Here is a 72089-nt window from a genome sequence, read left to right as displayed (position 1 = left end):
GACTATTCTCAGTGCTTGATAGTATAATATAAGCTATGAGTAAAACTTTAACATTACAATAAGCATATTCTTAGTTGAAAAGGGGCCATAATTGAGTCAAAATGCTTGATAGAGTTGCCTCCTCCTTTTTACAGAATGGGGTCATGATGGTAAACAAGTATGCAAAATATGAAAGCAATATCTCAATGGACTTTGAAAATATTTGGGATGGTACGCAAATTTTACATTACAATAAGCATATTCTAAGTCGAAAAGGGGCCATAATTCAGTCAAAATGCTTGATAGAGTTGCCGCCTCCTTTTTACAGACTGGGGCCATGATGATCAACAAGTATGCAAAATATCAAAGCAATATCTCAATGGACTTTGAAAATATTTGGGATGGTACGCAAACTTTAACATTTGCGTGATGCTCACACACGCTCACGCCGACGCCGGGGCGAGTAGGATAGCTCCCCTATTCTTCGAATAGTCGAGCTAAAAATTAACTGAAAACACTTTTTAATGTAATTTTGCCTCAAAACCATGATTATCATATGGGAAATGATCTTACTAAGAAAGAAAAGTACCCATACTCGTATATTTTGTTAATAAATAAGAAAGTTATTCAACTTATTGCTGCTTTACGACAATTCTACTGCCGAATGACTCGGCAATTTTGTCTCTGTACTTCACTATTGCCCCGTATTGAATCTGCTGGCAGAATGTTTTCCATCTTAGGTAAACTGCATACTGTAACTAACAATAACCAGCTTATTATATGTAAAAGCAATGATATGAGACAATTTGACATAAAATCGACGACAATTCTGGTTTAAATGTCGTTTTTATGGCGGCCATATTGGATTTAGGACGCCATTTTGTTTTCTTCTAAATTTCTAATTAGTTTACATTTTGCACAATATAGTAATCTAATGTTGTGCCAAAGTTGGACCTCGTTAGATGCATAAATCTGTTGTTATGAGCCGATTCCAGAAATCCGCAGTTTCATTAATACTTTAAACATTTTAACCCCAAAAATAGACATTTTGCATCATGATATTTTTCTATACTTTTTATATGTTGTTGCATACATCTTGTATAATACTTACACAAAAAATCAATTCTTTGCGAGTTTTTTCCTTTATTTGGCATTTTGGCCATAAATGGCCTTTACTATAAAGCCGTGACTGAATTAACTGAATCCCCAGAATAGTTTTGCCATGATCTCATTAATTTTCGTGAAGGAATCATTTTCTTTATTGAAGAGTTTGTGACAAACCATGAAATTAAATACATACGACAAAGTAGAACTTAAATATATTTTGTATTCAGAAATTTTAATCTGCGAATTCATATCCACAAAGACCTTGATTAGGCTTCACTAATAGATAATTATAAACAGATTCAAAATTCAACAGCCATAGATCTATTATAAAACTATAATATTTTTTGGTTTTGTTTTATCAAATTAGATCAAACAATAGTTATAAAAAAAGCAAAAAATAACATATGTCAAATTGTTGGATTAATAACTCTTACTATCACACTTTGCCAATATTTAAAATGATTTCATTTAAAAAGTTAAAGGAAATATGAAAACTTTTGCAATTTTGATGATTTAATTGAAAGGATGTTTGTTTTTATAGATACACTGATACTTCTGTGTATGTTCAGTGGATTTATAAAACTGGAAGTGTTCTTTTAGTTACTGAATTTTGAAAGCGCTTTTGAAAATATAAAGAAACACTATTGATACATGTTAGATATTTGATAATCAAATTTAAGAGTTGTATATCATGAACTAATTCATACAAAATAAAACCTTTTTTTTTCAGCAATCATATGTTTGCACCTACAATATGTACTAAGTAAGTATAATTCAATAAGGACATAAGTTTTTATAAAAGCTCGTGTGCAAGTGTGAACTTTAATCCCCTTAGTATATTCTTTGTTTGTTACTTTTACATATTTCATTATTGTATTTTTCATTTTTAAGCCATTAGTATTAATGTATAATACGTCAGTCTGTATATACAATTTTTGTTTCAGATTCGATATTTGCTTTGGTATTTAGCAATTTTTTAAGCGAATCCCTCTATCACGATCTCTTCTACTTATAACTGTCAGTGGATATATTCTGTATTCAAAGTGAAGAAAATGACTGATATACATTTTCTATATTTGTTCTGTCGTGACTGTACCACTGAAAGGAACAAAAATGTTCACTCGACCAGTAATATTGCATGGGAGAACTCCAATAATTATGGCAGATTCACGGGAAAGGAACTGTATTGTTTTATTAGAAATGTATGTGTATCATACATTACAGACCTTGACAGCAGCAAGAAGGTTTTATTTCCGGGACCAAGATCATAAACGCCCCTACTTACATTTTAATACTTAATATTCAGATAGCAAAAGCAATATGTTTTAAAATCTGGCATGCCCCGTCATGATGTCATACTCGATCACTATGACCTATGACCTATGACCTTAGACCCAGTAACACCAAAACAAAAGGGATTAACTTATGATCACACGCAATCATCCCATGGCATCTGAGGCCTGTACGCTTAAGCATTATTCAGTTATCAAAAGTAAATGTATGGCAGAAAGACAAACGGACATGCTTTGGTACAGTCAGTTTTCTTTTGTAATAGCAATTATAATAATTTAGATAACCATTACAATGAACAATTATACTTTTGCTGTTACGGCAGTATGACAATGAACACTATTTGCGTGCGATACTTGCAATCTACTTAACATAACTTACATCTGGAAATAACTTACCAGAACTCAAAGCTGTCAATATCATTTAATCAACTAGATTATTAGAAGACAACTATGATACTATAAAAAATGTGAAAACCAGGAGAAGCTAATTTTGGTATTGTGTTGTTTCAGGTAAGGACCAAAAACATATTACGGGTGAATCAGAAACAATCAAACCAAATGTAAGAAGTAAGTGCGCCGACACTTTTCTTTCAATGATAAAGCCTATATATGTGATATAAAAGATATTTGTTTGTTTTTTCGTGTAAGATCGAAATGTATTTCACCGAGTGAACACTATGATGGAGTGGCGTAGCCACGAGTGAAAAGTAAATTAATTAATTAAACAGTCCTATGTGATTTTTAACAATATTGTAAAACAACTTCTATTCTCACTCAGTATTTTCTCTAGGTAGTGTTTAAGCTGTCTGAATGAAATTAAAAGAAACAATTTAAAATGTCAGTTGAGACAGTTTCGCAATGACATTTTGTCAAAACACATTTTTGTAGTGAAAAGAAACTGCATTAAAATGTTATTACATCATTACATCAGCAAATAAATCACTTTTTTTCGTATTACATTTTTAAGAGTGTTAATTTAAATAAAGTTATCAGATATGTTAAATCCTTAATCTCAGACTTATTTTGAAGCTACCATGCATATTATCGTTGATGAAACCGTACTACCGATAAAGGGATGTTCTCGTATGTTTTTGTTTTCTGGAAACAATTTATGCACTCCCATTTAAATTTCAACTCAACTGGCACAGTACCTTTAGTCACTATTTACAACATAAAAATTTATTTTTAGGCACAAATGCAACTTGGTTATAATTTCTGATTAATAGTTAAGTATTTACTTAGTAACTTAAGAAACTTTTAACAAAATTTAAAATACATCAGATTGATAATCTGATTTTGACTGAAACGACTATACCAAATCAATGTCTGAATGAAAAACTTTTATTTTCTGCAAGAACAACTGCTTTAACAACAAGAAATACTTAAGTAACCGCTACAAATCAGTAAACTATGCTCGTGTTTAGATTTTCTGCATTGATATTGTATATAAATTTACCATTGAATTGTAAAATTATTAAGAAACTAGAAAAGAATATAATAAATGAACCCAGCATGCAGAAAAAGTATATTTCAAATTTTCCAAACTTAATGCAATCACCGTGTCCGAATGTCCTAAAAGAGTTTGGATAATTAATTTCAATTATTCAAAAGCAAAACCATAAAAAATCCCATGTATGAGATATCAACACAACCCGATAAAATGCAAATCAGTGGCCTGAATGATTCCAAGGATGTATTACCAGATCCTTGCTAAGAATTAGTAACAAGCGGCTTTTACGCGCGTGCAACGTTTTCTTTGCCTATATGAACCATCAATTGAAGAAAAACCATCCAGCCAAAAATGGTTATGTCTTTGACAAAGTTAATATCGTTGATAAAAGGTGATTACGTACATTTTGTATACATCTGCTTCTAACCATTATTCATTTTGTGTAAGAACTTTTTTTTATAATTTAATTTTTCACATGATATATATAACTAGCTAAATGCTACAAAAACAATACCAATAACTTTTATTAAGTTCAAAAATATATCATTTGCTGTATGTGGTGAAGATAAAAACAAAAACATTTCTATAAAACAAATTGGAAAAAAAGGATTTTTTTTTTCATTTTTGTTTTGTTTTATCGTTCCTTATTTCTATCCACTTACACTGTTTTTATCATATTTTAACTGATATTTTGCGTTTTAATATGATTATTATCCACTGTTATTTAAAGGATGGACAATTTCCTTTCATGATCATTTATTTGACAACACATGAAAGATATTTCTCTTTCTATACTGATTCTTATTTTAAAATTAAACAGAAATGACTTAAGATATGGAACTCTTTTTTTCTGTTTGTCATTTGAAATATAAATGCATAATACTTCACCAAATAAATGATAAAGTTTAATACACTATTTTTCACATTATTTTGCAAAAATCCAAAAGTTATACTCTCTATATCAAACTTTATTTCAACTTTCTTTTGTTTAAGAATTTGAGTTAAGTTGTTCCACAAAACTGTGGCTCTGGGGCTGTGTTTTTGGTGATCTGTGCTTCCGAGAAATCTACCCTTACCTATTATCTTTTGTACCTGGCAACATTAATTTTTTCCAGAATAAATGCTCTTAGTTTTCAGGTTGCATATTACAAAAACCACGAAGGTTTGTAGGGGATATATCTATTTTAAATGACCTTGTATTTATTGGCAAGATTCTCTTGATGTATTTATATTGAAAATTTCTGATTTTGTGCAAGAACCTAGCTAGATGTTTTTAAAAAAAGGCTACCAGTTTAACAGCGCAGTTACACAAAACATTGTAGATGATAAGAGAAATGATTATTATAATTGTTATGATCGCCCAATCTGCCGTCTATACCCAACAATACCCTTATGGCATCAGTGGTCACTTGCGCTTGCTTGAAATTAAACCGGCAGCGGTTCGTCATCTAGAATATATCCTCTGAGTCAACAAGCAATCTATTCATAATTATATCCATGTGATTATCAAAATAACACACTTTTTTACTAGGAAACAGCGGGGCAATGTCTTTGACTCAATCCATGTTACAGTGTAGATTTAACAAAATTAGTGAATACGTACCACTTGTACGTGTAATCAAATAAGCGTGGCACATGATCTCAATATGACGCAATATTATCGAATGCTCAAAATTTTTCATATAAATGAGAAATAATTGCAACATTCTGTAGGAAAGCTCTACTAAAATATTTTATCTCTTTACGCACGGTTACATAAAACCATCTAGGAGACGGGATCATCCTCCAAATTTGAAGTCTATATTTATGCCCATCAAACCCAAATGCAACAATACAACAACATTCCTTTCCAATTCGTGACAATTAAACCTAAAACCAACCATACCATATTCTCCTTCACTCCGTGATAAATTAATAAACATACCTTTAGAACATCCATACAAAATTGAGGAGGGGTCTCCATGGCCGGGTGGTTAAGGTCGCTGACTTCAAATCACTTGCCCCTCATCGATGTGGGTTCGAGCCTCACTCGGGGCGTTGAATTCTTCATGTAAGGAAGCCATCGAGTTGGAAGGTCGGTGGTTCTACCCGGTGCCCGCGTATGGAGGGGCACTTTGGGTCTTCTTCCACCATTAAAGCTGGAAAGTCGCCATATGACCTATCATGTGTCGGTGCGACGTTAAATCCAACAAAAAGCCACATGTTTCAAATGGCAAACTGATGCTAAAATATTTTTTAAAAAAATAGGTTAGTATGTCACATTCATGGTCACTAAAGTCAGTTTTAAGGTTGGTATGCTGTACATGTCATCCAAATTTCAAGGCTACATCTTAGGAAAACTTTTAAAAAATCACAAGAAAGTAGGCCCGGAGGTCAAGGTCATAGTCAGGTGGCCCCTAATAACTTAGGTTCATCAGTAATAATAATAAACAGTCTAGGAAATGTGATCTGATAATTGTTTAAGTATTTTTCCTATAAAATTCATACAACAGGGCTGGGCGGGGCCTCTTTTCACCCCAAGAACATAATTTGAACAATGTTGTAAAAAATACTCTAGGCAATGCTACATTCCAAATATCAAAGACCTAGGCCTTGAAATGTCAGACGAGAAGATTATTATACTTTTTTCTTAAATAGGTCCATGTTAAAATCAAAACCCCCAGGGCATGGCTTCTTTTAACCCCAGGGGCATAATTTGAACAAGGTAGAGGATCACTAGGCAATGCACATACCAAATATCAAAGCTCAAAAGCCTATACCTTGAGGTTTAGGCAAGAACAATTTTTTCTTTAAGTCTTTGTATAACTTGAGACCCCCTGGGCAGGCCCTCTTTTCTTCCCAAGGAAATAATTTTGGTAAAAGACCACAAGGCAATGAGAAGCCTATGCTGTGCAGTTTCAGACAAGAAAGTTTTTTTTTCCAATATAAGTCTGAACAATTCTGGTAGAGGATCACTAGGCAAGGCAACATACCAATATCAAAAGCTTAAAAGCCTATACCTTGAGGTTTAGGGAAGAAGAATTTATTTTTTTTCTTTAAGTCTATGTAAAACTTGAGACCCCCGAGGCATCTCAAGACATTTCGTTTATTCACTTAGGATAGTCATTCAGGTTTGACTGTACAAGCAGTGTAAATTTAGTTTTCATCCTAAATTATTTAAAAGTTTTGCAACGTGTCGAAGCAAGGACATAAGAAATGTAAAATCGCCATCCAATATTTAAAACACAATGTCTCAGCAAAATGGTAACAAAGAATGAATGACAATTGTTGCTACTTTTCAATTGAAACAGGGGGTGTTCCTCGCAAAGAACCCAGTTTTTGATATCGTAAATAACCGATGATTGTTCGACATAAAAAAACTCATGAACTAGTATTTGAAATTACAATATATTCATGAGCTTTAGTGACCAATAATTGTATCTATTTTATTCATCATTAATTTAATGAGGGGGCCTCCGCGGCCGAGTGCTTAAGGTCGCTGACTTCAAATCATTTGCCCCTCATCGATATGGGTTCGCGCCTCACTCGGGGTGTTGAATGTTTCATGTGAGGAAGCCATCCAGCTGGCTTGCGGAAGGTCGGTGGTTCTACCCGGGTGTCCGCTCATGATGAAATAAAGGAACGTAGGGGCACATTGGGTCAAAGCTGGAAAATCGCCATATGACCTATAGTTGTGTCGGTGCGACGTTACACCCAACAAAATAAATGAATTAATTTAATGAAATATGCTATAAACTGAAAGGACAATTTGTTCAAACACTTATCTGCATTTTGTTTGCATCCTCTCTGTGGCAATATTGCTTGAAGACGCTAGCTCTTCAAACATGTGATGAACATATCATAGTGAAGAAATGAACCGGTTTGAAATATAAAATGACCAAAATGACAACACCCGTTAACTGCTCGTGCGCGAAATCGATTAATCAAAGCACGTTATATCATATGGACTGGATTAGAGTAACTGAAGCAGAAATTACAACTCTTGCGTGCCTTGTGAAAAATAGCACACATTTAAATCTCAAAAGAACATACATTTCTATAATTCCGTTCAATCTGTTAATTGTAAATTATTAAGTAAAATAATTATGTGTTCATATCCGTAGACTTTTGTTTCAAAAGTAATTCCGAATATGTTTCTATATATACTACGGTGGCATAGCAGGAAAACATTTTATTTATCACGTTCGCATGTGTTAGCATCACAAGCACAAGCGTAAGGTACCAAGTACGAACGTGCTAATTAAAACGGGCGCACCTGAATATATATATACTGTATCGAGATTTTTTTCTCTCGTGCTTGTTACGTTCGTAAGTATTTACCTGACAGCGATGAGTGTTTCGTATATTTCCGTAAATTAATTATCAGTGTACAAACATAAGTAGCGAAAGAACTTTTATATATGTATAACTCTTAATTGATATAGTGTCGCATGTGCAAGTAGCTGAGCGGACGGTGTTTAGCTGCGAATAACAGGGTAGTGGGTTCGAGTCCTACGTCTGACCATACCTTTTCGGCCAAAATTTTATGCAAACTTACCACTTATTTCATCAAACGTAACGTGATATTTATTGTCCATTTATTAAACGTTTTCATATCAACCCGTTGTAAAAATGTGGATTTAGATAAGAAGACAAATTACTTGTCACGCGTACCAGAAAATAAATACTACAATAGAAAGCAATAAAAAAACATAAAAGATGATACATAAAATAATTTAAAGATAAAACAGGTGTCGATTACATTACATTACAATACATTACATAACATAACATTTAAAAATTATGTCATTTGTTTACTGTATAATATAGATTATAACAGATAATAGGTAGGGTTGAAGTAACCGCACACGATAATCTGTGTATTGCAAATGTCTTGCTAACGAAGTCGTAAATTCCACAGAAGAACAGGATTGCTCGGGTAAGTACTTATTTGATTTAATAAGTTTTAATTTTTGAATAAAAACTGAATTTTACAGATTGTTTTCTCAAAATGATTTTTTTAAATATTAAATCAGACCATGTATTACATTTCAGTTAATCAGAAACAGGAGTTGCTTCCTATTAACTACGTCGATTTAAATGAAAATATTTAATATATATCAAATGATACCCTTCAGAAGAAATACTATTTAAATTGCTTGAACGAATTCAAAAATTTAGAAAAAAGTCAATTTGCAAAATTTTGTAATCTTAATATGAAAACAAAATTAAAATAGTCAGTCAGTAACAATTTATTTAACTTTTATTTCATTCACTCTCTCATCCAATAGTCAACAAGAATGCCAGTCACTAAAAGTTGATGTTGCAAGTCTTTTAAATAAAAAAGAAATACGGTGCGAAAAATGTTTCATGAGTTTCATCGGGGTAAATGAGAATAAAGTGGTGAGAAAAAAAGCAACTGCTAAAGTTTTAATTTCGTAGAAGCAATGTAGCCAAGGCTAGATTCTCTATAAATTAGGTGGGACGTACATTCATTCATTCGATCAAAACTGAAACCTCATGAAAACATTCATGAAGTTTATATTTACGATCATTTATTTTTAGAAAATGGGTAATCTAACTGACAAAATAATTCTTTTTCGAGACTTAAACGTAAGCGGTCATGATGCATATTATTCTGTCATAGTCTCATATTAAAAAAGGGTTGGCTATGATTATGTTTTAAATTCTGCAGTATTTAATATTTATCTGAAAGTGTTAAGAATTTGATAGTAACCTAAAAGTGTTAAAACTGTAAGAACATCTTAAGACACTCTGTCACTTAGGAAAAAAATACAGACCTACTCTAGATCTTTTGTTTGCCTAGGGCATATATATTAAAAAAATGTAAGAACAATAAACATCACGTGGGAAGGTCTATCTTTGCACGTAAGCGTGTTTTCTTTTCTCTAGCAAGACCTGTTCACATGCATGATTAGACCTACGCGCGTGCACAACCAATCATTCTGAAAGAGGTCATTTGCTAGAAAAGAAATCGAGTATGTTGTTATGTATAGATCATTCTCCCCTAAGGCAAATCATTATTCATTAGCCTTGTTTTAAGACATCATCACTATAAAATCATACTTTATTCCAGAATATTTTATTGCGTCCTGTATTAGTATTGATAAACGGTGGATGTCATTACTTTTAGAAATGATTGTCCTAGATTTTTTCCAGAATGTTCTATTTATTCTTAGTGAAAATTCTGGAATCTTCCATGATACAACAAAAAGTCAAATGTTTTAATATAAAACAGAACCTAAGAAGCTAGACTGTAGATATCAATGAAACTTTCCTGTAATTTTTAAAATCAAAATATTACCGGTTCGGATATTTGATATTTTATAAGATTATTTGAAGGATTTCTATTTAAAAATTCTGCATTTAAAAAGTTATCTTTGAAGAGAGGAATTATAAATTTTGGATATTACTTCTGAACTGTGGGAAACATTGTGGTATTTATTCTGACTAGATTTAAATTTGACATGGACAGGATTTGGACTATTTATACATATAAGATTTGATTTTACGGCTCTTTGTTATTTTTAAAGGTATTTGTATTGTTTCTTAAATTCATGAATAAAATGTTGCCTTTGTTAACAGCTGCTGGTTTGCCTTTCTATTACTTATATTTACTGTAACAAGAAATTGTTACCCTCTGACGTAACAATATCTGTAAATTCGATTTTAAAATATTCAATGACACTAGTACCATTTCTTTTATTTTAATTACCAGTGACATGTATACATTGTTACATAATTATCATCGCATATTCGGCAACTCTAAGACGAAATAATGTACATTATATTGATACACTTTTACACTAAGGGACATTAAGAAACTAATCAGAAGGAGAAATAGAGCTTTTAAAAAGGTTAAGAAATCTAGCTCATTATCTGGTCGAAAGAAATTTCTAGACTGAAAGCATCAAGAGGCTTATAGCCAGTGTCTTGAGCACATCCTAAACTTGAACAACACTGAAGCCTCACTCCCAAATAAATTAAATACTAAGAAACTGTACTCGCTCATTAAACACTCGAGACAGGAATCTTTCTCTGTCCATCTCCTTAAGTATGAAAATAAACTCCATCTGGATAATCCAGCTAAGGTAACAGTACTGAATAAACTGTTTCAATCTATTTTTAGCCCCAAATCACCACTTAACCTTGCCTCGCTCAGCAAAATGAAACTAATTGCAGATGGTAAATCAGTTCCTACTATGCCAGATATTAGGATAGACACAAATGGTACTGAGATACTTCTCAGCAGCCTAAATCCGCATATGGTCAGTAGTCCTGACAAAATCAAGCCTATAATACTTAAAACACTCTATGTAGAACTATCCCCCATCCTTGAAGTCATATACAAGAAATCCCTGGAGAAAGGATCATTTCCATCCAATTGGAAATCCGCATATGTTTCCCTCATTTTTAAACAAGAGGGTCATGATGACCCTTGTTTGCTCACCTGCGTAATATGAGCTACATGTTTCAAATGGAAGATTTTCGATATACAATCAGGTAACCCTTAGGGCGGGGCCAATTTTACCCAAGGGAACATGATTTGAACAAATTTGTAGAAATCTTCTAGGCAATGTTACATATCAAATATCGAAGATCTAGGCCTTCTGGTTTATTTTCAGCATATTTATGAAGATTTCCCTATGTACAATAAAGTAACCCCTTGAGCTGGTTCAATTTGACCCTCCGGGGGTCAAGATTTGAACAAATTTTGTAGAGGTCCACTAGGCAATGCTACATGTCAAATATCTAAGCTATAGGCCTTCTGTTTTTTGGGGGTTTTTTTGTTGAATTTAACGTCGCACCGACACATGATAGGTCATTTGGCGACTTTCAAACTTTGATGGTAGAGGAAGACCCCAGGTGCCCCTCCGTGCATTATTCATCACGAGCGGGCACCTGGGTAGAACCAGAGACCTTCCGTAAGCCAGCTGGATGGCTTCCTCACATGAAGAATTCAACGCCCCGGGTGAGGCTCGAACCCACATCAATGAGGGGCAAGTGATTTGAAATCAGCGACCTTAACCTTTCGGCCACGGAGGCCCTCCATCTGGTTTATTTTTAGAAAATTTTCAAGATTTTTCTATGTACAATCAAGTAACCCCATGGGGCGGGGTCAATTTTGACCCCGGCGTCATGATTTGAACAAATTTTATAGAAGTCTTCTAGACAATGCTACATGTCAAATATCTTTGGAAGATCAAAGCCTTCTGGTTTGTTTTTAGAAAAGTTTTGAAGATTTTCCTATGTAAAGTCAAGTGACCCCTGGAACGGGGTCAATTTTGACTCCGGGTGTCATGATTTGAACAAATTTTGTAGAGGTCAACTAGGCAATGCTACATGTGAACTATCTAAGCTCTAGGCCTTCTTGTTTATTTTTAATAAAAATTTTGAAGATTTTGTCTATGTACAATCAAGTAACCCCATGGGGCGGGGTCAATTTGACCCCGGGGTCATGATTTGAACAAATTTTGTAGAAGTCTAATAGGCAATGCTACATGTGAAATATCTAAGCTCTAGACCTTCTCGTTCATTTTTAGAAAATTTTGAAGTTTTTTCTATGTGCAATCAAGTAACCCCATGGGCGGGGTCAATTTGACCGCGGGGGTCATGATTTGACTAAATTTTGTAGAGGTCCACTAGGCAATATTGCATGTGAAATATCTAAGCTGTAGGTCTTCTCGTTTACTTTTAGAACATTTTGAATATTTCCCAATGTGAAATCAAATGACCCCTGAACGGGGTCAATTTTGACCCCGGGGGTCATTATTTGAACAAATTTTGTAAAAGTCCAGTAGGAAATGCTAAATGCCAAATATCTAAGCCTTCTGGTTTATTTTTTAAAAAAAATTGAAAATTTTCTTATAGAAATATATGTAAAATCAAGTGACCCCTGGGGCGGGGTCAATTTTGACCCCGGGGTCATGATTTGAACAACTTTAGAAGAAGTCCACTACGCAATGCTACATGTCAAGTATCTTAGCTCTAGGGCATCTGTTTTTTGTGAAGAAGATTTTTTTGAAGATTTTCCTATGTAAAATCAAGTGACCCCTGGGGCGGAGTCAATTTTAACCCCGGAGTCATATTTCAACAAACTTGGTAGAGGTCCACTAGGCAATGCTTCACACCAAATATCTAAGATCTAGAGCTTTTGGTTTTTGAGAAGAAGACTTTTAAATGTTTTCATTTCTGTTGGCATGGCAACCAGAGATCTGCATTGAATTCAATTCTTATAACAACTTTTGTAGAGCTTTGCCCAAGGAACATTCCTGTGAAGCTTGGATGAAATTGGCCTAGCGGTTTATGCGGAGATGTCGTTTAAAGTAAAAGTTTACTGACGACGGACGACGGACGACGGACGCCGGACGGTGACCGATCAGAATAGCTCACCCTGAGCCATTGGCTGTGGTGAGCTAAAAGGTGAAAGGTCAAATCCAGTAAATTTCAGGCCAATTTCATTTGACCTATGCAAAGTTCTTGAACACATTGTTTCATCATCTATTGTTAAGCACTTCACCAACCATGGTATTCTGTATGACCTACAGCATGGATTTAGGGAAAAACGATCATGCGTTACTCAGTTATGTTAGTAAATGATCTGGTCACTTCAGTCTACAATAAGAAACAAGTAGACATTATACTACTACATTTAAGTAAGGTTTTCGACAAGGTTAGCCATCAGAAAGTTTTTCTAAAAATGCACGAATATGGAGTCAGAGGCAATACACTAAGATGGGTCAAAGAAGAGCCGCCCGTTAGATCAAGACCGACTACGGCCGTACTTCCAGTCTAACAGATATGCTACACTCTCTAAATCTTCGTCGACTGGATTTAAGGCGAATACATTCTAGGTTATCACTCTTCTTTAAGATTCATCATGATCTTGTTTTTATACCAATCGTAGATTACTTGACCCAATGTCCCGTTGTGTCCACTATGGCCATTTCCCTAACTTATAGGCTTATCACTGCAACTACTGACTATCACAAGTTTTCTTAATTTCCGAGAACAGTGTACCATTGGAACCAACTTTTCCCAGTGTCACCCTACTCCCTACCCTAGAGCAGTTCAGCGCTGCGGTTTGCAGCCTTGAACATGTCTCGCCATAGTTATCCTGCCAACTCAACTTTTAACTTTTAACCTTTTTATATCAACAAAGTTTTGTAGTTTCTTCCACTCTGAAATTTTATCACTATATTCTTTCCCTCTATGTTTCCGCAAGGTGTTTGACGTCAACGGCAGACAGATTTATATATGTCATTGATTTTTTTTTATATATTAGTCACGACAGGTTAATCTATGAGATTTGGATGATTTTAAATCCATCGATTTACAATAGATATTAGTTAGTTTTCTATTTCATATTTGAATACAGGACTGCTGAATTTAAAGCGAAGATGCGTTCAGTTCATTATAACACGAAGAGATGAGACGTTGATGACGAATGTTTTACTTGTCTACAGTAAATTTTAGCGAGAATATTATACTGACAGCGGGTCTGGAAATTCTGAAAAATCTTCAGATCATTTAACCAAACATTAAAACATTTAGTGGCAAATCAGCGTTCAGGACTTGTTTAGTCACAAAGTTAAAAGAGATTTTTCAAATGAAATAAAAAAAAAGCTTAGAAACGCGACTGTTAAATCACTTTCATAATATTTGATCAAAACGGTACATTACAGAATAATTATGCATTTTGAATAAGTCCTAACTCTATAAAGAACCACGGGCGGGCAGGTAAAAAAAAACACTAAAATAGCATAATAACGATGGACAGGTAATGCGACACCATTTGTTTTTCAAAAAAGATAGCTACGGAAGTTTGCATTAAACTGATTAAGCTGGCTTTGGATTAAATTATATTGTGGTCATTTTCTTGTTTTTTTTGGTAGAAATAAAATGAGAAGATTTATTTAGATTAAATCGTGCTACACTTTATATGCTTTTTAAACAAAAAATGGGGACAGGTAAAACTCTTTGGAAAAATCTCTCCCCTACTTATGTCATTAATTTATGTCCGTTTAAGGTATTAGATGCCTAATAGTGATGTTTACAAAATTGTTTTGCTCGGTATATTCTTAAAGGTGGCCGTGTTTCGCACTGTTTTGCAATGTTTTAACAACTTTTACCGTGCCGTTTTTTTATATAAATTTTGAATAACTTATGGTATCTCCCCAAGCTCAAGTAGAGACAAATTTCTAAGTGGAGGCCACTATTCAAAACGTTTGCAGAGAACTCATTTTACAATTAATTTTAATAAAAGAAATACAAACCATTGGTAAACAATTATAAAAAAAAAAAAAAAAAAAAAATGTCAATATCATTTTTCTAGGGTGCCTCAACTAAACGGATTAAATGAGAAATTTTTTTAACTTCAACATTGAAAAAATAAGGTCGAATCCTGTGTTTCTGTTTTAAATTTTGCTTACTTTAATCAAAAGTAACCTTGTGGTAGACGTAAAACCTACCTAAATTTCTTCCACGATATGAAATCTCAGGAGTGAAAACAAAATACAGAATTTTTATCGCATGCAATTCAATATTTTTGAAGATGTGCAACTCTACCCCTTCTTTTTAAGTAGTAAATTACTTTGAACACAAAGAAATCGCTTATCTTTTTTCCCCATTTTTGTTCAATAAATCAATGCTAAGTCTTGAAAGAAGTAAAAACTTAATAGAAAAAATCGAAATAAAGAAAAATAATTTTGTCCGAGTAGGGCTTGAACCTACGCCCTCTATCCCCGAGAATTGCAGTAAAAGTTGTTTATGGTAGGAATTGAATACTCTTCAAAAAGGGGGTATTCTATTACGCTTCTAATACTTTAAGACACAAAGAGCATATTTAGGGATATATAGGTTCTCGACGAAATGAATATGGTGAGTACTGACACTTAAGTTATGTCATCTCTGCCCACACGTCATTTTTTTCGTAAAAATTGTCACATCATTTATAGAGTTTGCAGATATAATTTTCGGTATCTGTGAACTGCAAAAGTCCATTTTTATAACTTTTAATGCGCGCAAATTTTATTTCAGTTCGACGCAATAGATTTTTTCAATTAACCCCACCTAAAATCACAAATCCGTGACGACGATTTATTTTCACAATAGAGAATATGCTTATGTGAGAAGTTTCACTAGTTTGTTCTACACATGCTGACAGACAGCCCAGCCCGTATGAGCCATTCGTTCTCAGTTACGTTCGTCTCAGCAGATAAACCTTACACTCATTGAGATCTGAAAACTGAATATTTCATTTGGTGCATCATTTGTAACATTTTTACTTATCGAATTCCAACACAGAATGTAACATGCGTCTTTTCAAAGCGCTCGATGTGAATTGTAAATGCATCTTTGGACATTAGAAGAGGAGAAATTTTCTTCTGAGCAGACGGCAAATCGAAAAGCCTAAAGCGGTAATCAACCTTCATGGGAATAACGAAAACATGTATAAACAGCAATAAAAGAAGTGATACTGAACAAACATGGTGCGTAAACGACGGAGAATTAAGTGTGGGAATTGTTAGTTTTTCAGTTAAAAAGGATTTTCAAGAAATGCATGATGTTACTGATTACTTACGTTGTCTGCTTATTTCATTTCGACAAGAAATGAAAATAATTCATAATCGTATGAAAAGCTGTTTTAAAAAGTATTAAAGTTGAATACAATGTTAATTTAATCTAATTTGTCTCTATTATGACAATTTATTTTCTCATTATTATAATTACTTAATTATAATACTAGATTTATATAGCGCCCTCTTCATAATAAACACGTTCAAAGACACTTTACATATAGCAAACGCAGCCACACAGAGCGAGAAATTCACCCACTTCTAGTAGGGACACTGAGCGATCTGACCAGAGGGACAGAGTGAAATAAAGCCAGAACAGATAGAGAGAAATCATACCCTGGCTTTTTAATTTGTTTTGCTTTTTTCCAACATGTGTATTCTGCTCTAGGTACGTTTAACATTCACTCTATGTCATCTTTCAATGTGTGCCTCATATAGGAAATCATCTCACATAAAAGAAAAAATCAGGATCCGTACACTACTCATAGTGCATATACGGGAAAAGTCTTGTATTTATGTTTTAAATACTGGTCCGTGTATTCCCCGTATACAAAAAAAAAAAAAAAAAAAAAAAAAAACAAACAAACAAAACAAATTAAATCTGTATGTTACAAAAGTATGGGTACTGGAAAAACACATGGCCCGTATATAAAAAATACAGGTCTGTATTTCCCCGTATATCAAATGCAAATACAGTCAGTATGATGACACAAGTACGGGATTCGTATGTTACGTATACCATGAATATACAGGAGAAGTACGTAGCCCGTATATATAAAAAAAAAAAAAAACAGTTCCGTTTATTCCCCGTATATGACAAAAGTACGGGATCAATATATTAAGTATATCATGCATATACAGGAAAAATCCAGGTCCGTATATAACAAAAATGCGGGATCCGTATACTACATATATCCGGAATATACAGGCTCGTATACTTGTTCCGTATAATCTGAAATACAGTACGTATACGGAAAAATGTCTTAGATCCTTCAAAAACATGAGCATAAAATTTATGTTAAAGCAGGACATTATTAAACACAAGTGCTATGGAAAATTCAAAACTCGTATATTTCAGATATACGGGAAATATACATATTCAGCGTATACGGGATCCCGCATATGCCTGACTGATATACGGTCTTCCCGTATACTAGATGTTCCGAAAACAGGACCGTATACCAGGTCCGTATGTTTGTAATATACATCCCGTATAATGCCGTATTTTCGAAATATACGGGACCGTATGCTTTTTTCGCAGTGCATATGTTCAGATTTAGCTGTGCGGGCGAAAGCGTTAAAGTACCAATCTAGGGGTTGTGGGTTCAATTGCTATGAAGATCCATATCATTATTTACTTCATCTATAAACTTAATAGACTTGAGACTGGTTCGTTCAATTAACGGACTTTTAAAGGAATTGTTGCCAGCTCACGAGGAAAATAAGATGTTTCATAAAAAATACAATAAATGTAATATTGATACATTTACATGTACATTACATATTGGATCAAAAACTGGGCCACTAGGAAAAATAAAAGAAAAAAAAAGTGTTTGCAACTGGAACTGTATTTTATACCGGATCTTCATGAATTTTGATCAGAATGTTTGTCTGGATAAAATCTAGGTAAAATTGAAATATGGATTATTTTAGATAAAAAGGACTACGTCACCTGGTCATTTGAAACAAAAACCGTGTGCGCAATAGGGGCTTCATGTTACACTGAATATTTATAAAATTTAAACTGATGGCCTCGATAAAATCTAGGTCAAGTCCGAATATTGGTGATCTTGGGTCACAAACTAGGTCGTTAGATCAAATCGAAGAAAAGCAGGGATTACATTTTACAATGGACGATATATGAAATCCAATCACAATGTTTGCCTAGATGAAATCTAGGTCGAGTTCGAATATGGGCCATCTAGGGTGAAAAAAAAACAAGCTTGACTGGTAAAATCTTCATAAAATCTTTTCAATGCAATAGGGGTTAAATTTTATACTAGATATTTATGGAATTTGATCAGAATGTTTTTTCTTGATGAAATCTAGGAGGTCATCTGGGGTCATCTGTTCAAAACTAGGTCACCCAGTAAAATCAAAGAAAACCTTCCTGAATGCAATAGGGGCTACATTTTAGGCAGAATGTTTATGAAATTTGATCAAATTGTTTGCTTTGATGAAATCTACGTCAAGTTAAAATATTGATTATATAGATTCAAAAACTAAGTCACCTGGTCAAATTAAATAATAACCTTGTGTATGCAATAGCAGCTACATTTTCAGTTAATCTTCATGGAATTTGATCAGAATGTTTGTTTTGATGAAATCTACACCAAGTTTAAATTGGGTCATCTTGATCAAGAACTAGTAAAATCAAAGAAAACCTCTGTGGATTTAATAGGGGCTGATTATCCAAGATGACCCATATTTCAATTTTACCTAGATTTCATCCAGACAAACATTCTGATCAAAATTCATGAAGATCCGGTATAAAATACAGTTCCAACTGTAAACACAATTTTTTCTTTTATTTTTCCTAGTGGCCCAGTTTTTGATCCAAGATAACCCATATTAAAAGTTGACCTAGATTTCATCAAGGCAATCATTCTGACTAAATTTCATGAAAATCAATTGAAAAACTTCAACGTCTATCAAATATTCAAAGCTTTCCTTTGATTTAAACAGGTGACCTAGTTTTTATTCCAGTTAACCAATATTTAAATTTATCCTGATTTTATCCAGACAAACATTCGCATCAAATTTCATAAAGATAGAGTGTAAAATGCAGTTCCTATTGCATAGATAAGGTATTTCTTTAATTTAACCTAGTGACACTCACCTTTGTTGATGTTCTTTTATCGCGACGTGCACTACCTCGGAAATTGCGACAGAGCAGTTAACCGTATACCTCTTAAAGAGGTAGCTCTGTAGTTTACCAGGCGTGTTATACATGCAGTCCCCATTGTTGGTATATAACATGACAGGATAAAATCAAAATATTGTTTTTCATCTATACTAAATTTTCAATTCTTATAATAAAGTGCATAAAATGTACCGTTTTACCTTTGTGTGCAAGCTTAAATTTACTTTATAACACTGAAATGCGCACTGTGTTTTCTTTCTTATAAAATGCCCTTTACACTATTTAGAAAGCAGTGAAAAAACTTCAGATGAGTGAATGTCACATTTTTAATATTAATATTGAATGTGTACACATCTTTAGATAGAACTTGAAAAACTAAAACATTGCTTTTCTTCCTAAAAGCATGGTGAAACTTGTGCTATATTTCTAAATAAGTTTTTTTTTATTGAACAACAAACATTTTTCTTTTAATACAGAAGTGCCAATATATACTCAGCGTCACTGAAAAGTTACCACCCTAATGACCTTTATATTTTAAAAATCGCACTAGACTGTGTTACAAGCATAACACGACTTCATTGTTAAGGCAACTGAGACGTCACTGGTGTAAAGATTTGTCAAATTCGATTAACTCAATTTGAGTCACGTGCTGAACTTGCAAAATGACTTTTTCCAGCATTGTCGACATGTACGAAAATTCTATCGCAAAACATTCATCGCACTTGAAAGTTAGTCGACAGACTAAAAGGAATACGTTAAAAAGTCCAGAATATTCTTGCTAAGAATGCCACGTTTAAGGCACGATCAACGCCATCAGGCCATTGACATGGTTGACGCCGAATTTTCATGTCGTGAAATCGCACGTCGTATGTACTGTTCTCACCCGACAGTCATGACATGGATAAGGAGACATGATCAAACAGGGCCTATGAGTAAAAGCGGTCGCACAGGCCATGAAAAAGTGACGTAGATATTGTATAAACAAGTAAAGAGGTATATATTAAGTGGTAACTTTTCAATGACGCTAAATATATATATAAATATATATATATTGAAAGTTATCACGTGTTTATTAAATAAAATATAAAATTAAATAAATGATAACATACACTGTTTCCTATACTCACTTATAAGACTGACTTGCTTTCGAATGAAAAATGATCCCTGTTTATTGGAACCAAACAGTGAGAGTTAGTAACCCCAACTGATCTAATGAAGACAGGAATCTCTTGGCCAACTCCCAAGATCTAGGTCTTTTAAGTACCACCACATGTGTAAACACTGAGTTACCCAATTTGTGGCTCGAGGAAGTGAACAGTATCTTGCATTTCTACAACCGTTCATGTACCGATATATACTTGCGGTTGATATAACACGGAATACAGGTAAATGTTATAAGGGCAGTCAACCTGCACATATACAAACAAATTCAAAATAACAGCTCTTTTCTGCCTGTTATTTCATTCATTTCATTATATACGGCTTTAAGTTGTGGGATTCCTGAATACAGTGGCAAAAACACTTGTTATAATGGCTGTCAACCTGCACATAGACAAACCGTATGAAATTCTGTATGTAGAATTTTCGGATTATGGTGATTCTTTGTGCATGAGTGCGGGTTTGCTCAACCTAAATATAATTATCAATTTTTCATTTGAACTTTCGGACATTGTGACTTTGTGGTTACTTTAGATTTGAATATTTTAATAGCATTTTCTGTGTGCTAGCTCAGTCATTTTATTATATACGGCTTGATGTTGTGTGATTCATGAATGCAGTGACAAAATCACTTGTTATAATGGCTGCAAACCTGTACATATACAAGAAAAATCAATTCAATGACCTCATCTGTGATGTGATTATAAACTATTGTAACATCACAGTTTGGACAGTTTTACATATAATCCTGTTATATGCTTTTACTTCGAGTTAAATGCGAAACTGTACCATCTGAAAATAAAACTTGTGTGTATATTGTTTTACAACACAGTATTTACCCTAAGGGGTACCAAATGTTTAAAGACTCTATAGTTCTCACTCAGTTTTATTAACGTTTCGGCCATAAGGCCTTTATCAAAATGACAAATACCGAGAATTACTCTACATCATGGCGTCTCATAATATAACAACATTTGAAATACAAAATCGGAACTGACGTAACGTTATTAAACGTCAACGTCAAATCCTGCTAAAAATCGATACACATTTATGATGCACAAGGACTGTCTTCTGGCCTTATGAAGTTATGATTAAAAAATAAAAGACTTAATGTGCAGAAACACATCAAGCTAGTGAAGTCCCAATGTTATCATGGGAGATAAAATTATATCCTAATCAATGCGTTGGCAGGACAATGAAAGTTTATATACGATAGATATATGACAAACAAAAAGCTAAAACAAACAAAGATACTCATAAAATTTTGCACTTTTTGCACCATTAGATCAAAAATAAGTTTAAAAACGAATAGTTTATCATCAAACAAAATAGAAACTATAAAAAAATAGGCAAATTTTACGTATAAAGGGAAGTATTTAATTAAACGTTGTTAGTCATAGAGAATTATCATAACTACTAGAATCATTATTTTCTTTTTTTCACTTAGGACAACTGGACTTCCATTCATATTAATAAGATTTTACTTGGAAACTGTTTTAAGTGAACTAAGTCACCTGGTAGAGTTTCGCAAAACCTTGTGTATGTTTTCAAAGCTGGAAAATTTGGACATTTATTAAAACAGGAAATGAAAATCATATTTATGCAGAATGTGTGTCTATAAATTTCATGTTTATTTACGCAAAAAAAAATGATTTTCTGAAAAAAAAATCACTTAGAACAGTTTCGCATTAAGCCCTCGATGTATTATAATCTTAGGTATAGCCGCTTTCAGTAGAATTTTCGATTTGTATGCAGGCTCTGGTTTGTAGTGTAATTTTATTATTTCCTCCATCTGTTGTAGTGGCACTCGGCTTGTAGTCCTAGCCTATGCAATGAAATGTTAATTATATCACCTTCTACAAGTTTCTTCTATTTCTATTGGTCAATAGACGTCACGTGCAAACAGGTTATATTCCATATCCTGCTAGTTCACCAGTTTTAGAATCCTTTACTATCTCTGTACAATGGTAGCGTGTTGTCACAGTTCGTACGGGCCCCGTACGATCTTTAGAGAATGCAATCATAGGCTATCGCAGAGAAGTCGTGCGGAGTTCGCAAAGAGCCCGGCCGTACCTCGTACGATATCCTTTGGCTCGTACGGTGCACGTGTACGTGCGGTATACATTCGACATGAATAAACTAGTTTGGCATAGTCTGAAAAATTGTCAATTTTAGCTACTCAGCTGAAGCGATCACATCCAAAATAAACTATTAATTAATCCATACTGTACCACGCTCCGACAGTACCTAGAGGATCTTGAACTATACTCCTGTTTCTATACAATCATGAATTTTTAACGAAGCCCGTACCGCTATCGTAAGGCCCTGCGAGTCCCATGCGAACATCGCACGTTCTCCGCACGATATCCTTAATATCGTACGGACATAGTATGTTGAACGTACGAGATCCTTTCCATAGTCATGCGAGCACCGGCAAGCCTCGCAGTTTTCAAAATCCGCACAGACATCTTGCGATTCCCGTATGAGCTCTTCAAGGACCCGTGCGGTTCTCGTACGGTACATTACATAGAAATAGGGAGCGGACCCAGATGAAAAATAGGAGGTGCGCAAGTTCATATTATGATTAAGACTCATGCAAGGTTTCATGAACTATATCAAATACTTTCTGAGCTAGGCGTGTCAGAAGGTGAAAACGTGCATTTTTGACTATTTCAGGGGCCACAACTTTAAAATTACGGGGCGGAGCCAGATGAAAAGTAGAAGATGCGCAAGTTCATATCATGATAAAGACTCATGCAAGGTTTCATCAATTTATATCAAATACGTTTTGAGCTAGGAGTGTCACAAGGTGAAAATGTGCATTTTTTTATTATTTCAGGGGCCGTAACTCTAGAAATAGGGGCGGACCCAGATGAAAAATAGGAGGTGCGCAAGTTCATATTATGATTAAGACTCATGCAGGTTTCATGAATCTATATCAAATACTTTTTGAGCTAGGGGTGTCAGAAGGTGAAAACGTGCATTTTTGACTATTTCAGGGGCAATAACTCTAAAATTACGGGGCGGAGCTAGACAAAAAGTAAAAGGTGCGCAAGTTTATATCATGATAAAGACTCATGCAAGGTTTCATTAATCTGTATCAAATACTTCTTGAGCTAGGCGTGTCACGAACTTCGGACGGACACACGGACGCACGGACAAGAGCAAATCTATATGCCCCATCTCTCATGGGGGAGGGCACAAAAACACGTTCAAAGGCGCTTTCCATATAGCAAACGCAGCCACACAGGACGCAACATTCATCCACTACTAGTACAGACACAGAGCGATCTGACAAGAAGGACAGAGTGAGATAAAGCCCCCAGAACAGATACAGAAAAATCCTTTTATACAGACTTGTCCGGCTAACTTAGCCTAGCTCTTTGAATAGAATTAACGTGCACGGTGTATAGCACCGATACACGCAAAGACGTCTTTCCTGGGAAGAACCAGTACAGGCGTCTAAGTTAGGTGGGAGAGACTCCGGAGCATCTCAGAAATTTCCAGTGCTTGGACCGGGATTTGAACCCCTGACCTCTGGACTGACAGTCAAGCGTGTTACCACTAGACCACCAGCCCGCCTAATTAGTGCCAGGTGCGTTCTTTTTTTTTTCATTAACTCGAAATTTCGAGTTACTATCTTACCCTTTTATCAGCAAATTTTGAACGTCCATCCGTCAGTCAAAGGCCAAAAATGTAATGAACGACTTTTGACTCTTCAAAATAGAATCATTTATACACACATCCATATATTGTACCGAACATGTAGGAACTTGAACATATACTACAATACATCAATGTATGACCTACTATAGCAGCTAAAGCTACTCCAGATTTCAAACTGTATCTAGGATATATAAACTCATTTACATGTATAATATATTCATACGCTAGGGGCTCAAACTATGTCAAACTATGTCCAGACATCGTCAAATTAGTGAAATATTCTAAGTCTGAATACTTCCCGGTCACCTTCTATGACCTCTCCTCAAAATCAAGGTCTGTCAAGGTGCCCAATCTTGGTTAGACTCATTATTACACTTTCATTTAGGTATGACTATATTTCATTGACATATGGTCTCAAACTAAGTTGCAAATCTTCCCGACTTAAGCATGGTTTAGGCACCTGAGAAAGCTGAGAAGTTGCCTGTGTCGGAGCGACGTTACACCCAACAAAATAAATAAAGAAAGAAATATTGTTTACAAAGAGATACTTTCTATGAGCAAACGCTGCCATATGACCCTGTAGGGCTACTCAATGACTACACCAGGTACCTAATCTTGGCCAGGACCTATACATTAACTTATTATAATAAACAAAATAAGTTAGTTACTCGAATTTTCAAGATAAATAACTCAAAATACCGAGATAGTAACTCGACATTTCGACTTAGTCACTCGAAATCTAAACATTGTATTTCGAAATTTTGACTTTATGACTCGAAATTTCGAGTTTATATATGAAATACACCTGGCACTAATGCTCTTCCGTAGTTATCAGTAAATTTGATAATAATTTAAATATGAATGTTATGTGAAATTTCTGATTTATTCTCAATTTAAAAACATATTAAGGGAAGTAAAAACACCATGATCTATACACTTAGAAACAGATGTTGTTTTCAATAAGAAAACCATCTCAAAATTCCAACACTGAAGTTGAGGGTGCTGGTGCTGACAGAAAATTTTGTCGAGATGGGTTCTTGTGCCGTGTGTTGAGTGTCAAGAGGGATCCTGTGAGGCAACATTGCACCGACTGAGAAGGATCCCGTGACTCAACGAAATCGTTTTTTTTTTTAAGGAAACATGATGAAAAATCACATATCCACATAAAGTGTGTTATCCACATAAAATGTGTTTACAGGTAAGATGGGATCAACGACTTTACATCTAAGGTACCAGATATTTACTATATTTAAGAAAGTCGTATTTAAGCTTCATAAACATCGCACGACGTTCATCCAAGCCAGTACCCTCTGTCTACATTACATCTTCGTTTGGACTTGTGTGAACTGATAAAACAAATGTAACGATAATAAAGCAATAGTGTATAGCTACGTCATTCCGTGGGCAATATGTTTTTATACACAAAAATGTGTTTAAGACGAAAAAATTAATTTTCCGAGCTGACTGACATTGGAGTTCTTTGTTTAGCACAGAGAGTGTCCTGTGCGCGACCAGAGAGGGATCCATTTTCTCATTTTTCATGGAGAGGGATCCAATATGGGTATACACCGATATTATGTTGACACCATTTACTGATATAATTTCAGCTTGAGATAAAATATAGCTTTGCTTTTTGTTTCAATTTAAACCGATGTCGATAGTGGAAATCGTTTTATTTCTTGTTAAAGATAGAATATATGGGTAGAATTCTCGAAAGAGGATAACACCCAAAACACAGCCATAGAGCCATGCATCGCAAAGTAGTCCCATAATAAAGATAGGTAGTTTATAAATGCATTAATATGCACAAAGCACACACGTGAAAAGATGCGTAGTGACAGGTTGGATTAAAAATATGCATTTATCCACTTAATAATATCACTCACATAAAAAGATCTGGAAAATATATTTGGCAGACATCGGATCTTTGTCCGACCAATCTGCTGATATTAACACTAATTTTAGACTTTGATTTGACTATCAGATTTTTGCTGTATGGGCTGTATGGACATGCTCACTGAGTAATGTTTATTCATTTCAGTAAAATACTACGACGTTTTGATCAGCGGCTACATGAGAACTGGTAGTACACTGATGGGATATATTCTAGGTTGGAGAAATGACTCGTTCTATCTATATGAGCCTTTCCGGAAGAGCTTTATGTGGAATTACTGGCATGGAAACGACACTGTTTGTCGCTCTGATCGTCTAGACTGCAGGTAAGTTAGACAGCATCTATAACATCCTACATAAATAATTCTAAAATTGTATCTTATTCGTTATCAATGACGCCATATAGTTATTCATTCACAATATGATTTTTTTTGCTGCTCTTTGCACATGCAATTAATACTCCAGGCGTTAACACGCATTTCATCGAGAGTAATATATAATTTGGAAAAGCTGTCGATATGGAGCATAATGCATCCAACACTTTATATGCAATATACTACTGAAATCATAATTCATGCTTGTGAAAGAACCATTTATATATATCTCTGTAAACGATCACATCTGAAATTTATTGAAATTTATCTTAAAGGTGAACTACAGGCCTATGAAACCAGACAATTCAAACATGAAAGACAAAAAGCAAACAAAAACAAACAAAAAACTTTCAGGATTTTAACGATTTTATATCGATACGTGTTTGGGATGTAGAGTCAATATCATTATAAAGAATATAGATGCAATTTCAACAGATGTCATTTTGTATTTAGCCCAAGTATGTTCTGCCGGTATATCCATAAATTGTGTATGACCAAAACACAGTTTGTGATTTGAAATTATTGAACATAATACTGTGTAATGATTACCCCTGTTTTTATATTGACCTGAGTTATTTATAGAAATACATTGTTAGATCTCTAAATTCCATTTTTAATAGAATTATTCTAGACATAAATCACATATATAATTACATATATTTAACTGGTTTCTCAACCTATTAAAAATAAAATTTAAGAAATAAACATCTTAACATAGCTTATAGTATAGTTAAATGTAATAAATATTCGATTATATAAATCCATTAGACACATTAAAGTATTATAAAATTTTACATTTTTAAGTCTTCCGAATATTTTGTCTTTTCTTTTCCGACCGTTTATCTAATCATATTGTTTAAGTTTCGTGTCCTTGGAAAACAAACCTTGAGGACAGCCATGACTGTCACTCATGAAACACTGAAACGTGGTAGGCAACATGTTGATTGCTAAGAATTTTGAAAGCCAGGATACACATATATCATGAGACAGTATGTAATCGCCTTTACTTACAATTGATTTGTAGTTAAGTTATTAAGGTAGGAAACACACATTGAACTTACAGCTTAATATCAATCACATAATGGCAGCGACAAAGATTTTATCTTAATTTGAAACGTATAGATATCTGGGGCCGCATTCATAAAGCATTTCAAGTATAGGTTTTGACTTAAGTTGAAGATTTTACTTAAGTTTGTGGTGATTTTAGCTTAAATCTATTTAAAAACTTAAGTCCTAGTCATAAAACAGCTTAAACTTAAGATACGTAAGATATGACTTAAGTCAGAAAATAGAATAGCGTGGTGAGTACGACTGAAGTGTTGTTTTCAGATAAAAACACTTGAAACATAATTGTGCATATTGTGTCTGTCTGAAATTACTGTTGTTTGTTTTAATGTTTTCGTCTACAATAAAAAACAAGAATTACATATTAAGTTGTTTTATGAATAACAAATATACTTAAGTAAAATGAGTTTCTTACCTAAGTAATACTTAAGTAAATAATCAATTTTTTATACTTATACTTAAGATGCTTTATGAATACGGCCCCTTGTTTCTCATTCTGGTATAAGTAACATTGAAACACTATCATTTAAGAATATCTCAATTCTTGCACGATGATATAAATTCATTAGGCATGTGTATAATATATCACTGATAGAAGTTATTTAAATATTGTTCTTTTTTCCCGAACTTAATTTCAAAATAGTTTTGGATCAACGTGACCGATTTCAATGACATTATAAGTTAACAGTTTTGAAAAGAACCGTGTCATTCAGTCATGAAACTTTGAAACAGGATAGCTAGCGTGATGATTGTTTAATATAACTACTGCATGCATGTAACCTTTTATACACGATTAGCAGATACAACATGAGATAGTAAGCAATAGCAATTTTTGCACTTGATTAGGAGCAGCAAATATAAGAATTTTATAACCATATGTATCAATTACTTAAATGAACCGGGAATGATTATTTTCAAACGCAAAAGCTACCTTCATGTCAAGCAAAGATATGTCATGTTATTTAAGCAAAATATGCAAAGAAAATAAGAAAAATAACTCTACAGAGCAAAAGAACTGAGGACTATTTGAATCTGCCATTATGGTCTGTGGGCCAGTTTCTGTAAGTCCTCTAGTTTTTCGATTTCGTAACCCAGAAATTAGGCAAAGGTTCGTCCACTACAGCCATTAATACATTCATTCCGGGATTGTTTAAGACCGGATGTCGCTTTCTACCGTATGTCAAATGAAAATTATACTCATTTTAGTAAACATTGTGTATGAAAAATGCGGAATTCTCTCTCTTTGAAAGTACTGTTTGAAAGTACTCTTAATATATTGTTTCAATACCGACTTTCAGATATTAGAGTTTTGCTTATGTAACTGTTCTAAATCAATTAAAGGTTCACTGTAACAATGTTTTCCAAATTTTGATGATTTCTACCAAACTTTGGGGGTTAAAATACCCCACCCACTCGAGCTACATTTTTGTCATTTTAAATAACTCGTAAAATTATAAAAATTACTGTATTTTTTAATAACACATCATCAAATAATGTGTTAAGATTCATTCACAATTTTATTTATCTTCATGAGAATATATAAAATATTGCAATCAGTTTAGGTTATAGACAACGTGCATGCAAACGTAATACATATAAATCACATGCTGTTTCTCAATAAATCAAACCTATTTGTGTTTTATTCAGAAAGGTTTTGAGTACCAATAGTTTTCTTCTATTTTAGATGTCAAAGTAAGCTTACATGTATAATGTTGACCTTTATTTGAAAATGATACTTTAAAATGTCACATACGTAACAGTCGCCACTCAAATGTTCCACCGTGGAGAATTAGCAACATTGAAAATACTCCCAACAATTGCATTTGTATGCTTTTAATTGAAATAAATTATGTTTACTGAACATGCAAACATGACCGTTATAATTTGGTTGGACTTAACCCTGTTACTATTCTCAACTTTAGGATGCCGACAAGCTACAGTAAAACAACGATGCCTCTTCCAGCATCACTGTAAATATAGCATAGATTTGATAGCAATGTTTATGGCTTCTGCTTCAAAAGATAGCATATTGATAATTAATAGTAGACTTTGTTACAGTATGTACGCAGTCTGAATATTTTTGACTTTTATTCAAAATAAATACAGAACGTGTAGGTATCTAAGAATCAGATATACGTTACCTAGGTTTTAGTTTATACTAATTTGTTTTAGCTCGATTGTAATGAAAGCTTCAAGCTGTTTGAAACCACTCTTGAGTCCGCTTCCTGGAAAAACCAATACTGGTGCCATATGAGAGGTCATGGTTGTGACCCCAGTGGGGCTCGAACCCACAACCCCTGGATTGAGCAGCCGACACCTTATCCACTAGACTAACTCTTCTACATAGGATTTATTGGTCACCTATTCAATTTTATATGTCGTATATTATTATCCCAGGCTAATACATAAATCATGCTTACTGGCATTGCAAAGCACCTACTCAGTCAGTTTGTACAGCATTACAAAGATAATATGAATCATATAATATTAAACATACGTTACCAAGATTACACAGAACATTACGTAACATTAAAGGTAGGATAGTTTTAGGGTTTCGATGGATTGAAGTGGTTTCAAGACAGAAGATTTTATATTTTTTTTTGCCTTGTTTTGAAATTTATGGAAGGTAAGATTGTATTCATTTCTGAAGTTATCGGTTTATATGCATTATGTATTCAAAGCTGCTGATGTAATTCCTGATGTAAATAAACACGGCACATTTTGAACTTAAGGAGCATCAAACATATACAGTACAACATGGGTACTTGTAGTGAAACAATTGACACTTCTGGTAAAACATGCGTTTTAAAATAATTCTGTTTATTTGATCATGGTAATTTTCAAATATTACTTATACTGTGGGACGGAATTACTGAACTACGAATTCATATTACATTCCCTTAACGAAAACATTGATAAGACTCCTTGTTCATATAGTGGTTGTGGTATCATTATTATCAGTTCTAAGTTCTTACTAAAACTGATGTATTTCAACTGTTACATATAGATTACCTCGGTATGGAACTGTGTTTCAACCATTAAGTCTAGTAACTACCTTAATATAATTTTGGTAACGTATGTTTCAGAACTACACAAGAGGGCACATTATAACACCTATGTACACCATATGACAGAAATACACTCTAAATTTGTATATGAGAGGTTGCGAGAATTCACTTTCCGGTATCAGTATCAGAATAAGTTTATCATACACGCATAGATGCATATGTACATACTTACAGAGTCTGCACTATTTGTTTGGAAAACGCCAGTGGTGTATTGATATCTTTATGACATGTATGTAAAAACTCTTTTTAGTTAAGTGATTTATTCCGTAGTAAAGTCATTAAGCTACATCCTAAAGCATACGTTATGTAAAATATTAATTACAATAATACCAATAATTATTACTCATACAACCAAATAACAAACAGATACGACAGACGACTTCTTGGTTCCAGGACTTGCTCAATTTATAGTTGCGAAGCTCTGTACACACTACCTGTTCATTATGTCAAGCAAATGCATGACTATAGACGTATTCATAATAGTTTGGCACTCTTTCAGAGAAATACGCATTGAAAGGATTTTGTTGGATGATATTAAAGGGATTTGGCATTATGATATATATTTGACAACTTCTATTTCAAACAAAACTGATCCTAGTAAAACGTTCAAGCACAACCAAAAAGTACATCTATATATATGTATCTTAAATTGCTTTGATAGGTTTAGAACTGTATATGCTCATTTCCGTTTGTGTAATCAGATAGGGCTTTGTTCTTTAAAAAGAGGTCGTACATATTTAGCTGAATTGTAACAGAAAAATGCAATTTGCATTGAAACATAAACTTTATAAATCCTATTAAATATTTAAAAAAATATGTTTAAATGTTTTCTCATTATTCTACTAGGATACACTGTATATGTAATATCTATCAGGCAGCCATTCTGATACAAAGTAATATTACATTTTAGCTACATTCAAAATCCTTTGAATGAAAATTGAGAGTAACATGTTTATATAGTTTTAAAAGAAATAAAAGCAGTATTTAAATCATATTATTGTAATGTCTGTTATGGTACGCATTTTGAAAATGGCGGCATCTTGATAAAAACAAGAGAAGTAGCTCATATTGGTAACGTAGTGAAATTATTTTAACTCATATTACAGCAATGGTTACTTAGATCTTATCCATATGTATGATTGCAAACTTATTTCTGGCGGCCAGTTTGAAAGTGACAGGACAGTATCTTCATTAAATTGATCTGGATAACCAAACTTCAGTCCTTGAAAACTTATTTGGTTTGTTTTATAATACTGAATATTTAAACATTAGTAGCTCATCAATATTTGTACATGTAACCGATTTCAGGTGGTCATTTTGTGAGCGGTAAAATCCTCTGTAACATGTTTTAATCAAAATCAGGTGATTCCTGTTATAATTTTGACTTTTAAAGAGCTACGCCTCTTTCATATGTGCATGTTTGATCAAATTTAATGCTGTTATTTGGAAATTTGGAAAGTGGCGGAAGTCTAAATTTGAATAGTCTGTGTAACTAAATAACCTGTTTTGTTGGTAGTTTAACAAACCTTAAATTTGGGTAATTTAAATTCTACGTACATAATGACTGCTAAGAAGACCTAAGCTAGCATAGGAGAGAATTAAAGCAATCAAAATGTAAAAACTTTGGTGCCATTAACTCATATTTATAATAATTTTAGATTAATTTGAAATAGCTGTTATTTTGAATAAATACTTATTTTGCTGGATCTGCTTCCATTTTGATGTTCCCTTTAAGGAAATTCCATACAACATTTGCGGTCGTATTAGTTTTTGCAATCCTTTCACCATTTTTACTGCACGAGCAAAGAATAGGTCTGTCAGTATTCAATTCGCCCAGAAATGAAACACAAACTATAGGTTTAGCCAACTGACATTAAAGTGCAAAGGTGTCTGAATTTTTAGTTTATTATTCATTCAATTTGTTTTCTTTACTGTAAACATTAGGATTCTGTTCCTTTATAAAGGATTAAAAGTCCTGAAGATTTTCCGCATAAGTATCTGTGTTAATGTGGTGGATGGGGTACATCAACCCCTACTTTTTACATTTTATTCAGTATATAATACATACCGTAGCATTCTTTGACAACCAAAGTAAATTATTGATTATTTCAGGCATTAAAAGATAAATTTTGTTATAAGAAATGTCGCATAATTGTCTCTTTTACCATCAAAATCAGCGATATTCCTATGCAATTCTAAATTATATTTATTAGACACCAACATTCTTTAAATCGTCATTAAATTTTACTGACATGTCGCTCAGACCGACATCCACCCTTAATGATAGTATTACATCATGGCATAGCTCAACCTTTGCCTAATTTCTGGGTTGCGACTTTCAAATATTTTGGCCTTGGCCCACAGACCATTATGCGAGTACCATAATTTTCCGCACCATTTTCCCATTTAGTGCCTGAATGCCTTTAGCGGATTGTTTTTATTTAAACCATCAGCTAGATTTTTATGTAATACTATGTAGTTTTACATTATGGTCAATAAAAAGTAAAGGGATAAATAAGAAAAAACATTATAATGCCAAAATATTTCTTGAAATGTTAAATATGTGTAAATAGACTTTTCTTATATTTTGTTGTTTTTTCTTTCGGCCACTGTACGAGGGGCGGTAAGAAAATATCCAGACCTTGTATGCGTTTGTCATTTCACATGCAGCTATTTACACATATAAAGGAGGGAAAACTACATTTTAGTATGTATACGCGAGGTTAAGAGCATATTAACATTGTATATGTTACGGCTATAATGGTCTCTAAGCTGGAGGAAAAGATATCTGTGATAGAAATCCTGGCTTGAGAGGCAGAAAATCCTTGACACTGACACATTTTTCAAAGATGATAGGTTTCTTTCTAAAGCCTGCAATTCCCATATTTGTTTCTCATTTTTGGGAGACTAGAACAACGGAACAAGCATGAGGGACAAGCCTATGCCAGTGATGCCCGCTGAGGCAGTGACCCTTATAATGGTGATGAAAATTTAGGTTTTTTGTCAAAAAAGATCACAAAGTGATCTTGCAGAAGGTAGCTTATCAGTTTACACCCGGAAAAATGTCAACAAATCATATTGTTCGTGCAAAATTATTTGTGAGCGAGGTTAATGATATGTTGGTGCCGACACAGCTATCAAAAGACCAAAAGGGTTCAGGGTGACCATAGAAGAAGAACGTTTTAACTGTGATGAAATACGTTCATTAACTAGGTTGTTAATGCGGATAAAAATATGGGTTCACTATGCTAAAACTGAAACAAAAGCTCAGTCATATCAGTGGAAAGGAGCTGGTTTCCCAACTGAAAGGAAGTTTAAGTGTTCAATCTTTGCTGGATAGGTTATGTTTGTTGATTTTTGGGATTCATTTTTTTTTCATGATGCTGGCTTATTTTGTTTCAAATGGTCACATTTCGAATGTTAGTTACTATTCAGAAGTGATTTTGAATAAAAACAAATAGTCAAAACTTGAAAAAGGTTGCACCACAGACTAGCCTATTAACATGTATGTCTTTTGCATGAAAATGTCCCAACTCATACTGCCTCATCCACAATAGAACGTTGTCCCATCATCCGTACTGTCCAGACTTTGCTAGCTGCGACTTTTATATGTTTATATAACCGTTAACAGGCTTCAAGGAAGCAAATTTGAGACTACACCGGCTTCGAATACAATATGCAATGTAACTCCGCTTGTAGTTCTGTAACCGCTGGCTATTTTAAATTGCGGTTTTTGGCACATTGTAGAGCATTAGTGAGGTGTACTCAGGTATACTGGACCATAATTATAATTTAGGTTTGTCCTGGGCATCCAGAGTCTCAGAAAATAGAATAACTTGTAAAATCACAAAATTATATCATTTTTCTACGAGGTACAGCAATCTGTGATAGGTTTCCGTTTGTTTTAGACTATTTATTACATTTTTTATTTTACAACACAACTAAAAATTCTAAACTCGGGATTGATTCCATCTGGAATGGGTGTTGAGAGCGATTAGTCAAATTTGTAAGAAATAGTTTCGCAATCGAGAATTCAGATACTTGTATAAATTTAAAATACAAAAACTTTTTAAACGATGATTATCACGCCTGACAAAATTGCAGAGGCTTAATGTACTCATCTTATCATTTTTCGAGTAAACACATACACACACAATTTTGTTATAAACTTTTATTTTTAGTTTTCATATGTTTTTGTGAAGATGTGAAGATCATGATTAGTTTTATCTGTTTAAACTGAAAATTGAACTTTAGTAACTGTTCTAGTTGTTGAATAGTAGAATCAAGAAATTGCATATTACAATCTCAATGTTTTGGACATAAAATTGTCGAATATTCCGGAGTACACCTCACTCAAATGATTATATTTTTACTTTGAATCTACCAATTGTTTTAATTTATATAACATTGTGTTGCCAATAAATTGCTCTATAATGTGCCGAAACCGTATCTTAAAAGAACCAGCGGTTACGGAACTACATATGGAGTAACACTACATATTGATCGCCCCTCGTATGATTGTATGGTGTCTGTGAAACAAATTCATTTGGAGAGTTGCATCAAATCAAAATATTCCGCAATGTAGCCTGTAGGGAAGCCTTTTAATATCATGTTTTACATGATGAGTATCGTTGTTTATTTTATTATTTCTTTTTTGATTATACTTATTGCTAGTTTGGATTTGTTATGTCGCCGCCGTCTTCTTTCCACTGTAGTCTACTTTTTCCATTCTTGATACAGTGTCTGTTTGCCAAGTATATGTTTACTATTGATTTATTCCATCATTGGTAATGATGTTATGTAATGGCAAGCATCAAAAGATAATACGTAAGGTTAGATTTCTCAGAAGCACAGAGCACCTAAAACACAGTCTCAGAGCCACGCATTAGCAAAGTTGGCCTGCAACAAAAAGAAGCTGTAATGGAAAAAATATTACAGACGGGTTGCTTCAAACGTCTAACAAGTACTTATTCTTTATGTGAAATATAGATTTAGGGCGATTAAGTGATAAAATGGTGGGTTCGGGGGAGGAATTAGAAGAGGAAAGAAGAACAAGGATGAAATTACAAAGGGAATCCTACGTTCCTTTATAACAGTCACACTACAACGTAAGGGCAAACAGTCGTGTACAACAATCAAACACTCAACATTTCCCAATTAAATAACATAGAAAACAGTAGGGCACCGTCGTAGACTCACAATTACACAAACGCACCCGTATAAGCAGAAAAAAAACAACAATTGTGTACCTCCTTAGGATTCCGTCAGCCTGAATGGACTCTTACACTTTATTAGTCATCGTACCATCAAATAGGAAAGCGTAGCGATTAATTGTAAAGGGGTCAATCACTAAACATGCACTGTGCTTCACGATTTTCACATCGTATCCTCTCTGATAAACTTTTTAACCCATTTTACAAATATTTGATTGAAACAAGGACTTTGTTTAATTTTCCCGAATTTTATAAACTACATCTCTATAATATTCCGGGTGTGTAAGTCACTGTTTTAGGTTGTTTGATAATTTTGAGCAGTTTTCCCTTGAGCACAAGAGATATACAGTATATCTTAGAGTGTAACAGCCTCAGTAGCTCAATTGCTTTCAGGTATTTAAATGGTTCTGTTATATAGACAGGTAAACTTGTGTTATTGTTAATAGTTGCTGGCGGGTTTGTCTGTTAAGTTTAGTATTTAATTCAAATAACAAATAGTTGCTATCTGCAGACGTAAAAGAAATATCGGGCTCATACGGGAACAACCAATGATTGCTATACGTTTAATTTCATATTTTAAGACTTTTCAGTCAAATTTGACAAACTATTTTGCATAAAATAAATTTCTAAATATTGATTTTTGGAGAGGTACTCATAACAGCAGGTGTCAAAATGTCGTTTGAATTTGATAAGTTTGTGGCTTAGCCATCCAAGGAGATAACCCAGTTAGCTAGGAAATTTGATTACTTCTTCCTGCCAAGCGTTATAACATTTCTGAAATAAAGTCATGTATGCTAAAAGAAAGATATAAGAATACTATTTGTTTAAGGGGCCTCCGTGGCCGAGTGGTTAAGGTCGCTGACTTCAAATCACCTGCCCCTCATCGATGTGGGTGCGAGCCTCAGCCGGCGCGTTGAATTCTTCATGTGGGGAAGCAATCCAGCTGGCTTACGGAAGGTCGGTTGTTCTACCCAGGTACCCGCTCGTGATGAAATAATGCACGGAGGGGCACCTGGGGTCTTCCTCCACCATTAAAGCTGGAAAGTCGCCATATGACCTATTATGTGTCGGTGCGACGTTAAAACCAACAACAAATACTATTGTTTAATATTTCATGGATGAAGACATTTTTTATTCATCTGCTTAGTATGTGCGTATGAGTAACTAAGTCATTCTTGAATTATGGCCCTTGAATTACTCGAAATCTGCGTCATTAGCATTGTCTCTTCAATAAGTTTTGATCCGGTCGTCAGTTTTCATCCAACTTAAATACCTTGATTTCCCCTTATAGTCAGGTAGTTTTAGTGACAAAAGTGCTCTAGAAATCATTTTATGAGGGCCGGCATGTTAATGCCCGAAGACAACATATTTGTTGAAGCTTGAACCTTACCGGTTACTTTGATAGCTGTCTCCAAAAAATATAACGATGTTTTATGTAAATTAGAGGGGTCAAAAGGTCATGCTATGAAATTCTGATTTTGCAACTTTTTTGTGTAGCTTTTATTTCAATGTATTATGAAACTATTTTAGTCACTTAGAATTGATGCAAAGCTAAAACAGAACATGACAAATAAAACAAGAGCTGTCGGAGGACAGCAACGCTCGACTATTCAACAGCCTTGTCGATTGAATGAATACGAAAGTCGAAAAAGGGGCATAATTTAAAAAAAGCAAAATAAGGTTATGGAACCTGCATAGTGCTTATCAGCTCATGACAGTGGACAAGTGTGTGAAGTTTCAATCCATTCCCATTAGAGGGTACTGAGATACCAGCTTACATATAAGAATTTAACCCAAAACTCCTAAGTTTAAAAAGGTGCATAATTTTGTAAAATGCAAAGTTGAGTTATTGACCCTTTGCATTGCATGTCATATCATGACAGTGAACAAGTGTGTGAAGTTTCAATCCTTTCCCATTAGTGGATACTGAGATACCAGCTTACATACAAAACCTTAACCAAAAAAATCTAAGTCGAAAAAGGGGCATAATTTTGTAAAAAGGCAAAATAGAGTTATGGAACCTGCTTTGTGCATGTCAGATCATGACAGTGAACAAGTGTGTGAAGTTTCAATCCATTCCAATTAGTGAGTACTGAGATACCAGCTTACATACAAAACCTTAACCAAAAAATTCTAAGTCGAAAAAGGGGCATAATTTTGTAAAAAAGCAAAATAGAGTTATGGACCTGTGCAATGTAAGTCAGTTTATCACAGTGAATAAGTGTGTGAAGTTTCAATCCATTCCCACAAGTGGTTACTGAGATACCAGCTTACATACAAAACCTTAACCAAAAATTTCTAAGTCAAAAAAGGGGCATAATTTTGTAAAAAAGCAAAATAGAGTTATGGGACCTGTGCAATATAAGTCAGTTTATCACAGTGAATAAGTGTATGAAGTTTCAATCCATTCCCACACGTGGTTGCTGAGATACCAGCTTACATACAAAACTTAACCAAATCAGGACGCGGACGCGGACGCAGACGCCGACGCCGACGCCGACGCATGGGCGAGTCCAATAGCTCTACTATTCTATGAATAGTCGAGCTAAAAATGTCATCTATGGATACTATTAATATGTTATCCAAAAGTGATAAATGGAATTCATTCAAACTTCATACAAAGATTAAAGACATTAAGGAAAAGTGCTTTGTACATGTACAATAAATCTATCTAGCTTAATTTTTGAATTATCTCCCTTTATTAAACTTACATATAACATTTCTAAAGAATAACTCTAAATTTAACCAATCATTTTTGTTGAAATTTTACACAACGATAAAGACCACTAAAAGAAACTGAAGTGTATAAAATCATGAGTCTGTCTCGCTCATTTTTTAAAAATTATCTCCCTTTATAGAATGTAGTTGTCTTAACCATAACGTTAAACACTAAATGACATTACTTTCTATTCAGTGGTCTAAATCGTTACAAAGCTTTTGTCAAAAAGTTTGTGGTACACTACTTGCTTAAGGGATGTTCAATTATATAAAAAACAACATATTAGCAGATGGTCACAATCAATACTATAGACTAAAAATTAATATTTACCGTATTTTGTTCTTGTTAAATCAGATCTCAGTTCCTTGACACTTACGTTATCATCAATATATATCATGTACAGCACAACATATGATCTTTGATAGTTGTGTATTCCCTTTGTCTGCATATTTAAATTTTTGTATATAATTTAACACAGATATCTTAAGCATTGTTATAGAATATGAGGTTCCTTTTTGGCTCATCTGATTTTTAGCTCGATTATACGAAGTATCCTACTCGACCAGGCGTCGGCGTCTTTCCGCGCCCCAACTTTGGTTAAAGTTTTTTTTTACACTTTCTCTTTTTTTCTACTTACCTCTGTAATAACTTGATGGATTTGATTCAAACTTAAAACAGTTATTCCTCATCATCACCCACATCATCTGACTTAAGGGCTATAACTCTGGTACCAATATTTCGTGATTTATCCCCTTTTCACTTAAAGTTTCGGGTTAAAGTTTTGATGCACTTTCACTCTATCTCTGTTATTGCTGAATGGATCTGATTCAAACTTAAAATAATTGTTCAACATCATCACCCACATGATATGACACAAGGTGCATAACTCTGGTACATTTTTTTTCATGAATTAAGCCCCCTTTTTACTTAGAATTTAAGGTTAATTTTGATGCATTTTCACTATATCTCAGTTATTATGAAATGCATATTTAATTCAAACTTAAAGAAGTTGTTCCACATCATCACCAACATCATATGACACAAGGTGCATAACTTATGCACCAATATTTAATTAATTATGCCCCCGTTTTTGCTAACAGTATACTTATATAATGTTTTCATATACTTTATCTTTACATCTCTTATTACTTAATATTTTTGATACAAGCTATTGTGCAATATTTTCATCCACCATTGGAATCACTCCATTGACAGCTCCAGTTTCCTCAGATGTGCCCAGTTTTACCATCCAGCATCGAGCTCGCTGTCTTCTGTGACAGCTCTTATTCGAAAATTATTGTCATCACTTGATCGTCATAGTCATTGGCGTCTGCGTCGGCGTTGCCTGGTTAAGTTTTATGTTTAGGTCAGCTTTTCTCCTAAACTATCAAAGCTTTTACTTTAAAGCTTGCAACTCTTGTTCACCATCAATAGCTGACTCTGCACAGCAAGAAACTTAACCCCATTCTGTTTTTTTGCAAGAATTATGGCCCCTTTGGACTAAAAATATCAAATTTCTTATTTAAGTTTTATGTTCAGGCTAATTATCTCCTAAACTATCAAAGCTATTGCTTTAAAACTTGTAGCACTTGTTAACTATTAAAAGCTAACTCTGTATAACAAGAAACATAACTCCATCCTGCTTTTGCAAGAATTATGGCCTCTTTTGAACATAGAAAATATCAGATTTCTTGTTCAAGTTTTGTGTTTAGGTCAGCTTTTCTCCTAAACTATCAAAGCTATTGCTCTAAAACTTGCAACACTTATTAACCATCAAAGACTGACTCTGTAAAGCAAAAAAAAACATAATCCTTCTTTTTGCAAGAAATATGACCCCTTTTGGACTTAGAAAATATCAGATTTCTTGCTTAAAGTTTGCGTTTAGGTCAACTTTTCCCATTAACGGTCAAAGTCGTTGCTTTAAAACCTGGAGCAGTTATTTGCCGTTTAAAGCTGCAGGTACAGTAACTCTACATTGTATTTTTGTTAGAATTACGACCCCTTTTGAACTTAAAATATCATGGATATGACAATATTTCTATTATACAAGAGACAACTACCCACTTTAAACAAGAAACTTTACCTTTTTTAAAACTTTTATATCAAATCAAGTAAATGTTGTGTTATATACCGATAACCTAGATGAGTTTTCATATAGGAGAACAGTTAAATATTTCTGAATGTTTATATGAACTCATTGCCCTATGCTGCTATTCTGCTAATTTCATATAAACGAATTATTTAACAATACTGAATATTGTTCTGTAATCATGAGTTTACAAAGTACCGATACAAATACATGTTTTACATATAGCCGACATCATCCTTACATAATACATATATTGGCTTGCAATTTTTGTTGATATATTCCAACGACGCCACTTAAATATTCACCATTATAAAGAATATAACATGTGCAAAGGTCAAGGTCACATGCACCCAAATTAAGTTTCCTTTTTTTTTGTAGATGAAATTACTTCCCTTTTATATCATATAGAATAATAAATGTGTTTTTCTTCAGTTTTAGAACTAATTCAAAAATGAAATTACGATTGGTTCTGACAGATATATAAAAATGCTATTAACAATATTACATTTCCAGAATATGAACACAGACACAAGTCACAACTTTATTGAAAGAATAATTTTTTGGCATTTTTTTTCTGTTTTATCTTTTTTCAAATATTAACGTAACTGAATGGTTTATCAATTAAATTAAGCATTGATGTAGTTTATAAATGATACCCTTTTATATGCAAGGTTATGCATCTTTTCAGTAGGCAATATGATCATGTTTATTTACACTTCATAGCACTTACTGCCACCTTTGGACCTTTAACATATATTTGTGACATTTAAACTGAGAAGCATCTGTATGATCAAACTGATTGCATTAGTTAGATAAAGAAAATTATCTTAAAAAGAAATCAGAAATATTTGGTTAAATAGTCACAACCCAAATTAAAACAAGTCAGAACTGTCCGTAAGACAGCGCACTCGAATTTACTCATTGCTTGACTCTGAATTAGAGCTTTGCCAGTAAAAACTTCACAAAAATTAACCAAAAAATCTAAGTTAACAAGTGGCATAACTCTGCAAAAATTCAAATCAGAGTTAGGGAGTTTGTTTCTCCTGGTGTAGACTTTGATAGTAAAAACTATTTAAAGTTTCAAGTCAATAGCTTTGATAGTAACAGAGGTATTTGACTTTATCAAAAACTTTAACCAAAATTCAAATCAAATCATATCTCCAAAAAGGGACATAACTCCATCAAAATTCAAATCAGAGTTATTGGAATTGTTTCTCCTGGTGTAGACTTTAATAGTTAATAACCATTTTAAGTTTCAAGTCAGTAGCTTTGATAGTAACAGATATATTTGACTTAATCAAAAATTTTAACCAACGACGACGCCGACTCCGATGCTGGGGCGAGAGCAATAGCTCTACTTTTTCTTCGAAAAGTCGAGCTAATAAAGCAACGAAATAAAACATTTAAAACTTTACAATATGACCTGTCAACAGTATTTCATGATAAAATGTATGCAAATATTACATAAAAATTTACTCGGACGATTTTAATCTGTAAAATAAAAGCTTTCCTAAAATTGTATATAACTAATATATACTGAACAAATTAACCCCCAAATTTTTATTTGCCAATATCTTCAAAAAAATAACATAAAATACTTCTTGAAATGTAATGTACACTCAGAACAATATGTAATTGATAAAAAGCCGAACTTTCAACAAAACCAAAACACGTCTTCAGATATAATATTCATTCCTTTTACGATTTCAACCAATTTTTGACAGGTCACAAAAAGTAAACAAACATGTTTACAATGTGCATGCACATACTAAAAACGAAAACGTATTTTGGGAAGATAATGAAATAACTTCGTTAACTTGCTTTTTTCTAAAATCAGCATTCACCATTCGTCTCATATTTAACCATTCGCTAGAAAAAAATGTTAGTATGAACAGTTCTTATTCTTACAAATGGTATTCACTTGTTCACTTAAACACAGCTTTTATGTGTTTTTGTGACTTTTTTACAAATGGGGTGAGTTAGTAAATTGAATAAAATTTATATGTTGGCGTCACTTAATATTTTTGAAATTTTATTATGTTATTAACAACACTTTGTTCTAAAAGTATGCTAAATTTCAAATTTGTATTTACAGAATTTGCAAAAATATTGCAAAAATTAGCAAATGCGGTTAGCTATTTTGTTCTGTTTATATACTCTATGACTTTTAACCTTTATATATGAGCATACAATACGTTTCCGAGTGCGAGTCATAATCTATTAACTGGATACAAGTGTAAGGTTTATTTAATCTTAATATTGTAAATCAAATCCTGTATAATGAGAAATTATTCATGAATCATTGCATCAGTGCCAAAAATTATGTGAAAATATCAGTTTTAACGCATGACCTTTTGACCTCTATAATTTGCATATAATGGTCATATATTTTTGGAGACAGCACCCGGATGAACCAGGGATGTTTAAACTTTAATAAAGTTTTTATCTCCAAGCATTAACATTCCGGCCCTCATAAACTTTTTTCAGGGGCTAAAACCACCAGACTATTACTCCTGTTTGGTGTTAACATGGCATACAACATCAACGTTATTACCTTTATGATACGCAACTGGATATTTAGACGGTCATGTTTTGAGACAGTCTAGCGCTCTTGTACATCCTGGCCGTATAGAATTATGTTCTGTGAGTTTATTGAGATACTTTAAAGCTACATAGACCTCTGCTTAATAAATTGTACAAAACAAATGCAAATAGTGTTTTGGTAAATACATCCTTTTCTCTTACTGTATTCTGTTAATTCTTCAGTCCATTTTTATAACAGATATTTCTCGTTTTTATTGGATGTATTCAGATATTTCACATACCGAAAGTACTTAAAAATGACATATAGTCTTCAGTATTTCTTTGTGTTTTTTTTTCTCTTTTTTTCCACGGGAGGGCGTAATGTTGTTATAACTTCTGGCCCAATTCCTTATATATATTTGCATTGGCTTGTATAAATATGTTTACTGTATGTATGTGATTACAATGTATAAGCATACGCAAAGAATATGACTAAAATGAAATCGAATATATATAGAATCTAGATTATGTGTTAAATCAAAATTTGCTTATAATAATGAAACACTTTAGAATGTGTATATCTGTGCTTTTTATCATTTTTGTTTTATTTTTTTTTTTTTCTATTTTTTTTTTCAGAACGGTTGACCCTAGGCAGGCTGTTGAGAACAGTTTCCTTTCTAACAAAAACGACAAGTAATATTTTATATCTGTATTTATCAATACCACACTACCAGAGACAAGATGATTAGAGTTGTTTCAGCAAGTTCATTTGTAAACCGATGACTGTATTGTAGTTTACATATGTGCAAATCTGTTTAAACTAGCTATTTGATACTTAGTAGGGTTTGTATTTGCGTATGTTGTCCTTTATTTGCGGAATCGCTCATACTTGATTAATATTTATTAAATGATACCTTTTAATTGCTATATCTAGAAAATGGAAATGAAATTCAGTTAACAGTAATTTAAGCAATATTTGTTTGTCCTTCCCTGCGTAATCTAATGGTTCATTTCTGAAGAGCATTCCAACAAATCAATTTAGAATTTTTTCTTCTTCTACTTATTGTCTTCACGCAGGACAAACCATTTTACTGACATGGTTTATATCTGCACTTTTCCAGTCTTATAGCCTGAGCACTGTACTCCTTAATGCTCATGCAGAACAATGTTTATATATCCAACTTGCTTTACTAAAATGTGTTGCTTATGTTTCTTAAATATTCCGTTTTATCAAGCATTGACTTAGGCTAATTTTAAATAGAATCAAACTCACCCTCAATTGAATCGTAAATGGCGGCAAATTTAATGTTTTGGTCAAGTTTCAAGAGTCATTCTTTATTTTTTTCAGGTTGTCCGCTTATTCGTTAGTTATGGCAATTCAGGTATTAAGAAACATCTATGATTGTCAGTTTAACGAATTTGAACGGAGAGTTTTTCAGCCCTTTACTGCAAGACGGGGAGGTGAGGGTCAAATGTTATATCTAAGTGTATGCAGAATAAGAATCCCGTGAGTTCGGAAAAAGTTTGATGGCGACATGAACCAATCTGTTATGCAATGTATAAAATTTAGGTAAAGACATGTCGCCAGTTCGAGCTCTGCGAACAGACCGATCTATGGCGTCATCTAAATGACTGAAGTGTTTGAAAATATTACTTTGATTATCTTAAGATTAACTAAAGTGACACAACAAAAATTCACCCATGTGAGAGGAAACCCCCCAGCTGGCTTGTAGAAGATCGGCTGTTCCATCCAGTAATTTGATGTCTAAAACATTATAACTGGAGAGCCCACCGCCACCCAACCACCACCCATAGTCAAATAAAAGACATTCAGATTGCTATTCTCTCACTTCTCTAATTTTCATTGACAGCTAAATGGTAAAAGTAAATTGCAGTCAGAAGACCTCGGATATCAAGTTAACAGTCAGCCTTCTCAAGATTCTGCATTAAATGAAAACATCAAGGACTGATAAAGGCTTTCTATAACTTGTAAAAGTGCAGTCTGAGAATAGTTTAGTGTTGACAAGATAACATTTCATCTCTAAAGTGGGGACACAAGTTCGAAATGCAGTATGTCACGGTAAAAGCAAAATGTTTCAGTAAATAATGTTTTTGTGTTTTCCGAAAAGAGGGGCTGAAAGTTTGGAATCATCAATCAGTGCTTTTGGAATAAGTTATGGACATCTGAACAATAAAGATATGTCCCTTTTTTGAGTTGTCACAGACCTAAAGAATGATTGGTTTCTTTGAGCTAATTAGTATAACTCACACTGGACACTCAGAAAATGGAATTATGTTGTTTTTTTAATGTTTCTTCTTCAGATTTATGGAAAATATTTAGAATGTCATTTCTTAAAAATGTTGAAAGTTGTTTAACCAAAGTCCCTATAATGAGAAAATAACTTACCTCTTGACTTTAAATTAAAATTAGAAAACGAAAGTCTCATACGTTTGATTACTTTTGCATGTATAACATTTGTTATATTGAAATTTGATAAAATCTAATATATATTAAAAAACATGCACTTGAACACGGAATGAAATAGACACATGACAATCGTTTATCTTGTGTAAAAGAAGAAAACAAACACATGTTTTGCAGTTCTAATAAGATTTGGTAACCACTTTACAGCATATTTATACATAATGGCCTATTACTGACAAACATATGCAGATCTAATTGTATATATTCTAACATAGATAATTTATTTTAATCTACTTGGATTTTATAAGCTACTTTCCATGGTATCGCAAGCAATTTTATCATTTGTCTATATTTTCTTTTTGGTTTCAGACTATGCAAATAGAACTTTTCTTTTTAAATTCCATTTTGTTACTTTGTAATCGCCTTTTTTGCGGAAAGAAAGAAAACATATATATTTCGAACTTGTGTCAACACTTAAGAGATGAAATGTTATCTTGTCAACACTAAACTATTCTCAGACTGCATCTTTGCAAGTTTTAGAAAGCCTTTTATCAGTCCTTGATATTTTCATTTAATACAGAATCTTGAGAAGGCTGGCTGTTTACGTGATATCCGAGGTCTTCTGACTTCAATTTACTTTTACCATTTAGCTGTCAGTAGAATCTAGAGAAGTGAGAGAATAACAATCTGAATGTCTTTTATTTGGCTATGGGTGGTGGTTGGGTGGGCTCTCCAGTTATAATGGTTTTGACAACAAATTACTGGATGGAACTGCCGATCTTCTACAAGCCAGCTGGAGGGTTTCCCCTCACACGTGTAAATGAATAGAATTTACATGAACTATTTCAAGCATTTAATAAATTTTATATATTAAGTAAATGTATAATATATACATCTTTCCTTTATTCTTTTAATGAAAATAAATTATCACATAGACCTCCCTCTCCTTTAAAAAAAAATTAAAGGAAAAATTGCATGAAATAAATTGACTATTTTTTAACTTTGCTACAATTTAATTGTAGCTACATGAATTCGAAACAAAGTACAAAAATATTTTGTTAAAAAAAAGAAAAAAATGAAAAAGAAAAAAATACCCAACATTTTATATTTTTTTGAAATCAGACCTGATCTGATACTAAAACTATAGATAAAATGATTATACCTTTCTTTTATTCCATTATAAGGATGATGATGATCATTCGCTCTTTGAAGAATTAGTCTGGAAAAAACACAAACCCAACTGAAATGGTTGTTACTGTTGTAACATTTTGGCAGATTGAATCATTTTCAGCATTATATGGACATTTAACAGGCAAAATGCAGAGGGTCCTTTTCTGGAAAAGGGCGTGTCATATTTCATTATTTGAAACACTTATTTTTCGGAATTAAACACGTGCAGTATTTTGTAGTCACACTATGGTAGAATGTATGTCAATTTAAGTTATAGAAAGTCCTACTAGCTATTATTGTTGCATAAATTGAGAGGTCAAGATTTCAAACTTTTATGAATACGGGCATGTGGGGTTTTGTTATACCGTAGAAGTGGCAGATATATGTTTGATCTTGAGATTCAATCCATAAAAGTGGACAGATACTATAGAAATAGAACCGTAAATGTGGACAGGCTAACGGTACTGGAATTCAAAAGAATCTACCCAGATATACCGAGCCTCTCTCTCTCTCTCTCTTTATATATATATATATATATATTAACATTGACACAATCAAGCCATTAACATCCAATATGAACTTGTAAAACAGGCATGTGCAGATTAAAACAAACTGCCTTATGTGTAGCAGTTGAAGCAATTAAATGTTTTCATTTATCAGCATTTGAGTTTTTACTACTGTAAGTCTGTACTTCTACAGGTAGTTTGGCAAACACATACACTATTGCAAATGTATAAATGATGACAGCCTTTCTAGAACATCCACTCACTTCATAGTTGTTTGAAATTTTCACTGTGGTATACGTGCAACGGCTGGGATTTTCCGTGAGCCGGAGGGGACACACCAAGATGGCGGACGAAAGTGAAGCTAGAAGGTAGGAGCTTGTTTTTGCCTCCCGTTGTATTTAATTCATGCCTTTTGGTTCACACATTTAGTCGAGACTAATGCAGAAAAACTTCCATGTCATCAGCGTCAGAAATGAAGAGTGCTTTATTTTCAGCATATAGGACATGCTATACGAATCAAGTTGCTACTGCATGAGAAACTGTGACCTTGAAAACATGCCGCCTTCGCTTCGATTTTTCTGACCTGTAAAATGTCAGGTTCAGGAGGACGTTTTGGGGAAAACATAGGAATACTGGAGATATGAGCAATTACGGCAGGCGGAGAAAGGTTTCCTGCATTAGTCTCGACTAAATGTGTGAACCAAAAGGCATGAACTAAATAAAACGGGATGCAAAAACAAGCTCCTACCTTCTAGCATCAATTTCGTCCGCCATCTTGGTGTGTCCCCTCCGGCTCACGGAAAATCCCAGAAGTTGCACGTATACGACAGTGATCATCAAGCAGTCATTTTCAAAAGACACAACTCACAGCTGAAAACCAAAATAAATAAATTTACAAAAATACACATTTTGAAATATAAATATGCTTTTATCTGCTTTTACAAGTAACACAAAGGAAGCATGCTTGTTGTCATTTACATCTAAAATCAGGGTTTTTACCAAAAAGGAGGTAATTCCAAAGCAAAAAAATATGCTTTTTCCCAATTCTAAATTTGAAATTCCCAAATGAGTGTGTTACCTTGCAGGGTGTTTGATGTTTAAAAATGGTTTAGCGAATTTGTATGTATATTTAGGTTATTAAAACAACATTTATACTGTTAAAATTACTGAATTGTAATTCAATAATATTTTACACTAAAAATATCTTAACATAGATTTTGATTATTTCGAAAATTTATACATAAAACAATTTCTGTAAGCATTTTCCAAATTCCACTGCTATTGGTGCATGGTATTCGAAAAATGATGAAAAAACTCCTGTAAGTATTATCTTGGTAATATAATAAGAAATGTCTGTCCAATGATTATGAAAATGGCCTCTGTATGGTCTTTGAATCTGTTGAAGGAAATGACCAAATATCTTGCATAGCGTGAAAATTTAACATCTCAGATTAAAACCTAAAAAATATTCTGAGACTCATCTGTTTTCATAATAGTGTTATCCTTTAACAGTGATCCTTTAATCAGTTGAACACACACTTCTCTTATGGAGATACACAGACAGATTGTTACCTACAGTTTAGACTCATTTCTGCCAAAGACTTTTTTTCCCAAATTTCAAACGTCTGACTGTCATTGTATTAACATACTGAGTATTTGCAAAATCCAAATGGAACTCTGATTTAAGCATAATCCAGAAAATGAACTAACTTAAGCTCTTTGTGATTTCCTAAATGTAGAACATCAAGGGGAGGTAATGAAAATAGGAAAAATATCCTATATCATAAACTTTGGCCCAAATCTACAAGAATGTGTCAGAATCACCCACTACAATTTATGTTTCTATTTAAAATATCATCTTCTCTTTACACAAACAAATGTTTTTTTCTGACACTTGTGCACTTTTCAACACGTAGAGCACAATATAAAACGTATGTTTTGCTCCATAAATATATTTTTCCAGATGAAAATCTAGATCATACAAGAATCAAATAGATATTTGGAAATATTAATTTGGTATGAAACCTTTTCATTTGCCTTTAACATTTGCAAGTACGCAAATAAAGAACACTTTCTAGTACTTTCCAGATAACAAAATAGTAATGAACCCTTTAATTTTGTTTAGAAAATTACGCTTAAGTTAGGTATTTTCATCCTCGTTTCTATGGTAACCGGAGCATATATTAAAAATGAAATACATGCTTTTTTTTTTAATTTTGCATCCTCTTCAATAAAAAATCGGTTTAAAGGATATCTGTGACTATGAGTTTACAACTTTTTGGGTTCTACAGAGAATTGGTCTGAAATTCTAATAAATAATGTCTTATTAAACTTTTTAAACTAAACTTATTACCCGTCTTAGCTACATGTTTTAATTTGTCAATGCCATGTTTTTGTAAATGCTAACCATTAACATATCCGTACATATAATGCTAAAGGGTTACGTTTCCGAGATACTGTGCTATTGGAATTTAGTTCTTATTAAGATGTATATTACTGTTGCGTCTACTAAGATAAAACCAAAAATTGCAATGCTATTACTTTTGTATTGATTATCATGTCTGTATGTAAATGTGAGAAGAAAGAGATAATTTAAATCTTGGTATTGCACCTCGAAAAACATCTTAATGGATATACATGTCTCAGTTGGTGAAATTCTCGGGAGTGTTTAGCCATGTTGATGATCCATTAGTGTATACAGTATAAACCACAGCAAGCATTCCGATAAGAGTCTCGTTTCGTAGAATGCATAACTATTACTACATATTATTGCCGTAATTTAAGTCTGGTTTGAATACATTTATGGTAACCTTAAGACCGTTTTCCGACGAAGAACATTACAACCTAACGATTATGTGGATGTTTATTATGGACGTCTAAAATTTTTGAAGTACAGCAATTTTCAATATACGTGACAAAATACAAAATGTTTACGTAAATTTGGCAGTTGACTGACGACTGACTATTTCTAGACCCATGTTTTATGTTCAGTCCCATTACAGTTGGCCGTTCCGTTTCTTGTGACAAGAAATGTATAGGCCTCGATGAACAGCAATTATTAAAGCCGGGCGCAGAAGGTCTTTTTCTTATTGATCTGTTTTACCTGCAATTGCACTGAATGCATGCTTACAATTTTCAGGTGTTGTATATTTTTGCAAAAGCACTGTTGTACTTTACATACCGTGCATCTAATTACATTTGTTCCGATTCAGTTTTATTTTTTTGCTGTACGTTTGGCATAAGATGAGAAAATAAGACTTAGGGTTTGGTTTAAACTGACTCTCCAAAGTCGTGTTTCGTTTTGCATCTATATTTGACTGTTACCTAAGTTGTTTAGTGTATACACCTTGCCAATGTACATATATATGCATTTATATCATGCAAACAACTATACTTACTTTAGTGCATTCTGATTGATATGGCTGTGTCCTTTGTGCGTGGTTTTTACAACTGGACCTTAGTAATTGTGTGAATCATTTTTGTAACATAGCCGATCATCTTTCAAGATAAAGAGCATTAAGAAAAGTAATATCAACATTACATTTCAAACATGGATATTGAAATGCACTATGCATTTTATGTACTACTTCTGACTGCTTTTTTTTTGTTTTACATAGGTCCCAGCTGGAGTCAGATGCGGTCTTGCATGAAAATCAAGAAAAATTCTACACTATGTCTACATAAGTATATTCCCCGAAATTGTCAGACCGCTACACACCGTGTAACGAAAGTACTGAGGTTCTCAACCGATCTGCTGGCAGATATACTTCTTGAACGTGAAAACCTGAAGGTCATTCATCTTTTCAGGGATCCCAGGGCAATCATCAATTCAAGAATTCAGGCGGATTGGTTTCCAATAAATACAGAAAAACAAATTATTGAGGACGCTAAAGCTCTGTGCAAGAAAATGCTGTTTGACTTCAAGGAAGGTCAAAAGCTACTAAAACTTTTCCCTGATAGATTTAAGGTCGTTTACTTTGAAGATTTATGCAAAAATACATTCAATAAATCCAAAGAATTATTCAAATATTTGGGTATGGATTTAGATGAACATAAGTTTCCGACGTTAAGGCTGTTAACTGTATCTAGTGATTCGGAGAATCGAACTGAACATAAGACAAACCAAACATCCTGGTGGAGAAAATCTTTAAAGTGGGACATTCTGCAGAAAATAGATCTTGTATGTAAGGGTGTCTATACAGAACTTGGATATAAATTCTTGAAAAATGTAGAAGAATATCAAAACCTTTCATTTTCAACTGTTGATATACCAAAAGAATACTTAATTGCATAGGTTTCCAAAGTGATAATTATTTTGTACATTATCCATGAAAGTAACATTGCTACCATAAATATTATTTTTATTATCATCATTATTATTAATATTGCCTTGCATAGTGGTAGATATATTTTCATATCGACTGAAGGGCAACAATTGTGTTATTATAGTTGCTTAAGACTTCGAGGCATTTGATCATCTTGTCTACAACAGTGCTTTGGTCTTATATACTATATGATTTTATTAATGTTTTTACTAATCTAACTATTAATATCATAAAAGAAAACTTTTAGCTTTAATCGATGTGGCATTTTTCAGCAACAATCAATTTAACAAATACATCATATGGAGTTGTGATCAGGTTTGTAAAGCGCTTATGTTTCTGTTACTAGATAACATATTTATCAAATTTTAAATATGAACAACCATTACCTTTTTACAGAAATGGTGAAACGAATATACCCAAAACAGATACAGCTTAACAAGGCTGTCAGAATAGTTTGTATGCATAATGTTTGATACATTGATAACGTAATACATAAGCACAGATAGTGCTTGACTCCCCCCACTTTTTATTGCTATCATTGCTATACTTATTGTTGAATTGCTGTTGATAATAGCATTTGGGTCATTCATCATTATGTTGATAGCTGGATCCCAGCATCACACACTACAACAGCTAAATGGAACCAGGCATTTGTTAGAGCAAGTACTTATTGTACTATGTACAAATTTGACCAATTAGAAACAAGTTATATAAATACACGTCTGCTAAGGTATAAATAGGTAGACAGAGAACAGAGAGATCACTCGGTACTCAGCGATAGAAGAAGACACATCGAGGATTTAACTAATAATTTATGTTATTAATTTGATCAGGATGTTATTGCAACTACACTGTCAGGATTGATACATTATTAAAAAGAAAAAGTTTGAAGTTCATAGCGATGCAGAATTTCAACAGGTGTCGAACTATAGGGTCAGCGCATAGGAGCTTCTCCTTGAGGGTAGTTGAATGCTATAGACGATAGCAAATATAGGCTGAGCATCAGAAACTGACACAGAGACCCAGAATTTGGTAATCTACTGAGATAGTAGAAGAGTTCCAGCTTATAGACGGTTCAGCGTTACTGGCGAAGTACAGCCAAGGCATTGGGGATATACCTGTACGGTAGTTGAATGTTACAAGTAATAGCATATAGGCACTGAGTATCTAGCAGTCAAGGCAATCATTTAGAGTTGTATTGTCAAATTCAGAGGACAGAGACCAAGCATCTATGCGGTAGGACTTGTATGTTGTTGATTCAAAGACATTGTCTGACGGCAACTTCAACAAAAAAAACACAAAAAAACAGTCAAACATAGAGTTTCCATCCTATTCGAGCTTGAGCTAATTATTATTAACTGAAAATCGTTACTTTGAAACATTTAGTGATTAGCCTGATCCCCCTGAAATCATCTAGCCCATAATTGAAATCATTTAAGAATCATTGGTAAACGAATAATTTAGGCAAGGTAGCCAGAGGAAAGTTTTATATATGAGATATATGGTCTCACCAGCTACGTTTTAACAAAGCCAGTCTACTTCGTTTGTCAGCTAGTCTAACACATAGTCACCTTAGAGATATGACCATTTTCATTGTTTAAGATACTAAAGGCGTAGGTACTTCCATGGGTTGTATAATTCGTTTCCTGACAAAGGCTAATACCTCCGATCAAGAAGTGTCAGTTTAAATTTAACAATTTTGAATTATGATCTAGAAACAAGTTATATAATTATGATAAAATAGACTTTCTCGTTTTTCAAGAAAATGCCTAGAGGTAGAGGATTTTACTGACAAGCATTGTCATATCACCAAACAATATTTCAACCGTGTTAAAAAGAATAAAGTTTTATGAAATATCCACAATAAAATCAGACTAATCACCTAAGCTATCTCTATATGTTGAAAAGTAAAGCTATAAGACAGTTATATGCAGAAAGCAAGAAACAAATTTTTATGTAAGTGTCTAGCTGCCTCGTAACCGGATATTTATCCTGCGTCTGTCCGTCAGGTAGCAGGACGTACCGTCTTTTGTCTGCCCAACATAGCAACATATACCAGAACATAAATACAAGGCTTACATTGGACCAAACATTCAATATATTTTGTTCTTTCAATAACAGTTAAAGCGGAAATGTGACAAATTTTATAATGGCGAAAAGATTTGAATGTATAAACAATATCTGATATTTTCTTTAAAGGAAAAGCTTTAATATACTGACATTACATTTATAAATGCTATTATATGAAAAAACATTTCATAGACACAATACCAGTACAGTTTTTAAAACGGTATACTTAATATCTACTACACAAAATGTTGTCTCGGTACATCACAACAGCTGAAAATGTCATTAATTTTTACACCGCTTATTCTCTAAAGGAACTTTTGGCAGTACAACTTATTATTCAAATTAGTGTTTTATGAAAATTTACTGCATGAAAAGCAGTGTAGAATAAGATCAGCCCGCACATCCATATTGGTCTGCACTGGACACAAAGGCAGAATCACTTGCAGTCAGCAGGGCTACAAGATAAATAATGAGAGAAACTTTCTTCGCAGGAGCGTTTATAACACAAAAAGCAACGTAATACCTTAATTATAGTAAGTCAATTTTCAGTCTTAATAAATTTATTACTGGACGGCTGGATCAAGTTACGCCCAGTTAATTGACGGCTAGACATTCCCAGCTGCTATTTGAAGTTGCTATCATATATATATATGAGTTGGGTTTTACGGCGATTCGACACAAAACGGTCATATATCGCCAAATAATATATATATATATGTGTATATATATTCATTAGAATGGTTAAAGTATATGGCTAGAAAATACAAAAAAAAAACAACAGAATATAAAAATATTAAAAAATGATAAAATCGCAACAATTTAAAAAACATAGAGTAAAACGGTATCGTCAAACATATTAGAATGGTTAAAGTATATAGAGTAGCTGGCTAGAAAATACAAAAAAAAAAAAACAGAATATAAAAATATTGAAAAATAATAAAATGGCAACTTAAAAAAAACATAGAGTAAAACGGTATCGGCAAACATATTACTAAATAGAATGGTTAAAGTATATAGAGTAGCTGGCTAGAAAATACAAAAAAAAACAACAACAACAGAATATAAAAATATTAAAAACTAATAAAATGGCAATAATTTAAAAAAACATAGAGTAAAACGGTATCGTCAAATATATTAGAATGGTTAAAGTATATAGAGTAGCTGTCTAGAAAGTACAAAAAAACAACATCAGAATATAAAAATATTAAAAAATAATAAAATGGCAACAATTTAAAAAACATAGAGTAAAACGGTATCGTCAAACATATTAGAATGGTTAAAGTATATAGAGTAGCTGGCTAGAAAATACAAAAAAAAAACAACAGAATATAAAAATATTAAAAAATAATAAAATGGCAACAATTTAAAAAAAAAAAACATAGAGTAAAACGGTATCGTCAAACATATTAGAATGGTTAAAGTATATATCCTTTACTCCTACGATCTCAATTTCGTTTATCTCTGTACTTAAAGTAAAATTGTTATCCAGGTTTGAAGTACATGACCCTCCAAAGTTATTTTATATTGCAAGAAGAAGCAAAATACAGATATTTAACACTTTTCAGTGTATTTTGGTTTCATTGTTATCTGTAGATGTCTGCATAAATGGTTATTTTGCTAGTATGCACGTTAGCTGTCTAAGTTAAGCTCTAAATGAATATGTCGCGGGGCTCATGTTTCCATTGTAACGCATCTTCTCTTATATGCAAACACTTCTATATATGAAAATGAGTTTTTAGACGGCTTCAGTGCCATTCTGTTAATGACCAACATAGAATATTTGGGTAATATTGTTAGTGAAATACCAAGCACTTACATGGTACCCGATTTTTTTTAAAGTTTTAAGTAACCACGTTCGGTAAAAGAGATGTTTAAAATAGCTTATATCCTGCTTTTTTCTCGAAATTTCTTATACAAAAATACCGAATAAAATTATCTTTCTTGTTGATGTAGTTTTTTTTTTATTTCTAGATGAAAGTAAGGAATTTAATCAAAATAAAATTGATATTCTATAAACAAAAGGTGTTTAAATATGTGATTAAATGGATTTATGACTGAAAATATTACCTCCGAAAACTGAATATTTTCCAGTCTTTATTGAAAGTCGTATATCTGAGAGCGAGTGCGAACATGCTTAAATTCAAAATGAACACGATTGGAGAATATAATAATTTATTCTTGAAAACTAATGTCTTAATTCTAGCTGACATTTTAGAAAACTGTTCTTTGGATATTAAAAACTTGACACTTGCTTTACTTTAGTAGTCATTTTGTTGTCTTGGAATAACATGTTAAAAATAACTAGAATAAGACTAGACTTAACATAAAATATAAACGTATACCTTAAAATTCAAAACGAATTATGAAGAGAAAGGTGTTTTATCGCTTTTACAGCAAAAGATAATTGGTAAGGGTAGATCTCGGAAGCACAGAGCACGGCAAACAAGTCACAGAGCTAAGAAGGGCCACAACAAAATAATCCGTAACGAAAAAAAAAGAAAAACAACATCAAATATCTAATATCCAACAAGTACATATTCATGTATGTATTGTTGGATATTTTTTTATTATTTTATGTTTTATAAACAAATAATAAATACATGAAATACATGTACTATAGTCAAAAATCAAAAAACAAATATATTATGTACATCGACGTAAATAACGTCCATGGATGGGCCATGAGTCGGCCGTTGCCCTCAGAAAACATTAAATGGGCCACCTAAAACGACATCTTCCTTCCAAAGATAAGAGTCAGTAGTTTCAGAAGAACAACATGCTTAATCAGACAAAGTCTATAGTTGAATGTAATGTTGAATATCCAAAACAATGACTATCCTTCAGATCCCGAAAATATTCTTATTCAAGACCAGTGACTTTCAAAGTTCATCAATCGTGTTAATAGTAAGTTTAAAATAGGGACAAGTAATGTACATAAGGACATTACAATTTCAATGAAAACAGTATATTGATTTTAATATTGAAAAAGAATGTAGCCACACCTCATTTGTTTGTAGTATCATATTTAATGAGAATTTCTTTGGTATTCATAAAATTAAAGAAAATATGTCATACAACCGCTCTAGCTATATCGGAATGTGTATTTTGGATTAATGAAATATCCAATGAATGATTTTCTTCAAAACTATATCGAAATTGTAAAGAAGTGCAAAAAGCTGGCAAACTTGTATTTAGTGAAACTGATATTTTTGATATCAAATAAAACAAAAATGCATACAACGCAACTTTGCTACGTGTTATGAGTTATATCCAAACAAGTTGGTGATACACATCATGGCCTGTATCTAATGGATTGGATATAAAGAAACGATAGAACCACTGTCTCGTATTTCAAAAACTAACATAATTATAAACATACCGAATCTTTTAGCGATATGTAATGCAATATTTTGAGTAAATCTTTTTAGGAGCTTATGAGACAGCCATAGAGAGCAAAAATCTTTATTACAGATCAACACCTTTTTGCACATTTATTGCATATCAATACCATTTTTATTACGGGACTAGTGGTGATCATGTAATTTATTACACGGAAAATTTATTACATAGGTCACAGAAAAAAGTGCTACAGATGAGATGCTAATCTTCGTATTTAACATTCAAGAAATACTTAAATACTGGAAGATTGTTTATGGTAATGTTATTATTTTCCTGGCCGTATAACAAGAGTATTTGTAAGTACAAGCCTGTATGATTTTCAGAAGCAAAACTCCTTATCTAAGGAAGTAATCAAAGTAACCTCTTTGCTTATATTTTCGCGGTAACAACCAAATAAATGAATCCTGAAAAAGAAGAAAAGCGTACGGCAATATTCTGTTGTCTTAATTGTGCACTATCTTCACTGTTTTCATTTATTAAAATAGTTTCACACATTTCAAAACTTTAAACTATGTCCAAAAACTGTCATATTACCGGTGCGACCTTCACTTCGGTCAAGGAAGTTAATTCTAATTTTGCAGTATTGCATTTCATCGTAAAATGATGAATTATATAGGTCCCAGTATAAATTTGAATCCATTTCCAAAATGTCAAACACTAAACATATTTATTTAGGAAATATTTGTCATTAACATATTCAAAACGAGCAAATACAATACTTATAAAGAAGTGATGTTGAATTTTTATTTAAAAAGATCCATGTTGCATTTCAAGTGCCTTAAACAACCGTCATTAAAACATGGTCGATATTGTTTTTGTAAAAAGCCCTCTAGGTAGTTTTTGTAAAGAGATGGTACTTAAAAATTCAAATTCATCTTTACAGACTTTTTTCTGAGTGAAATGATAGCTAAGTGCACAAATTCTCTAAATATATTAATGATTATTCCCTTCTCTATGTAAAAATAGAAATATTTGATATTTAAAAAGTGACTTTCTCAAAATATCTGAAGCAAAATGTGTAAGTTTAGTCTACTTTAAACACTTTGAAAAGCCTACACTTAATTTCTTTTTGTTTTTTAATAACGTCAAGTTCCAAGAGTAGCCATGAGTGTAAAATACATGAAAAAATCTAAGTGAAAGAGAATGACATGCTCTTTATAAAAAGCTTACCAAAACCATACCAAAAATTTACCTGAAAGAAGTTAATAAAGATTTTAGATAATGTAAACAAACCCCTGCACCATTTTACCATCAATATTTTCCACCCATGATGTTGATATTATTGTAAATGAGAGGCCCCGACAAAAATCTTTCTTTTTCAAGTTGTATTAACAGTTTTTGTTGTAAATTAATGTTAGTATCTGAATGTACCCGCTTATTTTTTTTCAACAATAAATAAAACACCTAATAGTTTGTTTTAGGTAGTTGACCTGTAACGAAAATCATTAAATAAAGTAATCTCCGTATGCTGTTTTTTTTTTCTCAGCATTTATTCGTTTTACATGGAAACCAATGATCGTGGTATTTCCAGCGATAGAATGTTGAATTGCTTTAAATACATTGCATAGAGTCATTACCTTTCAGCTACCTTAAACTGATGTAATTACAACAATTACCTTTAAGTTAAATCATTGTATTTTTTTATGTAAATGACTTTTTGTGTTGCATTATTTGCAGCAAAGTACTCTTGAACAGTTAGAGAAAAGCTTCAAAATAACTAAAGCGTAAGAAACACTTTCTAGGTTCACTGAAGTGATGAATGCGTGTATAAGCAATCTGGCTACTTTGTTACACAAACGTGATAGCAATTTAAATGTTTAGTTTTTTCTCATTGTTTGATGTATACATTTTACATTTCAATATATAAATTTTGTGTAAAAGAATGTATCATCACGGAAAGCGATAAATAGCGTTGGAGAAAAAAAAAGCTTTATAAGCTTTATTAATGTCGTAAAATTTCTTTAAAGGAATTTATGCATTATTTTACTTTATTTTCGTGCACTGTTAAACTTTCTTTCAGGGCCTCACTACAACTGTCAGTGTAAGCCATGAGGAAAGTGTGCATACTGTAAATTGAATACAAAGAGATTTAAACAAATGTAGATCATATTGTGTCTGCCTGATCAGTTGTTAGAAAAAGGACCTATCTGATTTTTCTATCATTTTTGACCAATGTTTTATGTTGGCTTAAGTTTACTGGTCAATTCAGAGGTGTTTCCCTTAGATTTTCTTGGGTAGGTACCATCTCTATGTTGCACAGAAAACTGGACACCGCGAAACCGGATTTAACGCGAAAATAGCAGCAAAATGTATAGTACCGGGCTTTGGTAATTTGGGCTCAAGGCAAGGGCGTAGCGCCGATTATGCACAATATGCATGTGCGTATTATAAAAAATTACATGTATGTTATTGGGAAATCAGGAGTTACTAAATTATAGCATCTTTAATGAAAGGCGAGTAAGATACCTGCTACAGTTACAAATTCCACTGAATTAGGGGTTCATTCCGCATCATACATATGCTTAAACATAGTACTTGTGCAAGCCATGTAAGGCACCTGTCGTTGGAAGAAAATATTATTAAAAATATATATTAAGATTTTATATATATAATATATATGAAAAAAACTGTCGCGCGGAAAAGGTGTTGCCGCGACCATCACCGCCTGAAGAGACTTTTGGACAAGTCGAAACAGTTTATGTCATGATTTTACCCAAACGGGTATATTCAGCGGTCGAAATTTTCGAAATACTGAACTTTTAAATGTCCGAACTCCGCTAGAATTTTTTGCCACAAAATGCGTTAGAATGCACTATTTTTATCTGTCTCCAAAATTTCCTTTGTAAGAGGAGAGTTTTAGCGGTTAAAAAAAATCAGAATATTGACCTTTTAAATGGTCGGAGATCCCTTGAATAACATGGCTGAGGCAAACAATGAAAATTGCAGACTTGGTTTGATTGAGTCTGTTCATGAGCTGTAATGGAAAATGCAACACTGCCACGCCCCCTAGCACCGACCTAAGCAGTATTCAATCTTAAAATTTAAATGAGTTGAAATCAATGATCCCGAAGGACCAGGATATATAACAACACTGAGATGAAGTCGAGGCGACTTTTTACGGCTGCCACACATCACTAAACACCCGCTGGTGTGAAGTAAATAAAATCTGAAGAGTAGATCCCATTATAATACAATACAGTACGATACGACATGATATGATACGATACGATACGAGATGTGGTGCGATACGATACGATACGAAACGATTCGAATACGAAACGATACGATACGATACGATACGATACAATGCAATGCAATGCAATACAATACAATACAATACAATACAATACAATACAGTAGACAAACCGTGTATAATACTTTAAGAAAAGAAACGTTAGAAAAGATATTTAATTCAACAACTTTTTCATTTTCCAAGGAGCAACGATTGACAAACTAGGAACACAGCAGTAAAATTGTCTTAATTAATGAAGTTTCCCGTATAAGGAAATGAGGATTTTGTACAAAATATAACGTGAACAGTAGAGGTAGACAGTTTGTGCTGTAGGATAAAATGAAAATTTACAGTTGTACAGAAACTGTTTTCTACCTCTGAACAAATACTGGTATGTCACATGGAGGTGGTTTCAAACGCTTTACCTTTAACTTATGTGTTAACAGATAAAACAAATTGGATCAATTGAGGCTGTTTGGATTTTTTTGTTTTTAATTCAATAGGATACAAGTGATGGGCCGACAATCGGCGACAATCGAATAATCGTCGGCGTTGCATTCATGAGCGCGATCGCCGTCTTCACTTTTCTCTGGCAGATTAATTACTTGGCACCCTAAGACGGAAAATTTAGTTGTTTCTGACCTTTTTCTTTCTGGTATTTACGGTTCTGCGGGAAACTACCCTAAGTAAAAATGGCTTTCTCCAAAGTCTCGAAAGAAATTGAGGTCATCTGTGATCACCCCGATTTTGAAAGATATATTGCTTTTACAAAATTAAGCCGGGAAAACCGTCAACTTAAACTCTTGATATAAGTATGGCAGTATGCATAGCATGCCATAAGACTTACGCAAGCATATAGCAAAAGTATTTTCAATTTTTGATGTTGTGTTACTGAAATCATTCCAGTCGTTACCTAAGAATTAATAAATCGTCAATACATGTACCTTTTTTGCTCCAGATATTTTTAATTTTATAACACAATATCACTGGATAAGGCTCTGGTGAAACTAAGACGAGTACCTTATTTGAAATTTACTATCTTCACAAATGTTTTACTTTTATGCTGTTAACTTACTCGTTTTTATGAAAGGGTACAATAGAAATAAGATATTTGTTGTCTGTGTGGTTCATTTCTGAAGTAATGACATAAAACATACACTGTGAGGTGGATTATAGATATGCCCGAGGATCGAACACAGACAAACTCACCGATATGATGCAGTTTTGATAATGGAGTTTGTCATTTTGTCCTTAGAGAAGCTTGCGGGAGGCTTGCGCGTTGAGACACTATGATGTCAGCGGATGATGTCCTGGTTGCCATAGGATACTTAAGGGAACCTTGCAGATTTCCAAAGAACTTAAAAAGATAGTATTATCTTATGCAATTAAATTATTATTGAATTATGAATATGAGTAAAACTGCTTCATTTGAAGAAATATCCGTTGGTACTGAACAATTTAATAGTGAGTCATGCAGGCATGGCGCCCTAGCGAAGAGGTGAGTCATCGACAGCCGTGTCAAGCACAATTGCAGATGCAAAAAAAAAAATGAGACATGCAGGCATGCCTCAGATGTTAAAATGTGAATCAGGAACTGCTCAATTGTTATTTCTTTCAGGTACGTATGAAATTTAAAACACAACGGTGAGTATATTGCCCAAAAATGTCCGTCAACAGCCATTTCTCAGTAACTAGCAGGTAGAATTTCATGAAACTTGAAATAAACATGAGCCAACATACTGCAATGATGCCCGTTATGTTCTGTTTTTTTTAATTGGTCAATTTCCGTCAGAGTTATTGCCCTTGATTTAATGAAAAATCCACGTCTGCAGCCATTTCTCATTAATAAGCTGATAGAATTTCATGAAACTTGAAATAATTATGAACCAACATACTATGATAATGCCTATCATTTTTTTGAAATTGGTCATTTTTCCTTAGAGATATTGCCCTTTTATTGTTTAAAAATCTACAGATTTGTACATAATAAACCAACAAATGGTTAGAATTTCATTAATCTTCTTTCATTCTTTTCCATGAACATTTATTATAAACATGTGAAGTTTTGTACAAACACCTGGTCACCACCTTGCCTTGGTCACCCCCTCCGCCTCCCCCCCCCCCCCCCCCCCCCCCCCCCCCCCCCCCCCCCCCCCCCCCCCCCCCCCCACACACACACACAAAAATAATTCCTTTTTATTACTTTTTTTTCAAACCTTCCATGGATATTTATCAGCATGCATGCAAAACTTGTACCATTGCCCCACCTCCCTCTCCACTAAGTGTTGCCCACTACCCTGATCATGCATCCCCATCCCCATCCATTTTTTTTTTCATTTTAAATTTCCATCAATATTGTAATCAACGTGTGAAATTTTCTGGAAAAAAAAATCATTTTCTGTTAAAATGAGTTTGACTAATGAAATTGTTTGCTTCTTAGTAACATTCATTAACTTTTTGCCGGATATATTTTTTTGCCATTCCTCACCACAAGCCCTTTCGGCGGGGGATACCAGTTAATCGAATTTGCTTGTTTAGTATCAATGTTTAATTAAATATTAAACCAGAAAATTAGGTCATAACGGATGAAGAAAAAAGAGAAAATTTAAACGTTTGTTTTCTTATTAAATAAAGCACATTCCAAGTTCACATAATTCCCTAGCAATATATTAACTCTCGGATCAACATTTGCAGACAAACAGCCTTGACATTATCATTTTGTAAAGAGCTGGGATAAACTGAAAGATATATTGAAAAAAATCTGAATAATCTGTACTACATAATGTGATATATGTAAAATAATATAGACTTCTAGATGACTCACGTGAAACAAACATTTTATCATTCTGTTTAAAAAGTAAACACATAGCACTGTAACGAACGATTCTTTATGATATCAGAATTATAGATTTATCTATTTGTTCCTAATTGATGATGCGATGACTAATAAATTTTATGACTACATGATGTTTTTCTCCTACATCCTACATACAACGGACGGAGGGAGTTGAATTTTGTCTTGCAGCATTCTTAGTCGTGCCCTTAAAAGTCAGGCTCTTGATGCTCTGACTTCGGACAAGTTGTTGAGTACATTGGTGTAATTATACCTAAGATTTACCTTAAGGTAGCACGCGAATAATAAGGTGCAGTACAAGGTTCTGATCCACACCTTTAAGGCTTTACACAATCAGTCCCCTGCCTATATCAGGGATATGATAGAAGTGTATAAACCGGTCAGAAACCTAAGATCACAAGTAACGCTGTCACTGGTTATACCAAAAACTAAAACCATGATGTATGGCAATCGTATCTTCTCGTGTACTGCTCCAAAGCTTTGGAACTCCCTTCCCGTCAATTTGTATTTGTTTGATGTTATATTGTCTATTCTACTACAATAAATTCTATCTATTTAACTCAGTATTTCAAAAAAGGCAACGACCTTTCGACATACTTATATGAATTTCAGCATGCCGTAAAATTTGAGTTTATGAAATGACAAGGGTTGCTCCATGTTTAACGTTAAACATTTTACGAACATTTCATTAATTACACAACATATTTTAACTAAATTAGTAGTTGCCATCTGAACCAAAACCGATTTTGTAGAAAGATTACCCTGTCGTGCAGAAAATTAAAAAAAAACTGAAATGAAAAAAGAAATCAAAACTCAAAGAATGCGAAAACTGCATAATTAAATGTCATGCAGAATTCTAGAAAAAAATGAGGATGGTATTTGATGTTATTTGAAATATAGTCGAGTGCAAGGTTACTTAATCCGGTCATTTTCATATAAAAACTTTGCAGGTTGATTTTTAATACGTTTTTTTTAAGCTTTAGTATTTGTTTAGATAAATGCAAATAAACGAATGAAGAACCTATTTTAAAAATGGAATGTCTTGAAGCTACAGTTCATGAGAAAGATTAATTTATTTAATATATTATTTTCTAAGAAATCACGATAAAAGGCAAAGTGTAGTATAATTGAAAAATCTCTGGTGTTTATGTTATAGCTGTTTGTATTTTGCCTTTTGTTGCAAGACCTGTTTCCACACATTGAAAATGAGATAAAAAGCATTACCATGGAACACGAAACCTGTGACATGTACATTTCTTCATTCAATATGTATCAACATTGGAGGCTCATGTACTTGGCATAGGAAATAGAGATCAATATAACTGCACCTTAACTAATCCTACCAGGTGTCGTGTATTACAAAAGTGCTTCTATTGTGACATTCTGATACAAACAAAACTGTATTATCTGCACTTTTATTTACTTACTGGTACTTCATTTTATTATTGGCTTGTTAAAAGTAAATTTTTTAACATATGTAAGTTGACAGATTCATCGGAACCATGTTTTGAGTGGTAAATCAAACACAAATGAATAAATCCTAAATGTTTTTGTTGTGCAAAAATGTATGATATTGTGTCTACAACAGTTTTCATTTTCCACTCAACTGTGTAATTGCAAGGGAAGTAAACTAATAGATATCTCTGCTCATAAGTACTAGCCCAAGGCAAGAGTTGTCATTCTTTGTGGATCACAACTTTAAACTTAAAATTAAAACTTCTGTTATTGATATTAGCAAAACTATCATAAACTTCTTATTTGTGAAATCATTTTTGGTTATTTCAAGGACTTGGAAATCAATTTCTAGACTTTATTTAATGTATTACTATCATTGAAAATTTTAGGGTCTATCTCTACATGTACTTGAAACCTGAATGAAACTTGTACTTGAGATTGTATCAGCTAAAACAATGAAATACAGGAAATCCAATAATTTGCTGAGGTTTAGCTTTGCTTACAAGATATATTATCTCCTTTAATATTTCAAACATTGCAAAAAATGTAGAATTCTTAAAAGTGATTAGTTCAGTCTCTTAAACCACACCAATATTCCATATACGTTAAAGGTGAACAATCTACTTTCTCTAAATAATCTTCTTTTATAGCAACACAATTTTGATGTTTGGTGACACAACCCGTTTATCAAATAGTAAATTATAATATACGAATTTACTGTACAACAAATAAATGTAATTGATCTTGTCACTTTAAATTTTATGGCCATGATGTACAACGAAGCTTTGTCACGTTAATGTTGCACATCATCCATATTCGCTCCATTTCGAGTAACATATTTTTGATGTCTCATAGTACATCACATTTATCAAATCGTGTACATTTTTGAATAGCATGGGCCGGGATTTCATATCGTCAATGCGACCAACTGCTTGTTATTCGTACCTGGAAGTTTTTGGTCTACCTTTTGAGGTAACATGATCGGCAAAAAGGAGTAGACTAATGGTGGAGACCCCAATAACATTAAATTTTTGTTTAATCATGTATTACGAAGAAAAACTACTTAAAAGTTTGACAGACTATCTACGTTTCAGGTGCAAGCCTAGTCTAATGTTTTATACTAAAAATCGCCATACCCATTAGTTGATAAACCCTTGTCACATCTTGTATTGAGGCGCAACTGATGGGTTGTTTTAGTAACGATGAGTTACTCGATAGTTTTGCCGTTTGCTTCACCGGGTTAATAAATACAACTCTTAGGACTCAGTATTGACCCCTAGGTACACTGTATTTCAACAGTATGTGTATCGATGCCTCTTAATCAATACCCACCATTTGAAACGAATGGGAGACGGGAAACATGCATAGTGCTTTTGCAACTTTATTATCTTAGGAAATGGTTCTTTACGTAGTTCGTATTTACAAATTCTTAAATGCCTTTGATATCTAAAGCCAGGAATAAGATATAGAACAAAATATGGCGGTCATGTAAAATAACTGAACATACCATAAGGAACTAAATCCAATCTCATGAGAGGAGGAGACTTTCTCTACCTGTCCTGGAACCTCATTTTAAAGTATTAACTAAAAGGGGGGAAGGGGTTAAAATGTTTTTAAATGATAGTGCTTTTTTATTTGGAAAGATATATACTTCAGTTTCAAAAAAAACATAGAAAGCTAGCAGCACACAACTATGCAACTGGTGTTCCAAACCAAAGACATTATTACCCGATAAACTCTTTTGTTCCAGCTGTGGTGATCAGTCTTGAATGTAATTGGTGCCACAGGCAACTTCACGAAAGATCATTTTGGTCACGGACAGATGTGTGTGACAGCTGTTTAAGGAGACGTAATACTTGGCAGAATAGACAGTAACATCAGTATGGGGATAGTACAGCTATTGTTTTGGAAGACACAGCACAGTCCGCCACATTAGATCCAACGCATAGCAATTTGTGAAAAACAGTTGTAAAAGGCGTTAAACCAAAAACAAACAAACAAACAAAAGAAATTACGTGACTCACTATCGAAATTTGAAGTATTGTTTATCAAAAGGTCTTATTCTGACAAAAGTGCATAGAGTTATTGGTCAACTCAATCCAAGTGGCTTGAACCATACAAACATTTTAACACGAAAGAATGAGGTTAGCCAAAAACAATTTTGAAAAGGAATTGTTTAAGGTTTTTAACAATAGTATTTGGGTAAAACCATAAAGAATTTTAGATAACGCGTTTATGTTGAATTAGCCCACATCTCAAAATTTCTGAGAAAGATTTGTGCGAAACCCAATTTTCAGTCATTTAAAATTATAAATGATGACTTAGTTGCCGTGAATATGAAGAAAGTTAGCATTGTTTTGAATTGACCTATCTATGCAGGATTTTGCACTCTTGACATCTATAAAGTCTTCATGTATCAGTCCCACTATTATTTTGTTGAACTGACATCTTGTCAAAGAGCCCGACTCCTCTTCACCGACACTAATAGTCTCGGTTTTGAAATAGAGACAAAGGACACGCTCGAAAACCAGGACCTATTTGACAGAGGTAATTTTGCAAAGGACATCCGTTATACAACAACAAAAATTGCAAGGCTCTTGGAAAATTCAAAGACGTATGCAATGACAAAATAATTGAACACTTTTATGGTCTAAGGCATATGATTTTGATAAGAATTTTTGATCATCACATTTTTATTATTACTGTCAACAAAACAAGTATCTCGCCATTAGATGACAAATGCTATTTTACCGGCATAGACATCTTAACATGTGGCCACTATAAGATATAAAGTAATGAACCATTTGATATCTTTTGTAATAAGTATCATTGATTATTTTTGACAATGATTGACAAAGTGGCACTTGTGCATAATGTTGTTAATTCATATTCCATAATTTGTGTATTTTCTTATGTATTTAATAAATATCATTATGGATTGATTTTATAGCTTTTATTATCAATCTTTGCGACAAAGTTTCGGCCCATGGCCTTTATCAAGTCACTTATTTCCACCCTCTCCCCTTCCCTTAATGGGGTTAGGTCGGGGTGGGGCGAGGTTCGTTGGGTGTTCTATATCACTTCAAATTATTTATTCAAAACATTGAAGTAGTACAATTCAATTAGTTAATTGATTGTTACATTGTACACGATAGCCGATTATAGAATGTCCAATTTAAACCGATTTACAATGCATTTACATTTTTTTGTTGGGTTTAACGTCACACCAATACAATTATAGGTCATATGGCGAATTTTCAGCTTTGATGGTGGAGGAAAACCCCAGGTGTCCCTCCGTGCATTATTTCATCACGAGCGGGCACCTGGGTAGAACCACCGACCTTCCGTAAGCCTGCTGATCGCTTACTCTTTCTTGTATTCTTCCATTACACTTAAATCAAGTTAAAGATCGAATTGTAGCTGTTTATATATAAATAAAGTCCTAAGCGATGAATCTTCAAAATTTGATAAAAAGTGTTAATCTATTTCAATGCTGTGCCTTTGGAGTAGACTAAAATAATAAAAAGAATATCAATGTTTTAGTCTACCATTTTATTATTTTGGTTTTACCTAATTAAACACTGTCATATATGTTGATGAGCTATGAATTCATTATAGCAAACAAAATTTACATATTATGTATTGCAATCAAGTCTCAAAATGAATTAAATGTCCAGTCTGGGAATAGTAGATGCATCATACATGAAAGCTGTTGTGTTGTAATCACAAATGTATCTTTCAGTGGAAAAAAGTAATAGCTGCTCTATGCATTAAATTTGTACGCATATTGAAACATTCCAGTAACATATCTATTCAAAGTCTTCATTATCAATTTCTTCTTGGTTGTCGTCATTATCTTTATCACTGTTCACTTCACCTTCTTCTTCGAGTTCCTAAAAAACTTCTTAATAATGTTTGTATTTGATCAATGTTAGTCGAATGGCTCTCTAAACAGTGTTACGATCCAGGTATTTCTCGACCGTTTTAAGCTCATCTCATTTTTTGAAAAAGAAAAATGATGAGTTATTGTCATCACTTGATCGGTGTCGGCGTCGGCGTTGCCTGGTTAAGTTTTATGTTTAGGTCAGCTTGTCTCCTAAACTATCAAAGGTATTGCTTTGAAACTTGCAACACTTGTTTACCATCAATAGCTGACCCTGTACAGCAACAAACATAACTCCATCCTGCTTTTATCATAACTATAACCTGATTTTCGCAAGAATTATGGCCCATTTAGGACTTAGAAAATATCAGATTTCTTGGTTAAGTTTTACGTTAAGGTCAACTTTTCTCCTAAACAATCAAAGCTATTGCTTTGAAACTTGCAACACTTGTTCACCATTATAAGCTTACCCTGTACAGCAATAAGCAAAACTCTGTCCTGCTTTTTGCAAGAATTATGGCCCCTTTTGGACTTAGAAAATATCAGAATTATTGGTTAAGTTTTATGATTAGGTAAACTTTTCTCCTAAACTATCAAAGCTGTTGCTTTGAAACTTGCAACTGTTGTTCAACATTATAAGCTGACTCTGTATATCAAGAAACATAACTCCATCTTGCTTTTTGCAAGAATTATGGCCCTTTTTGGACTTAGAAATATATTTACCCTAAAGAGTTACAGCTTAACAAGGCTAATACTTCAGATTTAGAAGCGTCATTTCTGGATCTAAATTTAAGAATTGTGAATAATAATCTAGAAACGAAAATATATGATAAAAGGGGCGATTTTAATTTTGAAATTGTCAACTTTCCCCATCTTGATGGAGATGTCCCTCGAGCAACATCATACGGTGTCTATATTTTACAGCTTATTCGTTTTGCAAGAGCTTGCTCAAAGATAGATGATTTTAATGACAGAAATCTTCAGATCACCAAGAAATTGTTACAACAGGGTTACCGTTATCATAAGCTACGGAAAGCTTTTAGTAAATTTTACTACAGATCGTCTGAACTATTAGAAAAATACAATACGCCTCTAAAACACTTTTAAAACTTGGACTTACACACCCGGAATACTATGGTGATGTAGTTTATGAAATTTGGAAAATTAAACATAACCCTTATTTTAATCAATTTTTTGTAAAATTGGTTAAAAGTTTATCAAAAGAGGATACGATGCGAAAATCGTGAAGCACAGTGCATGTTTAGTGATTGACCCCTCTACAGTTAATTGCTACGCTTTCCTATTAGATGGTGCGATGACTAATTAAGTGTAGGACCCCATGATGCTTTTCTCCTAAATCCTACATACAACGGACGGAGGGAGTTGATTTTTGTCTTACAGTTTTCTTAGTCGTGCCCTTAAAAGTTAGGCTCTTGTTGCTCTGACTTCAGACAAGTTGTTGAGTACATATGTGTAAATGTACTTTAAATTTACTTTAATTTTTTGTTTTGTTTTATTTATCTGTTATTTTTGCACTAATGTTAGAGCCTTTGTATTGTGTGTTGCGTATGTTTTCTTGTTTGTTGTAAGCGTTTTTCCTCCGCCCCACTCCCTCTTTTGCCCTCTCCTTTCCCTTGCATTTACGCTACTTTTTGCATCCCATCCCCTTTACTTTTAGTAAGTTTTCGTGGCTCCTCTTTATTTTGGCAGCCGAATCCCAAGACGGTACTTGATTGTTTTTTCCTACTTGTGTGGGTGCGTTTGTAAGCTTGTGAGTCTATAACGGTGCCCTACTGTTTTCTTATGTGTTGCTTGTTCGTTTTTCTATGTTATTCAGTTGATCGTCGTTGTGTGTTTGTCTTTGGTACATGAGTGTCTGTGCTATTGTGGTTTACGTTGTAGTGCGACTGTTTTTAAAGAACATGGCATTCCCTTGTATATTTGTCCTTGTTCAACTTTCCCCTTCGGATTCCTCCCCCACCCCGACCCCATTTCTCCCCTTACCATTTCCTTCCCCTTTATCAATATTTAGTTTATATTAATATGTACTTGTTGAATGTTTGAAGCAACCCGTCTGAAATATTTTTCCATTACAGCTTCTTTTTGTTGTGGGCCTAGTATGTAAATGCGTGGCTCTGTGGCTGTGTTTTTGGTGCTCTGTGCTTCCGAGAAATCTACCCTTACCTTATATCTTTTAGAAAATCATGGGTAGGACAATTTTTCTATTATACAAAAAGATCAGATGAGCGTTAGCCCCCGCAAGGCGGTACTCTTGTTATGAAATCCTGTTGTTTTTGCTGCGGATCTAGGACATGACTGGATTGTTGCTGCTGCCGCTGATGCTGTTGTTATTGTTGTTGATGCTGCTGCTACTGCTGATGCTATAAGTCATGATATTCCTCCTTCCTCTGAACACTAATATATTTGTGTTGCTGCTGCTAGTGGACCTTATATTCATGTTGCTAATGTTGTTGCTGCTGATGCTGATAATGATACTTGTTTTACTTCATGCTGCTGCTGTGCACTCTTCAAAATTAATTCTACTTATTCTGGATGGTTTTATGATGTTACATGATATACCTTTTTGAGCTAAGCGTGTCAAAATGTGCTAATGTGCATTTTTTTACTATTTCAGGGTCATATCTCTAGAAAAAGGGGGTGGATCTAGACAAAAAGAAATAGAACATGCGCAAGTTCTTGTCATTGTAAAGACTCATCTATGGTTTCATCAATTTATATCAAATGGGTTTGAGCTAAGTGCGTCACGAGTTGAAAATTTGCAATTTTGACTATTTCAGGGGCTATAACTCTGAAAATAGTGAGCAGAACCGAAAGAAAAGTACGAGGTGCGCACATTCATATCATAGAAAAGACTCATGCAAGGTTTCATCAATTTATATGAAACACTTTTTGAGCTAGGCGCGTCAGAAATTTCGGTTAGACGGACGGACAAAACCAAAGCTGTATGCTCCGTCCACTCTGTTCTGGGGGCACACACATGTATCAGCTGGTCTTCTTACAAGTGCACTTGTGTTAAACGTGAATCAACTTGTTCAAACTCTTAAATTAATTGTAATACAAGGAAATTGCTAACTAAAAATAACACATATAAAAAACCCAGTGCTAAATATAGCCAGTACATGTTTATCAAGCAAAAAATAAATTTAACGGATCAGTTGTTATAATGAGGATTTTGCGACCAAAAAACAAACATTACTTATCAGGTGAATGATTGATGACTCATCATTAGACTTTAACAACGTATGCCCTGCCAAATTTTCTAGGGGATGCGATCTGTTTTGTTCTTTATGCAGTACTTGTTTGTAATACTATCTGACCACGTTGCCAGCATAGAATTTTTTTTATTAAAGGCACTGTCTCGTCTTAGGTATGTCAAGTACATGTTATTGGAACGATACATTATTCTATGAAATATGAATAAATGAGCCAGTAAATGAAGCCAGAAACCAATTTTGAATGGAATAGACACACTGAAAGCAACACCCAAAAAGCGTACAGCAGGAGGTACTTAGGGATAGACATCTAGTACGTGTTATTGCGAACGCCTTTGTGCTAGAAAGTCTTTTACTGACAAATCTATTACTGTTTTAGTTAAGCCTAGCCAAAAGCCCCATAGCTTTATTTCAGGTTTATTAGCGCTTTTAAGAGGTTTGCATAAAAAGAAGATAGAGAATAAAGACAAAAGGTTGTCTATCTAGAAAGTTCAAAAGAA

The 72089-nt window shown here is 33.4% G+C and overlaps 1 protein-coding gene across 1 annotated transcript; it reads left to right on the top strand.

The window, feature by feature from the left end:
• The first annotated feature begins 26139 nt into the window (after positions 1-26139).
• Positions 26140-51720, top strand: LOC128546298 (carbohydrate sulfotransferase 1-like). The gene is made up of 4 exons (XM_053516702.1): positions 26140-26312; positions 43674-43730; positions 44386-44498; positions 50756-51720. Exons 1-4 carry the CDS (start codon positions 26167-26169, stop codon positions 51430-51432), a joined length of 993 nt encoding a protein of 330 aa, XP_053372677.1. The 5' UTR covers positions 26140-26166; the 3' UTR covers positions 51433-51720.
• Positions 51721-72089: the final 20369 nt, after the last annotated feature.

The sequence above is a fragment of the Mercenaria mercenaria genome, chromosome 10 (assembly GCF_021730395.1).
Source record: "Mercenaria mercenaria strain notata chromosome 10, MADL_Memer_1, whole genome shotgun sequence".
In the NCBI taxonomy this organism is placed as follows: Eukaryota; Metazoa; Mollusca; class Bivalvia; order Venerida; family Veneridae; genus Mercenaria; species Mercenaria mercenaria.
Note: the sequence above shows the minus strand (reverse complement) of the source record. Positions and strands in the feature narration are given on the sequence as shown.

Bases quoted from the DNA above. Each gene is read 5' to 3' on its own strand.
- LOC128546298 (XM_053516702.1), top strand. From the start codon at position 26,167: ATGAGAACTGGTAGTACACTGATGGGATATATTCTAGGTTGGAGAAAT. The intron at 43,731-44,385 runs GTAATATTTTAT...TATTTTTTTCAG, and splicing joins CTTTCTAACAAAAACGACAA to GTTGTCCGCTTATTCGTTAG. The intron at 44,499-50,755 runs GTGAGGGTCAAA...TGTTTTACATAG, and splicing joins CTTTACTGCAAGACGGGGAG to GTCCCAGCTGGAGTCAGATG.